This window comes from Talpa occidentalis, unplaced genomic scaffold, assembly GCF_014898055.3.
Source record: "Talpa occidentalis isolate TD23 unplaced genomic scaffold, MPIMG_talOcc4v2.1 talOcc4.13, whole genome shotgun sequence".
NCBI lineage: Eukaryota > Metazoa > Chordata > Mammalia > Eulipotyphla > Talpidae > Talpa > Talpa occidentalis.
In genome coordinates this window covers 71227970-71290738 of record NW_023601322.1, presented here as the reverse complement: position 1 = coordinate 71290738, position 62769 = coordinate 71227970, and the positions used below count along the sequence as shown (strand labels likewise).

At 51.8% G+C, this 62769-nt stretch overlaps 1 protein-coding gene across 1 annotated transcript; it reads right to left on the bottom strand.

Moving 5' to 3' along the window:
- Positions 1-17330: 17330 nt before the first annotated feature.
- On the bottom strand, positions 17331-51275 carry TRPC7 (transient receptor potential cation channel subfamily C member 7). The gene is made up of 7 exons (XM_037509259.2): positions 51044-51275; positions 46034-46298; positions 32213-32408; positions 26485-26706; positions 25705-25785; positions 19639-19714; positions 17331-17500 (listed from the first exon to the last, which is right to left on the bottom strand). Exons 1-7 carry the CDS (start codon positions 51273-51275, stop codon positions 17331-17333), a joined length of 1242 nt encoding a protein of 413 aa, XP_037365156.2.
- Positions 51276-62769: the final 11494 nt, after the last annotated feature.

Sequence of the window (62769 nt, the reverse complement as noted above, 5' to 3'; positions counted from 1 at the left end):
GGCGGGCGGGCTGGCGGGGAGCTCCCGACTCCATGGGGCCATTTGGCAGCTGTTTAATGGAAACCTGGGAGAGCAAGCGGAGCCTTAGAGGCCTGGGATTTCATAAACTGTGCCGCGCCGGCCTGGGCTGCTCTGCTCAGTGAAGCTATTTCTGTTCCCTCTGTGCACTAGGGGAATGATTATCAAACCGCTCACCTCCTGAAGGGGCTGGGGTGAGGAGCAGGGGTGAGATGCTGCTGTCTGAGGGGTGGCGCTTGCAGCTCCCTTCGGTTTTCCCTGTGGCTGAGGGGAAGGTGGGGGTGAGACACATGCAGTGGCCTCAGCACTGATGGTGCCCTCGCTTACAGGCCTTTTATTTTTAAACATCAACCTGGAAATGTTCCTTTTTTTTAAGATGACTTTGGTGACTTTGGTTGGGGATGTGCAATTGCATTTTAGAAGGACCATTTTAGAAGGGAAGAGCTGCTCAGCCAAGCGCAAGCCTGCAAGGAAGAGAGTTTGCAAAGGGAAACTGGCAGTAGCAGGCTTGGAGACTGGCAGGCCACGGCGTCACAGGGTGTTGAGGCCCAGGGTGTGAAGCGGGAGCCTGGAGAGAGGGTGAGGTGTGAGGAGAGAGGCTTCTGCAAGGAGAGCCCAGGAAAGGGCTCCCATGCCAGAAGGGCACCTCCACCTCTGACCTTTGCTCCCTCGGGTCAGGGGTCAGGATGGAGAGAGTGGAAGTCCACTCACGAGGCCCCCTGGGGTGGGGCTGGCTGTCCTGGAAGAGGGTACAAACCTGGACCTGCAGACTGTGGGTGCCAGCTCTGACTGGCGATGGGTTGACTTTGGCTGCGTCGTTTTTGGACGACATCTCACTGATGAGTCCTCAACAGCCTGCTCTTTGGTTTCAGTGACATATGGCCCACCTGCCTCTCTGTGACCCCTAGTCCAATGGATCCCTGAGACGCCAGGCTTCCAGCCTGCTGGGAATGTGGCCAACCAACAGCCACCTCTGGGACCCGGTCACCAGCTTCTCTTGCTCAGCACTTGGTTTACATGATGGGGAAGCTGTGCTCTTTCTGCCGCCTGGCCCAGCCAGGAATGTTGGGGCAGAGCCGCAAGAGGGCTCATTGCATGCTAAAGAGGACCCCCCCCCTTTGTAGCCAAGAACAGGAAGTTAACTGAAGCTAGATGGACCCAGCATGTGCCAGAAAGAGGTGTTGAAACGGTGTTCCAGGGCTGCAAGTTTGGGGGTCTTGGGGTATCCCTAAGTCCGCATGCTGACAACAGGACTGCTGTTTGGGACCTGTTGCCAGTCTCAAAGGCACATAGCAGTCTGACGGGGCCTCCTGTGCCTGCCTCTGTGTTTTGAGGGCAAGTGCTGCTGGTCGGTGGGGCTATGTTTGTGAGAAGGCCGGAGGCCAGACTGGTGCCTTAGGCCCAGGCATGGAGACAGGCAGCAAGGCGAGGAGGAGGAGTTTTGTTCAGTCAATTAAGAGGTGCTCCAGTGCTCCCCATTTATGGCGCTAATATGAACAACTTTGTGGAGAAGTCTGGCTAGGACCAAAGAACTCAGTCAGGAAGAACTTGGGTGTTTCTAAGATGGCATTTCCTAAGATCTGGCGTGCATCCTTCAGTGGGTGCCGTGTTATTTAGGTGGTGCGTGTGTACGACTTAAGCATCCTGGACTCACACGACATCACACTCATGGTCTCTTAATCTCTTTTTATGGCAGGAAGAAAAATCTCTTTTGGCCCACTGCCAGTTCAGGCCCTTTGAGAAGCACACGCAAGGGATTTCTGGGGGGAAATGTGTGTGGTGGAGCCAAGGTGTGGGGGCAGGAAGTGACGGGAGAGCCTCTGCTCGTGGTTCAGGGCCCACACTTTGGAGGAGAGGGGCAGTCAGACATGGCAGGACGAGTCTTTCACTAAAAATGTGGCCGCCAGGCCCATGGGTGCCTGTCAGGGGCCGCCATCAGCCAGTGTGCGTGTAGCAGGCCTCTGTCAGCCACGGAGCCTCAGAGTAGAGTCTTCTCCTCTGCGGAAGCCGGAGCTGCTGACTCGTGCAGAGGGCTGTGGAGTCCTGGAGGAAGAGCCGGCGCCAGGGCTTGAGCCCAGCACGACATCCCTCCCCCTGGCCCTCCCCTGGCCCTGGGCCCTGGCTAACCTCCTCTGGCCTGTCGCCTGGTGAGCGAGACCCCGGCGGTCTCCAGCAGTTTGCCGCTGGTTTTGACTTCATGCCTCAGACTGAGAAACTGCCCAGGGAGAGGTTCACGCCTGGGCCGAGGTCGGAGTCCAGGGTCTCCGCCGACACCCCTCGTGGCCAGAGCTTTGTTTCTGTGAGTGTCTGTGTCCTGGACTGGCGTCGCGGCTGCGCCCTCTCTGCTGGCCCTTGGCCTTTCCCCGCGGCGGCTACTGCCCTGGAGTGGCGCCCACGGCCACCCTGCCTGGCGGCCTCCTGCCCTTCCTGTCTCTGCAACTGGCCTCAGGCGTTAATCCAGGTTTTGTGGCGCCCAGAGTGTGTCCATCTCAGGGGACTCTCTGAGAATCAGGCCACAAAATCTGTCTCTGAAGCAAATTATTTGTTTATAATAGGAAACAGAATCAAAATAAGTCAGAAAAATTAAAAGCTCACCAACACCCAGATGACAGAACTATCCAGAGTGGCTTCTGGGGCCACATGTTTCCAGCCTGGATTCCTTCCACACTTACCAGTACTGGCTGTTTGGTGACACTTCTGTGCTAGCCCGCCCCCACTCCCTGATGCAGGGTGCCCAGGTGGGGTGCGGGGGAGTGTTCCTGGGGGCCACAGTGGGGCGGTTGGCCACGCCATAACTTGAGAGAAATGAAAGCTGCCTAATTATATGCACTGACGCTCAGTCAACAAAGTTTAAGGAGAAAGTCACCTGGAAACCAATCCCACAGCGAGTGGTGACATCACAGAATTCCACCCCCACCCTTGCTGGGGGTCTGACATGACATTGAGGCAGAAGGTTGGAATATTAAATATCAAAACATAGACTTGTATTACATTCTTCCCTTCAGTCTAGGTTGTTCTGGAACATTCCTGCTTGTCAGCAAGAGCCTTTGGCAGCTCAAACTAGAACCTGACTGGTAGATGTAGCTCAGTTGGGATACTTGAAAAATGAGAGGCCCATCTCAGCTCTGGCTTGTTTAAGATGGCGGGAAAGGTCTTTTCCTTGTTCCCACTCCCAGATCTGTGAATCCATGCCTGATGGCCTGGTTCTGCTTCCAACTGTCGGGGATGCGGGGACCCCCCCAGGGGCAGGGGCCTGCCTCAGAGGATGGATTGGGTAGGGCCATCAGGTCAACCTTTTTGGGGTTCAGGAGCAGGCCAGCTGGCCAGCAAGAGGGCCCAGGGGACCTGTAACCCCACTTGTAGCTGAGGGTAGCTCCAGTTACAAAGACTTGATTTGAATCAGCAAGTAACTCTGGGGTTGGGGACTTGAAAGAAGGGGTGTCAGCAGCTCCTGTCATCAAGACACTCTCTCTGGACCAGACTGGGGAACTTTGGCAGGTGTTTGCTTGAGCTTTGCCTCCAGATTCTGCTCCTGAGCGGGGTCCTGTGTGGGTGTTTAGAGCCTAATTTCCCTCTCAGAGGATTAGTCCTGACCAGCCATCACCCTCATCACAGAGACCATCCAGGTCTGCAAAGCCAGTCCTCTCCAGAAGGTTTTACCTTCTCGATGGGCCCAGCATCTGGTAGGGAGCAGATGGGCAGATCTACTGAAATACACTGCTGAGGGGAGCAGCAGGCAAGACAGGAGAGGTCTGCTGTGCCATGTGGGTAGCTCCCTGTCCAGGGATTGAACTCATGCTGCAGAGGGTGCAGATAGCTTCACAGTGCTGTGCTTAATCCCTTGCACCACCAGGCAGGCCCAGACTCTGTCTTCATGGGCACAAATCCTGAAGTCCCTTCCCAAGTCCATAGAAGGGGGATATGGAAGACTTTCTTTGATCACATTTGTTCTACATGCCACATCCCTACGACTTTACTTAAAATGTCGGGAAAGAGTTCCATCCCAAACTAGAAAAAGGAGGAAAAATCCAAGTTTAGAAAAGTTGGGGTCATAACCCTTTTGGGTTTAAAATTGTGTTTTTCCTTGGCCAGTGTCTGGGGGTCAGTCCATTTCTTTCCTGACCCTTCCTCCGCCAGGGGTGGGGGGGTGGGGAGGGTGGGGAGCGTCATCTACTCATCTTCCTCAAGCATGGAATTGCCGTGAGGCCCTTGGCGGAAGGGACTGGGTGTGGGGTAGGGCAGAGGAAAAAGGCCCTCTTACCAAGGAGCAGCACATTGTTCCAGGAAAAACCGTAGAGAATATCCCTTTGGCTTGTTGCTCCTTGAAAGGGAGTGAGCGACAAATATGCCCAGGGGCTGATTCATGAGGAAATGTGATTATTTTTAAAAAGTTAAATGAGAGAACTGAAGTTGGCCTTTAAGTGGCATTTTCAAACCTAAATTGGAAACTACATTAGCATTGCCATTTTATTCAGAAGCAACAGACATTTGACCTGCTCCTCTGGGGTCGAGATGCCAGATCAGAAGTCAGAATTGTCTCTACCCCAGAGGTTCCTCTGGGAGGCAAATGTGGCCGCAGTACTGATTCTGCTGCGGAAGGGGCTCACCCTCTGTTCCCTGAGGGGCTGCCCGCAGGCTGTTTTCTGGCTGGAAGGAGTGGGCTGGTGACTGGGAATCTTCCGACCCCTTCCTAAGAAAGTTTTTAAAATGACACTCCCCCAGAAATGATGTTGCGCAGATTTCTCAACATCTCAGCTGGAACCACATAGGAAATAGAAGATGCTTGGGGGTGTTAAGGGCAGTTCCAGATACGCAGCAACACATTGTCCTGAGCGCCCAAGAAAGGCAAGAAAGGCCGCCTCCTACATGCCCCCCACCCCCGCGGGGAACTGAGGCTGGGCAGCCTTCCCTGGGCTGGGTCCCTGGGGACTCTGGTCCCCTGTTGCTACCTCCTCTTCCCCAAGTTCTTCAGCATCACCTGGGGAGCTTTTAAAATTCAGGTTCTAAACCCAAAGATTTGGATGCAGCCTTTGGAGCTAGGAGTGTGCATGTGTGTGTGCATGTGTGTGAAGTGTGTGAATGCATGCGTGCATGGGTGTGCATGCACAGGCGCATGCACAGGTGTGTGCACATGCGTGCACATGAGCATGTGTATGTGGAGATGTGGGGGAGTGTGTGTGGGGCTGTGTGGCACCTCCAGGCACTGGCCAGGTGTCCCCTCGGCGCCTGGCACAAGAGCCTTCCTTGCAGGCGGGGCCGTCAGGCCACCTGACACAAACCGCCTCAGAGAAGGGACAAAAATTGAAAAAAGGAGTGAAATTATTGATTTTGGAGTTTCAGAACTCTAGGCCAGGGTGTAAGGTTTGGAACAAGATGTGACGAGTAAGGATGGGGCTGGGGCTGGCACCTTAGGGAGAAAGGGAGAAGGCGCCTTTCTCTGTGGCAGGGCATATGTAGTTATTTTTTTAAGATATATTTATTTATGCATGCAAGCACTGGGGTGCAGGCCAGAGGTGCTGGGGGTGAGAGGATTCACCCGAGACAGAACAGGGAACAGAACAGGCAGACTGACGAAATACACTGCTGAGGGGTGCAGCGGGCGAGACAGGAGAGGTCTGCTGCGCCGTGTGGGTAGCTCCTTGGCCGGCTGAGGATCGCACTCGTGCTGCAGAGGCTGCGGACAGCTTCACAGTGCTGAGACTTAACCTCTTGACGGCACAGGCAGTTTTTGCTGCCGTTGCCCCCTCAGCCTTCAGCTGGGCATATCTGTGCAGTGCACACCCCACTCTGCTTATTTGATGGGAGCCCTGCATCGGGGCAGATGTCCATCCTGCAGTTAGAAGAGGTCTCCCTGGTCTCGGGGTGGGAGATGAGGCGAGAGGAGTTAGTGGGGAGACAAGGAGACCTAAGGTATTGATGGGCCCCTGAGGTGCCCAAAAGGGCTTTCTCTATCTTGGGAGGGAAGCCAGAAACCCAGATTGTTCTGGGGTTTAGGGTGGAACCCTAGGGAGGCAGAAGCCCTGAGAGTGTGCATGGCACCCCCAGCCTCATCTGCCTATGGGGTGGTAGAAAAATCCCTACCAGCTCACCTGAGCGTATGTGCAAGTCCCAGCTAGCTTCTTCCAGACGCACCGCGGTGGGAGACAGAAGGGCTCTGAGCCAGGCTGGGAGGGGCTGGGACGCGGCAAGGAGACGGTATCTTTTGGGGGTGAATGTGGGAGCAACCTGCAGGGCCGTGCTTCAGAGCAGAGAGGACACGGGGGCCTGGTGGACGCGAGCAGAGGGGGCGGTGGACAGATGCATCTCCCTGGGCGGCAGCCGGAGCTGAGCCCTGAGCCTGTGTGCCCGTGCGCGCGGGGACAGGCTGACATTCTCCCGTGCGGGGCATGGCAGGGAGGCTCCCGGTGCAGGCTGAGTAATGGAAAAATAACGGTAGGTCTCTCACCCACTGAGTCTGCAGATTAGGATTGATATAAATATGCAAAGAAAACCACCAGTCAGTGCCCCCGCCCCCAGTAATCATCTCCGTGGGTGGATTGGGGCGATCTTCATTTTCTTCCCTTTCCAGTGCTGAGGTTCTGGAAAATTTCCCCGGTGGCCGTGGTTTACTTTTGTAATGACCGTAATATTTTTTTTTCAAAAAATAGTAAAACACAGCAGCAAAAGTCATTTGCTTTTTTATTTCTCTCCCCTCTCGGGGTCCTCACTCCTTAAGTGCCTCCCGGGGTGGGCCCCCCCCCCCCTCACTGGGCGTGGGGCTGGAGGTTGGCGGCCTGCTCTGGAGAGCCACCAAGGTCACGTTTCCATCCTCTCTGCACCCGTACCCGCTCATCAGCCTGGGGTTCCGGGGGGTGCTCTTCCCCATCCCTGCTGCTCCAGAAGGCGAGTAGGCTGGGCCTGCCTCTGTCCAAGCTCCCCAAATAGTGCCCTTTCTTGGAACCTGCTTCTCTGGCCCCAGAGGGCCCTGGCTCCGAGCCGCTTTCTGATTCAGAGGCAGGAAAAGTCCTTCCCTGGCCCCACCAGGGCCCTTTGGAAAGAAAAGGCGATGACAAACCAGCTGGGCCCCTTTAAGGAGTCCCCGCCTGGGAGGGACAGGATGGAAATAGCACAGGGCAGGCAGGAGGGGGAGGCTGAGCGCTGGAGGCAGCAGCCTGCTCATTACTGAGCGAATTACCTGCTCTGCCGAGCGCACCTCCACAGCGCATTTCCTCCCTAATTCCGATGGGAAGCAGCTCCAGTTTGTCACAAAGAGTAGGGCCGGGACATCATAAAAAGTGGAGCGCAAGTAAGAGCGCCAGCCCTGCGGCTTTCCCGCGCTGCCTGTCTCCCACGAGTTGTGAGGGGAAGCGGGAAGGGCACCCCAGCCCTCAAGTGCCCCTGCTTCCCCGGCTCCGGGGTAGGAGCTGTCCTCCCTGCCACCTCCACCGGAGAACCTGCCGTGTGCGAGCTGCGGGGTCGCGCACCCGATGGTTTAATGCCAGGGCTCCTCGAAAGCTTGCTGTCCCCCATCAGGCAGCTTGCCCCCCGTTTGGACTCTGTTCCCTGACTCGAAATGAGTCCTGAGACCCCAGGATAGGACTGGGGAGGACTCCTGTGCTGGGTCCCGTGTGCAGCAGCACAAGAAATCTCATCTCCTCACGGCGATGAAACAGGAGGCAAAATCCAGTCTCGGCCATCCTGGAGAATGTTCTTCCCCGCGGCCTTCTTGGCGTTTCTGTCATCCTGGGTTTCCTGTAGTGACCTTGCTGTTTAATGATGGAGCCACAGCATCACACAGCAGGGGTTCAGCTCGTCATCCCCTCCTCTTTACTTGGCGCCGCCAGTGCTCTATCACCATCTTCTCTGTGCCCAAGTCTTACACATCCTCCCGATACGGGGTCGGTCCCACCTCCTCAGGGGCGGCCAGCGCTAGCTGGGGCACTGGCCCCTGGGTCCCCAGCACCATTCCCAACACCCACCTGTCGGGCGGCCTGGTGTCCAGGCCATCGGGCAAGAGGACTTCGGTGACAGTAGTGTTCCAATACGGGCAGCCCTCAGTGACTCCCAGGCATCTTCACGCGCGGGTTCCTCAGCACCCACCCTCAGTCTGTAGATGACGTTGTCTCTAAGTGTTCCAGGGGATTCTGGGGCTGGAGCCCCAGGACCGCCGCCTCCCCAGGCCGCCTCCATGGGAGGGTGCTCCTGCTGCCCAGCCTCCGGGTGCCCCTCCCAGCCCTGTTCATGGACGCTGCTCTGCTCTGCTCGTAGGCTCAGGGACCCCAGTGTTTGAACTTCCAGTGTACTGGGGCCTACTCAGTGCTCTGTGGGACCCTGCACTCCTCAGACTCTTTCTATGCAAATGGCTAATGAGCCCTGCCCTGCCCACCTCCCGGGTTATTGTTTTAACTACAGGGATTAAGGGATGTGAAAATGCTCCGGAGAGCTGTGAGGTTGCAAACCTCAGGCTTGCATCCTTGGGGGATGAGTGCCCTGTGACCTCTGCCTCTGCGCACAGCCTTTTGATTAGATCTCATAGGTGAACTGGGCTGTGCTCAGCCTGGCCTCCCCTCTCTCCAGTGAGCCTGCAGGCTCCTAGGCCCCAGAGTCCATTGTCCCCTGCAGACCCTGGGACAGTGATCTGGGGGGATGGCCACAGTCTGCTGTGCCTGCAAAGGGTACGTTCTGAAGGGCTTTTTGGATGGCCAGAACCAGGCTTGCTCTCTAGGTGAGGCAAAGCTGACTGGTACTAGGGAACCCTGACTTAGGCCTCCTTAGCACCCTGGTTTTTGCACTCCTAGGGCGCTGTTGGTTACGGCACAGCAGGACAACATTCTCTTGGGGTGCATGGGTGAGCTTCCTCTGCTGCAGTGCCTCTGACTATGGTGTGACTTGTCCCTGGATCACCCTTTAGTCCTTTCGGTTCATTAATCTTTTGCTTGGCTGTGTTAGAAGTTCAGAAATAACAGGAATAAAACCAGTGAATCACCGAAGCTGTAATTAGTAAAAGTTTATTGTGCATGCACCAAACAGACAGTTTGCAAACCTGGAACACTCAAAGCAAAACATGGGGTGAGGCTCAGGCCTCTACTGCTACAAAGAGTTAATCTGGTGAGGAGACAGTGACTGTTCCTTTTCCGTGGCGCTTGGTTAGAATGCTAGCGTTTTCAGGGGTTACTTCATATCAACCTTGGGAAACAGTGTAAGTTTTGCATGTGATTTCCAGAGGCATAAATAGGAAATGACCCAGGGCAAGTGAGTCCTGCAAAGCAAGCTAAATAAAGCTTGATTTGTAAGACTACTGGTTTGTTTACTTCAGGGATTTTCAAGGCTGAGCTGCCCTGTCTTTTTATTCTAACTGGTCACATGTCACCTCAAAACTTAGTGGCTGAAGCTTACTGACCTGACAAATTCAGGTGTGCGTCCGATGCTCAGTTAAAGTGGAAAACGTGACGCGACGGTGTTAGGAGCAGAGAAAGTTTATTGCAGGTGGACAAGCGAGGAGGCGGGCTCCTCCATTAAGAAAGAAGATGTTATATAGATCTTGGAGAGTCTGGGTTGGAAACAAAGCAGTGAAGTTTTATTGGCTGAAAAGTGGATTGTGGCAAAGAAATTGGACTTGGCTGGAGTCATTGGCCAGCCCAGGGCACTTCACTCCGGAGGTGTGAGGAGACTCTGGCCAGCCTCCTCCCATAGCCCCCTCCCGCAGCCCCCCTCCCGCAGCCCCCCTCCCGCAGCCCCCCCCGCAGCCCCCTCCCGCAGCCCCCTCCCGCAGCCCCCTCCCGCAGCCCCTCCTGCAGACCCCCTCCTGCAGACCCCCTCCTGCAGCCCCCCTCCTGCAGTCCCCTCCTGTAGACCCCCTCCTGCAGCCCCCTCCCGCAGCCCCCTCCTGCAGACCCCCTCCTGCAGACCCCCTCCTGCAGACCCCCTCCTGCAGACCCCTCCTGCAGGCCCCTCCTGTAGACCCCCTCCTGCAGCCCCCTCCTGCAGCCTCTAGCTCTGGCCAACCTTAGAGCTCAGTGGAGGTTGGTTGCTTCCACTTCTGCGTGCCCTGGCAGTGTCGCATGGGGCCCAGACTCCAGCATCTGTAAATACAAGCCTCAGAGAGAAAAGTAGGGAGAGATTTTTTTTCTATTGTGCTCCTAGGGTCTGAAAGCAATTAAACCATTGCGCCTCAGTTCCAAAGCAAGGGTGCTTTATCATCGCCACGACTCCACGGTGGCGCTTCAGCTGCAGGGAGCTGACTCTCCTGTGGCCGCCTCCGCTGGGGCTCGGGGCTAGCTGAAAAAGTACAAGTGGCCCCTCATCCTCCAGGGCTTCTCTCCCGTGCCCTGGGGCCGCGGCAGGCTTCCCAGACCCCCAGGGGGCGCTGCTTACCAAGCCAGCTGCCAGGTGCTTGCTGACACCCCGCTGGCTCAGGGGGGTGACAGGATGAGGCCCCTGGGAGACATGCTTCACTGTGGCCACTGAGTTTCTCTTCACCACGGCCTTGTTTCCCTTCTTGGGAAGCCCCTGGAACATTGGTAGAGCAGGATGGTGCCAAGCCCAGAGACATGGGGTATTTGCCCCAGAGCAGCTCGTGTCATCCCACTGGCACATGTCGTTCCGTGCTGCTGGCCCTGCCCTCTGGGCTCGGTGGCCTGGCGTGGTGAGGGGGAGCTCCCCAGATGCAGGCCCTCTGCTCCCTGCCAGTGCTGGTGTCTGCCCCTGGGGGCCACAACTGGCGGCAGGAAGCTTGAAGGGTGGGCGGGCAGGCCCTGCCACGTTTCTTCTGTGTAGCGTGGCTCACACAGCGGCTGCCTCTGTGCTCGGCCCTGGTCTCTCTCTGGGGGTGGCCCCGGGAGAGGCCTGCGGTGTCTCTGCACACAGCTCCCAGGCCCCACGACGGCGCCACACGCCCTGCCCTCCACCTCCTCCTGCCCTGCACCTCCTCCCGGGCTGCCTGCAGTCTCTGCACCAGGTGGGCCCCTGTGGGGTGTGAACGGGGCTCCACCGCCTCCTCCCTGAGCATGCGTGCTGGGGTTTTGGGACATGCGGCTCACAGGCCTTGGGCCTCTCCAGAGCTGCTGGGGTGCCTGGGGGTCGTCGCACACAGGTGTGGGAGTGACACAGCTTTGCTTCCGCGCACACGTGTTCTCGTCTCAGACTCTCCGCTCCTTTTCCCAGAAAGGGTCCCTTAGGTTTCACCACCGGCGGCATCTTTCATGGCATATGCATGCAGGGGAGGACAGTCAACAAGGCCGTAAAGAATCAGGAATATAGTATTTCTTCCCTTTGGGAAAAAATTGAAAGTCTGTCTAGAGTGACTGGAATGCTGATCTGCTCCATCCTGCCCTGCCGCGAGCTCGGTGCCCTCCGAGCCTCCCTGGGCCGGCGCCCGGGGACGTGCGGGCTCCAAAGACCCGGGACGCAGCAGACATGTCTGCATGCCTTAGAGGGGAAGTGTGACGAGGAGACGAGGCCGCGGCCAGCAGTATTCTGTTCACGCCTCTGGTGCCAGCCGCCCAGGACCCTGCGGCTTCCCTGTGGTGAAAACAAGTCCAGAAAACCAGCCCGCTCTGCTCTCAGACGGACTGTTCACCTTCCACGGGGCCCAAGAGGCTTCGGGAACCTCTGGTTTCCTTCTGCAGATTGGCAAGGCCCCGGGGCTCCATCTGGCTGGAGCGCCCGTCCTGAGCTTGGTCTGAGCCGAGCTGGACTCCCCAGGGCTCTGTTCTGTGGCTCAGGAAATGCCCCGAGTCACCTCCTCTCCCGGGGGTGCCCTGCCCCCATGCGGGCCCTCACGACCCCCGGCATCGTGGTCTGAAGACCCCCTGACTCGGCGGGGTCGCTGCTGGGACTCGGGCTACTCTCCAGGAGGAGCACACTCAGGGGGAGCAGCAGACAGCACCCCAAGGCAGCGCCGAGCTGTGTTTGTGTACTATCCCCATCTCCGCCGCCATCTGCACCCGCCGAGTAGAGCCGCAGCTTTCCTCTTCTCAGCGAACCTCCCCAGCTCGATCCTCGTTGTCCCCAAAGTGTCTGCTGGTTATTTTGGCGCATCTGCGGGGTGACCCTCCCCAACAAGGTGCTAGCCCCTCTCCAGGCTGGCTGTCTCCTCCCCACTCTCTGCCAGTCCGCCCTTCGCCTTCCCACCACTGGCTCCAGGCACAGCTGTTGGCAGATGCCGCGTGGCAGCGCCCTCACAGGAGGCCCAGGGGCCTGAGGATGGAGCCTCCGGGCCGGGAGCCCGGGCAGAGCCGGGGGAAGACCCTCGTCCCAGTGCTGAGGCGCACTTGCCCCCCAGACCCCAGGGCAGCCTCGTGTCCACCCTCCTGTCCTTTCACTTGTAGCTGGTTTGACCAGCCCCCGCCTCTGCCCGGGGTCTCGCCGAGTCTCAAGAAAAGCATTCTTGGCACTTTCTGCCTTTTTCCGAGACACTCAAGTGAGCCCAGGGAAAGGGAGTTGTAGGTCATCTAGGTTCCTCAGGAGGCTGAGCATGTGAGTGACACCCAGACACCCCATTCAGGCCCGCCTCCACGGCCAGGGGTTCACTTGGTGGCAAAGCTGCGACAGTCCGCAACAGCTGCCGCCCGCAGGGAGGGGCCCGCAGGGAGGGGCCGGGAAGAGGGTGGCAGATGTAGCAGCGCCCCTCCCCTGCCCACCTCCTCGCTCCCTCTCTCTCCTCGGGGCCCTCCACTCGGCCCCCTGCCGCTCTTTCCCGCCTGGGCAGGGCGGGTGCTGCTACAGCAATAGCACTGCCCTGGGTGGGCCCGGGCTCAGCCTCAGAGGCACTGGGTCCTCTGGGGGGTGGCGGGGGTCAGGCACGTCCTGATGCGGGTGGGAGCTGTTTCCTGCAAAGCCAGCAGCAGCCGCCTCCCCTTCGCCAAGCCCCTCCCTCCTCCTCCCCATCTCCCTGTCTCCCCGAGTTAGAAGCCCCGGCCTGCAGGATCTGAGCCGCCTGTGCCAGCCATCTCTCCCCCGAAGCACAGGGGTGGGCCTCTGCTCTGGACTTGTGGGGTCACTGGCACAGCCCCTGGGCCTCTGGCCAGGCCCCCGGGGGATGCACTGTTCTTGTCACACCCCCTGTTTGACCTCGACCCCCTGTTTGACCTCCTTGTCTCTGGCGTGGCCTCCGTGAGGGCGGATCTGCCCGGCTCATCCGAGGACACCGCGCCGCCTCTCCTCTCCGTCGGGGAAGGAGCTGCAGCTTTGGAATCCTCCTGACGCCCACGGGGCGGTTTCCTGGCCGGGCTGTGGGCCCCTAACCACGGCCTCCATCTCCGTGGGCGTCCGGTGCTCTTCCCCACAGGAAGCCGGTCTCTCTGGCTGGTTTTCTCCAGCTGGTTTTCTCCTGACCGCGCTGCCCTCCTTGCCCCCCCCTCCAGTCTGAGGGAAGCTCTGCTGGCTGGGGAAGAGCCTTCAGCCGCCATCTTTCACATCTTATACTTCTAGCCTCTAGCCTCCTCTTTTAAAGATCGAGGTCTTGGGAAACCCAAGCCCGGACACCCGTCTTTCCTGCCCACCCCATGTCTTTGTCGTTTTTTTCGAGAAGCCGAGGGTGTAGGACATCTCAGCCGCGAGGGGGAAGCCAGGGGAAATCAGGGCCAGGAGTGGGAGGGATTTCTCCAGAAGGAACCAGCCCAGGTGCCTCCCCCCAAGGACTGGAATGAGCGGGTGGCCCAGAAGCTCGTGTGCCTGAGCCTGCCTGGCTCCCAAGCCCTGGGTGGTTTACACCCGGTCTCCTGGAGGCCCTGCCCTCTAGTGCGCGCCCTTGCAGGGGTGCGGGGAAGAGACGGGATAAACATAGAAGGGGCGTGCCTCCCTGCCCCAGGAGCAACATGGATTCCCACCAGCCTCAAGCTCTGCGCCTTACAGACCGGTAATGAGCACTCTGAGGAGCGACAGGCGAGGAGGCCGCTTATTTTTAACTAGACAGCAGACAGCAGACAGCTGACGGAGCCCTGGAGGCAGCTCATCAGGGCACCCCGGGGTCCCAGGACAGCCTGCAGGAGCTGTCACAGAGTCTGACCCCAGTTCGGGCATCTCCCCAGTTTGGGCTGCCTCACACTTGGCTGGGGGGAGAGACTGTGATGGGCAGAGGGGGCATGCTGGGCTTTCTCAAGTGTGTGAGCGCGCATCCTGCAGGGACCACTTTGGGACTAATTGGGGGTTTGGCCCAGGAAGTGTCATTAGGACTTGTCGAGTCATATCAGGAGCCACAGAAGGTGTCAAGTCGCTGGAGAGCTCGCTGTGTAACCACTGGTTGCCCAGAGACCTGGACAGGCTGCCACTCCCCCGGCGCAGACACAGCCTCTAGAAGGAGGCCAGCTTAACGGCCATGCTGGCACATGACGCACCTTGCCTGTGGTGCTGGGACGCACCTTGCGGCTGTGGCTGGGCTGAGGTGTGGCAGGCTGACGGCCATCGCCAGGCAGATGCACCAGAATGCCAGAGCCCACTGGTGGGCGCTGAAGGGATTTTAGATAACCGGGGCCAACAGTGAATCCCTGAGCGGCCACCATCGGGCCTCCTTCAGGGGGACAGACAGATCCAGAGCCCCTGGGGCTTCCCATGAGCCCTGGAGGCTGACCTGAAGGCGGCCTTTAAAACCACAGCTGGGGGCCTCCCCGGCGGCACAGTGGTTGAGCGCTGGGTTGCGAAGCTGCCCGCAGCCTCTGCAGCGCCAGTTCGATCCTTGGCCACCGGTGAGGGTCCCACATGGTGCGACAGACCTCTCCTGCCGCCCGCTGCTCCCTCAGCAGTGTATTTCGTCAGTCTGCCTGCTCTGCTCCCTGCTCTGGCTCTCGTGAATTTTCTCACCCTCCCGCGCTTCTGACTGTACCCAGTGCTTGTATAAATAAATCTTTAAAAAAAAATAAATAAAATCACAGCTGGAATCCTGACAAGTGTGTTGCAGGGGGTGCCAGGGGCCTTGGGAAGTGTCCAAGCCTAGGGGAGCCGCTAGACTTGGACTTTTCAGGGAGTCTTGAGCTCTTTCTCCTCCCAGGTCTGTCCTTGGGCTGCTCCCAGACTCTGTGGCTCACTCACTTATTTTATTCTCTAAGAGCTGATCCCCTGCCTGGCTAATTGGAGCTGAGAGGGGATAGCAAGGGCTTGTCAGTGCCTGGAAAATCACCACGCTCTTGTGCTGGCTCCGGGCTGAGGAGCTGCCAGCCTCAGTTCCAAGGCCTCTCTGGGAGCTTTCCACGAAAGAGGGGCCCCTCCCCCGCCTCGCCATGAACACCTTCCTGGCTGCCTTTACTTCCCAGATGCCTCTTCCTGCCAAGCTCAGTGGGACCTGTTTTGTTGTATCTCCCGAAGGGGCAAATTTCAGACTTGGGTCTGACAGCAGGAGGGTGGCCTGCAATTTGAAATGCGGTCAGTAGCTGCTTCTGGTGCAGGCAGATAGGGAAACGGAATAATACGTCTTAGAGGGCTTTATTAGTGATCTGACGCGGAGGGCTGAGGGGCCTGACGGGTCTTGCGGGAGTGTTGGCACTTTGTCCCCTGGGTACATGAATTGCTCTTCCCAAGAAGCACATCAGCTTCCCGTTCGCAAGGGCCCACGGATGCCCAGCCCCACTCCCGCCAAGGGCCGGTGACTCCCTGCTGAGTAAATCCATGTGTCACGTGAGGCTGAGGGGCCATGGAGCGTGTTTGAGAGCAGCTGCAAGTATTCGCTCTAGAGCAACATGTCACAGACTCAAGGGTGCAATCTAATGAGAGCTTCGGGGTTTGCTTGAGGGTTTGCTGGTTCTTTGAAAGCCAACCATGCCGTCTCACACAGGCCCCAGGTGAAGCTTCCAGACCAGGTGTGCCTCTGTCAAGCTCCCTGCACGTGCCGCTGCCCAGGGTCCCCTGTCCCTGTCCTGTTTGTGCACTGGTGGGTGGTACTGGGAAGGCCCAGGCGGAGCTGCTCTCAGGACGTCTCAGCCACCATCTTGGCACCAGGGGCTGCACAATTGTGTATTTTATTTCCTGAAATCGGGAAGGTTTGGCAAAATTGGGCCTGTATTCCTCAAGGGGCCCACCACTGGAGTGCGCGTGGGTGGACACTTTGGGTGGGGGCACTGCTGTCCAGTCTTTCAGCCCCCCCATGCTGGGGCCAACTTCGGTCCTGTTTATCATCCCCTTAGATCTGCTCTTTTCTTAGAACAGTTAAGTAAACAGACTTTGTCCCTGAGAACAAGCTGGATGTACGGCATGTAGGTTCCCTCACATACACACACACTCATCGTGCACACGCGCGCTCTCACGCACACACAGCCCTTGTGGGTGTCTGCGGGTGTCTGGGGTTGTGACAGATCCCGCCCTGCCCCACAGGGTTCAGTGAGGGTTCAGTGGCTGCACCGTGCAGACCCCTCAGGGCAGGTCCTGGTACTCAGCGCAGCTGGCTAGCATCTGTGTGGCGGGGCTGGGCTCTTCTGGAATCCAAGGGCAGCGCCCTCCCACCCCAGCCCCCACAATGGGCGTTACTCAGGACTGGGGCGCCCTCTGGTGGTCGTGCTCTGCACCTACACCTGGGCCCTTCTGGAGCGATTTGAGGCTCCCTCTCACTGCGCCTTCTCCGTTGCACAGAAACACGCCCCAGTTCCCCCACCCCCCTCCCATATCCCTTGTCTCCTTCCTGACCTCAGTGCCCTGAGGTTGAGGTCTGGGCCTCGGGGAGGGGTCTAGGGCGGGGCGGGGGTGGGGGAGCCAGGACTGCCCCTGCCAGTGCATCCACAGACGCTCCCCAGGCTATTACGAGGTAATTTTATTTCTTTCCATTTTAGGTAAAAATAGTAAATACAAGATAATCTTAATAAAGGTAAAAATACATCATTTGGATTTTGTTCTCTAAACAGTGCTACCTACAGTACAATTTTTGATTTAAGATTTTTTAAACTTTTTTTTTTTATAAACAAATAGAACTATTTGCTATTAGGCTATCTGTGTTCTCATCTGGCACTTAAGAATAGATCACAGGTCACCTTCCGGTTCTGTTTGGATGTGTGGGTGGCAGGAGGGCGGATGGGGTGAGGCGGTTGGTCCTCCCGGGCCGCGCAGTGGGCAGCCTTCCCGGCGCTGCCACGGACACGTGTGGCTGTGGCCGGACGACAGGTGTCCCGTGTGCCGGGGGCGCTTCCTCCCGCCTCCTCTGCTCACGTCTCTTCCTCCTCAGCCTAGAGTCACAGCAACTCTGGGTCTAGGCAGGCCACCGGCCCGTGGGGGTCCGCAGCTGCCCAGGGCCGCGCCAGAGGGTCCCTGCAGTGTCCCAGAGAAGGGCCCCCATGTGGCCACCGGGGCTGCCGGCCGGGGCACCCACCCTGGCCTGGGGATGCTGGTAGAAGTCACAGATGCTGAGGTGGCCGCTAGATGTCTTTGCCTTTGTTCACCCGCAGGTGGTCTCTGTTCAAGTTCTTTCCAAATTTCTCGCTGAGCTGTTGGATCAGGTCTGCAAGCTCCCCGGTCGCTTGCGATTTCTCTTCAAGAAGCTCGTAGCGCAGGCTGGAGATATCTTGCTTGATCTCCTTCAGTTCACCTGTGAGGACAGATGAGGTGGTGGTTACGAGGAGGTGGAGCAGCTCACCCAGCTGCAGTTGGGTAAGTGCCTCTTCCTGGCCTGGCCCCGGGGCAGAGCTCTGAGTCGACCTAGGCATCCTTACCTGCCCCCACTCCCGGCCACTGAAGGACACGTTCAGCCACTGAAACCCCTTCTCCTCCCACCCCCGGACAGCCCCTGCCTCTCATTCCCGGACAGCCTCTTCCCGGTCCCGGACAACCTCTCTGGTAGTGGTTTGAGGTGGCGAGAGGAAGCAAGGTCAGGGCGGTGTTGTGTCTGGCCCTATTGCATACCACGAGTGTTACATGCTGGTCGTGGAGCTGTGAAAGGCAGACTTCCAGAGGCAGCAGCACCCCCACTGACTGGGACAGTGACTCTTGATGCCCACGCTTTGTCTTTTTTGTGCTGTTGGTTGAGGGGAGAACATCCAAGCTTGTGAAGGGAACAGCTCAGCACATGGCTGTGGCCTCGGACCAGGAGAACGGTCGACCCAGACCACAGGCAACGCACTGCCCCAGGGTCTCCCCCTCCTCCTGGGTAGCAAGGGACCCCCAACTGAGACTTGCATGGTTTATGCCCTCAGAGACCCGCATGGTTAGAAATCCACATGGGCTATGGGAACCTTTCTAACCATGAAGGGGAGCCAAAAGTTTCTTTCCTGATAGTTGGGGTATCAGACTCGATTCAAGAGGGACCCCACAACCTGGGGACACACACATATCCATTGTCACACACAGAAAATGTGTGACAATGTCACACGCAGATCTTAAAAGTACAGTTTGGTCAGTTTTGTCAAATGCATACACTCCTTATTTTCTTTTCATGGGGTGCAACACGTGACCCCAGTTTCACAGTGTAATGCTAGTGGCATGAAATCTAGGTCACCCCACTGTTGTTCATCGGGCACACTCTGGGTTGCCTGTGGTTTTCTGTGGGAGACCCAGAAGGAGGGTGGGTGGGTGCTCAGCCCCTAGACAGCATCAGCCCTGGGCCAGTCGGTCATGGTCAAGCTCCAGGCTGACGCCCCAAGATGAAGCGGCGTCACTGTGACACCTGGCTCTCTGGGCTGCCCCTGTGGCCCAAGGGAGGGGAGACTTGGTACCTTCATTTATGGGAGAGGGTGATTCTAGGTAGCAAGTACTTGTCCTAGATGTTTCAAAAAGATTAATTACCTGGTATAAGGTAATTTACTATTCACTTAAAAGTAATGGCTTAAAATAGACTGAGAACAACCTGCACTGTGGAAATCATGTCGTTGGCCACCTATGGTGTGCAGGGGATGACCTGTGCTCTTATCAAAATGCCCACTCCGGGCCCCTCCCCAGCGACGCTGAGATGCTAAATCTTTAGGCCTGGGTGAGGTGTGGGACCTGCATTTTAAACAAGAGATGTGGAGGGCATGTGCTTGGAGAAACCCCGCTGGGTGCCAGATTCTGAGAGCCTGGAACTGAGACGGATGGGGCCAGCAGGAACGGAGAGGTACCCTCTCTCTCTGTGCTTGGGAGTGAGGAATTCCGGACCCTCCTGCACTCAAGAAACGTGAAGCCAACCCAGGCCGCCCTCACAGTGGTGGACAGACGACTGAGTGCCACCCCCAGGACGTCCGGGTCGTCATGTCTGGAGACTGTGACTACGCTAATGTTACTTGGCCGTAGGGAATCACCTTCACAGAGGGAATTAAGGTTGCTAATCAGTGGCCCTTAAGTAGGAAGATTATTCTGGACTGTCCAATCTACTCAGGATTCCTTCAGAGTTTAAGAGGAATGCAGAAGAGTGGATCAGTGTGATGACAGCAGGGAGATGGCAGGGTGAGAGGGCCTTGCTGACCTGTGGCTGAGATGCAGGGGCTTCATGCAGGCCCCAGGGCAGCCTGGAGGGCAGAGCTAAGGCAGCCCCAGCTGACAGCCGGCAGGGGGCAGACAACCACACGGGGAGGTGTTCTGCCAGCGCACCCAGGGAGCCAGCAAACCGAGACTGCAGGGCTGCCAACAGAACTAGCCCTGCTGGCAACACCTTGATTCAGCCTGGTGGGACCATGTGCAACTTCCGACTACGGATCGGGAGATAATTGCCGTTGTCCAGCATCAGGGCATCAGGAAACCAATCCAATCTCTTACCTTCGTTGACTTCGTCATTCTCTCTGTCCACCTGGGCCTTCAGGACGTATCTCTTTATGAGCCGCTTCATGATTTTCTGAAATGTGAACATAAGGAAGGGCTGAGCACAGAGGCCCCTGGCACGGAGCACGCAGGCCTCCACTCTGCTGCAGAGCACCTGACCGGGCCTCCCTCTAGAGGTTGTGCTGCCTGCTGGGAACCTGGGCCAGTCTGTTTCAGTTGTCTCCTCATGATTCAATGGCCCCTGACCGCAGGAGGGGAGAACTGGACACGCTGAATGCCAAGGAGAGAGAGAATCGTGTCAGACCCGCCAGCGCTGCTCCAGGGTCCTGGGCCAGACTTGACCCTGACCTTCACAGTGACCCTCGTCTGCTCTGAGTGACCCTCGTCTGCTCTGTTCTCATCTTGGGGTTTCAGCTCTTGAGATGCTTTTCTCTATTCCAACAATTGATGTGATCAGGAGGGAAATCTGAGGTCCTAGCAGGCCAGCCCGGGGGGGAGTGGTTTCCCTCTAAGGTGCAGTGTGTGAGAGGAGCTTCTCTTAGTGTAGGCTTAGAGGATGCTGTACCTTGGAAAATTCCTACCAGACACAGATGCAGCTGGGTCTTGGAAGCTTTTGCCAAGATACCACTGAACCACTTAGAAATCCCCCGCACCCGACACTGCCCGCCAGTCCTGCTGGAGGGGGAGGGTTTGGCCTGCAGGTTGCATCTATCACGCAGAGACTGGGCTCTCTGAGCATGAGTAAACACTTGGAGACACCCAGAATAGAGAGTGTAAGAAAGACTGCAGGAGGTGAACTTTGGATTTTGCCAGCTAGTTGTTCCAGGGTTCCTGCGAAATCACAAGATTTAAATATATTTTGCTCGCTGCGACTTCTGGATCTTGCCAGAACCAAACAGCTGGGCCAAGAGGAAGGGATCCCTGCTCTTTGGTCATCCCTGCCTGTGACCCGGCCCACGGCCAGGACCAGGGCGAGGCAGCATTTTCCTGATAGGAGGGACCTGTATTCTGCCCCTAGATTTGCCTTGTGATGTTGAACTTGTTGCTCAGTCTCTGAGTCCATGGACTCAGAAATGCTTCTGGCAAGGGAAAGAGGAGCTGCCTTCCTGCCCTGAGGTTCCAGGACTACAATGGAAGGAGCAAAGTGCTGGAGCTCAGAGCAACCCCTGCAGGCCAATGCTGTCTTCCTCGGCCCTCAGGCTGGAGGTCCTCTTGCCTCTGTCATTCAAGCTGTGACCTGATTTCAGGCTGAATAGCTAATTAGCAAGTTGCCTTCAGGTAGCAGCCTTTTCTCAGAGAGACCTGGTCTTCTCCGAGTAGTGGTTAGACTGCGGTGCTAGATTTCTTGCAGACAATCTCCTAGTCCGTATAGCAGGATGCCTCAGTTAAAAAAATAGAGGTCTTCTTTGATTTCCAGGGGGGTTGCACCCCGGTAAGCCCATCATAAATGGAAAATGCACTTAATGCACCCAGCCCACTGACCGTCATAGCGTCCCCTGGTCTACTTGGAACGAGCTCAGAGGCTCACATCAGCCTGCATGTGGGTAAAATCATCCAAAACAAGCTACTTTACAATCAAGTGTTGATTTCTCTTGTAATCGATCGACTCCTGTGCTGGAGCTGAACACACCTCGTGAAATTATCCTGGCAAAGAACTTAGGGTAGCAATGATCGTGACATTAGATCTGCATCCAGAGAAGAAGGCGCGTGGCTCCCCCGCCCACACTTTGAGGGTCACGCGCCTCTGCTGTTGCCAGGTGGGGAGAGGGCCTCGGGAGAGACAGCCTCTTCCAGCAGCCTGCGCAGCACAAGACATAGCCCAGGAAGGAAACACACGCCGGATGTTGAAGATGCCAAACCAAGTAGGATCTGGGGAGGAAGCAACGTTGCTACTTGGGACACAGTGGACGGGAGGCTTCCCGAGACTTTTGTTGGTTCCACTGGGCTTATCAAACATTAGAAAAGGAGAAATCAGGGCTGGCAAGTTGTGCTGTTTGCTGTGATCTCTACAGGAAAGGCCTTCTAGAAGGCATGAGGAGATTCTCCCCTGGGCTTGGGGTGGGAGATTGCATCTAAAGACTATGTGAAGTAGTGCTTCCATATGATCCAGCAATTCCACTCCTAGGTATTTACCCAAAGGACACAGAAACATCCATTCCAAAGAACACCTGCACCCCTATGTTTATAGCAGCACTGTTTACAATAGCTAAGCTTTGGAAACAGCCCAAATGCCCAAAAATAGATGACTGGATCAAGAAGATGTGGTACATATACACCATGGAATATTACTCAGCATTCAAAAAAGATAAACACATGCAATTTGCAGCAACATGGATGGCGCTGGAAGGGATCATGCTCAGCGAAATAAGCCAAAAAGAAAAAGAAAAATACCGGATGGTCTCACTCCTAGCAGGAATCTAGAAAACTTAAATAAGGGACCAGGAAAATGAATAACTATAAGAAAGTGAAAATCAAAATCAACAAAAAACTATGAACCAGAGACACTTTTAGGGGGGCGGGGGCGGGAGGGGAGGGATTGGGGTCAGAATGGGGGGGCTGCAATTGTATGGGGAATATAACAATAAAAAAAAAAAAAGAATGAATCAGTCTAAAAAAAAAAAATGCTCGAAAAAAAAAAAATAAAGACTATGTGAAGGATGGATGGTGCCAGGATTCTGTGGTTCAATTGAGAGCCCTCTGCTCATGAAGGGCTAAAACTCTTGGAGCCTGAGTCTGTGGGGTCTCCACGAACCCCAGCAAGCTGACGGGTTTAGTACAGACACGGGGCAGCACTGCGGGGAGCCCGCTCTGGCCCTCTCTGCATTCCCAGGGGTCTATTCCACTGATGGGTGTCATGTCCACAGAAGCCACTTGGAAAAATAAAACATCACGAAAGCAGTATTCTGTGAAAAACACCAATTTTGACCCCTGGAAGCCAAAGTAAAGTGAAGCACAGAAAACCTCTGGTCTGAAGGAACTTCCTATCCCTCGTAATAGGGGGACCCCAAAGTTGAAGAATCAACGCACATAACATGAACACCTAACACGTGAAGTCTAGGCAATCGAGAGGGTCTGTTGAAGAGACGCCAGGCGACAGGCTCCGAGACTACCTGGGTGTCGAGTCTGTCACGCTGGCAACGTGACAGGGCTACTCAGGGCGGGTGCCGGGCACCGGGCACAGCCGGGAGAACAGGAAGAGGAAGGGCGCTCGCGTCTCTGACCGTTTGGAAGTTGCTTTGAGAGGAAAGCAAGATGGGAGGCCACCAGCGGGCCCAAGAAGGCCGCAGGGGAGCCACTGTCAGAGCCTTCCTGCTGCTTGCTGCCTGCGGCCTGGTGACGGCACCAGCGCCTTTTCCCTCCGCTGTGTTAAAAAGAAAAAAAACAGCCCCCACGTGGAGTCCCTCATGCCAGGCCCCCACCCTGACTTATCTTTCCTTCTGCTGATAACCTTGCCCACCTCTTTCTGTCTAGAAGTCCCCCCAGGTGGGCAAGCCTGGCGGTATTAGGCGGGATGCTGCCCGGTTCAGGAGTCACTTAATAAAGCCAAGTAGGTCGTTAAGTCTCTGGATTTTTAAAACAGGCCTATAGGGCTCGAATGGCTGCCAGGGACCGTGGGCACACGCAGGGCAGGCTCCGGGGAGGCCCTGCAGCGCCAGGAAGACGCGCCGGGCCTTTCCCAGGCACATAGGTCTCTGTGTGACCCGCAGTGCTGGCCTCAGTTCTCTCACTCGTTAAAGGGGGTGAAGGACGCCACCTGTCACAGCAATTTGGTAAAAACAAACAAACAAACAAACAAACAAACAAACAAAAAAACACCTGGATGAACTCCCGGCTGGCCTTTCCTGTCATTTTAAGGTTTAGCCCTGTGGCACGCAGAGCCCCTCGCTGGGCTGAGCAGGTGCAGCGGAGCCCTGGGCAGACAGCAGCGGCTCTCCGCTCCGGTGTGCTGTCCCTGGGATCCTGTCCCTCTGATGCCGACTGGCCCCATCTGCCTTTTTGCTTTCCTGTGACAACTATTGGGATAAGCAGCCCCAGGCTGCTCTTGGCGCATTCACAGCACACAAGGTGAGCTGCTCCCAAGGTCACCACGCGCCTGCAGCAGCGAACCAAATGCTGTCTAATCAAAGGGGGAAGCTGGGGCGAGTGAAGGCAGGGGCTCAGGGGCTCAGCCAGAGAGGGCAGGAGACAGAAATGTGATCGTGCGGAGAATGCTTTTGAAAAGTGTCTCCTAAAAGATTCATTCTGGGCACAGGGCACTCAGCACACAATCAGCCTTCCTCTTCTCGCCACTGATTCTGCTCAAAGCCTGGGAGAGACGTGGCCTTACCCATGACACAGATACTCTGTCCCTCTCTCAGAGAAGCTGAGAAATCAAAATCCTTCCCTTGACCAAAGGATTTGTTCTGCAAAATGACTCAAAGCAGATCAAATGGGCAGCCCCAATTTTGTGCCTGATTAAATACAAGATTTGCCCAATGCCAATTCTGAACCTGTGTCATCTGATAAAACTCGTATTTTGAGCGGTGAGCTATTTCTTAATTGCACACTTAAATCCGCCTAGATGCACTGCTGGCTTCTGAAGAATGGATGGAGATTCATTAGGGACCTGTGTCTGGAAGATGCTAAGTCTGTCATTGCTCCCTCTGGGAGGGCGGCAGGAGGCACAGATCACCTTGCCCAGAAGGGACCTCAAGACTGCGTCAAATTTACATCTGATGAGAAGTGGTTGGCACGGATAAGACTGGTCATCCAGGAGTGGGCAGGAGGAGAGTGGCCTGAACTGTTTCTTTTTTGTTTTGTTTTGAGATTTATTTATTTATACATGCAAGAGCTGGAGTACAGGCCAGAGGTGCAGGAGGGTGAGAGGATTCACCAGAGACAGAATGGGGAGCAGAACAAGCAGACTAACGAAATACACTGCTGAGGGGAGCAGCGGGCGAGACAGGAGAGGTCTGCCGCACCATGTGGGTTTCTCTCTGTCCGGCTGGGGACTCGAACTCGTGCTGCAGTGACTGGTGAGAACTTGATAGCACTGTCTTTAATCCCTGCACCCCTAGTGAGGCCCTGGCCTGACCTGTTATAATCAATATCCTGTGGTTACCACTGACCACGGCTTCATGGGCTCATTCCAACTGATACGAAAGGTTTGGCATTAATTTTCAACAGCAAGGCAGGGACTACAACCTTAGAAGCTCTCCTAGTTTTTATAATAAACTTTGTGGCTGGCAGTCGAGGGCCAAGGCTCTCGCTGAAGACACCAGTATCCACTGATTTCTTAGGATCCGCAACGGCAGGCACCTGCCTCCCCCCCATACCCGTGGGTCTACCTCGGTCGCTGGCTTTTTGCTTATACCATAGAGCAAATGCGTCTGCGTCCTCCCTCATCCCACCTTACCCCACCCCGGCGCCAGCCCTTACACTCCTGGGTGACACTGGTCTCTCTGCACCCACTTGCGACCCCAGCACTTGCCTGTCATTGTACTTACGGAGGCTTCTTAAGTCATGCATAAAATTTTAAGATCTTCTCCCTCCCCAAAGGTAAACTCTTCCCACTGCCCTCTGAGATAATGTAGAACATAGTCCACCTCCTGATCGCGGTCTGCACCCGCCGTTCTCTTCTGACCTCATCACTCTCCCCTCCCGCTGCTGACAGGGGCTTGGGGAGCTCAGACCTGTCAAGTTTCTCCACTTCAGTTTTTGCTGGTACTTTTTCTCCGCCCGGAAGACCCTACCTGGCTGCCTCCTCCTCCTCCGAGAGGCCTGAGCTAGCTGTCCTCTCCTGGGAGACGCCTCCTCCGAGGGCTAGTTCTCAGCTGAGCCTCCCTGTTTTTCTCCACTTTTGCACTCTTTCTTCTTGGCACCTTGATCAATTGGAAGTTACAGATTCACGTGTGTGTATATTCGCTCACTGTCTCTGTCCCTGTTGCAGGCACTCAATAAATATGTATGGAAGGAAGGAGCGATGGAGGGAGGCCGTGTTCCTGGGGGATGCGGCAGCCTTAATGGGACTTAATCTGTGTCCGAATGGCGCCGATGCTGCCCCTGCTGGGACAGGATGCTTACCTGGTACCTGGTGTGCTTAGTGAAAGTGTTATTTGCTGTCAGGTTTTCAGAATTCCTCATGCCAGCCTGGTAGCGAGTCTTCTGGAAAAAAAAATGCATACATGCATAATACATGGTACATTATACCGTCATGTGAGCTCGGTATACATGTGTAAACATGTCACGCATGCAGCACCCACACATGAGCTGTCCCTAAAGAGAGGGCCCTCGCACGTGCTTGCTGGTGCTCAGGTACCTAAAATGCTGTTCCCAGGGACCTTCCGGAGGACGCGGAGGCTTACGCAGTATTGTGTGTTCAGCCTTGTTTGGGAAGCATTGAGTTGAAGTAACACTGCATTTTCTCCCCCAGGGCGCCTCGGAAGTTTAGTTTTGCTTATTTGTGTGTTTAAATATTTTTGTTAGAAATTTTATAGTCAATATTTAATGTATTTTTCATTAACGTATGGTATTCATTTTTATCCTGCTATGTGCATTTTCTTCTTAATATGATGACATTTTTGTGTGAATGAACATGGAGAAGCTCCAGGAGGGCAGCTAATAGGCAGGGCAGCTTTCTTCCCAGCATCGTTCTGCAGACGCTCGCTGGGAGGAGCTATTCCACGTGAGACTGGTAGGGAGCACTCCTTACTGGGGGCAGCTGAGCCTCAGCTGAAAGGCACAGACGCAGCGACTCCTGGCCTCTGTGGGGTCAGGGGCGCACTTCTGAGTCAAGCACGCGAGGTTCCCTCCTCCCCCTCCTGCTGCCTTCTCCAGTCCCCGGGCCCCGTGCAGGGCACCTACCCTGAACTTGGAATTCAGCATGCCCATTTCAAGGTCATTTTCACAGCTTTTGGCCTTAGATTTGCAGAGTTTTATGAGGCACATCTTGATTCTCATTATGAGATAATAAAATGATTTAGGACTTGGCACTAGATTAAAAGGGGCAGGTAGAGTTCTTCCTTCATCGAAATAAGACAGCCAGAGCTTGGCGCGGGCAAACTTCCACTCCACGTCGGCGTCTTCCTGTGGGACAAGGGAAACAACCACACGCCATCAGAGCCACGATGTCGCAGGCGAGCCGGGTCTGGGGCGGGGGGACTGCAGTCTACACAGCCTGAGCCTCCTCGCTACCGAGGCTGCAGCAGCACCAGACGGGGGGTTTGCTCCCACGAAAGCCACACGCCGTCAGCCCCTGTCCAGCTCTCCATCTTAGCGCCCGTCGCTGAAAACCTCACTATCATCGGCCTCCCTCAGGTATTTTCACTAACATTCTTTACTCGCCACCTACCAAAGGACTTCTCTCTCTGCCACTTCATCATGCTGCCCCTGACATTTCCAGCTCTGCCACCTGACGTGCCGGGCCCCGCGGCGCCAGGGCCTCAGCTTCCAGAGCAGTGCCGCCCCAGAGAAACAGCGCAGCCTCCCGGGCGCGCCACCCGGCCAGCCGAGGTTTTCTCGGAGCCGCTTTGTAAGAGTAGGACGGAATGGCTGTCCATTCTAATGCCGTGTTTCCGTGACTCCACCCGTCCAAAATGTTCCCATTATAGAAATGACCAGGGAGAGAGCTGATGGATCGTTTCCCACGGGGTCTTTGGGATCCAGTTTGCCTTTTGTGCTTGGAGCACAGCTCAGTTGGGACGAGGCCTTTTCGTGTATTTAGCAGGCACGTGGCGCCTATGGGTGGCTACTAGGTTGGCCAACACAGTATTTCTCACTAGAGAGTCTATTTCTTATTGGTCAGTGCTGCCAGGGAGGATGTTAAGAGACTCTGCATAACTCCCTGGCTGCAGTTAGCAGGATGCGGACCGGCCATTCTTTCTTCCCTAGGGGGGTAGGTTGAAACCCCAGATCTGTTACTTCTGACTTGAGGTCAACACCAGAAAGCTGAATTGCCCCCACCCCCGAGAGACTCAGTTGTTTGTGTTTTTTTTTTTTTTTTTTTTTTTTAACTAGGCAGACTCTTCGGCCTCTGTCCTAGGGGGGTGGTTTGAAACCAGGAAAGAGGCATAGAATTTGGAATCAGACAGAACTGGGCGCACATCCCTTACTAGTTGTGCAGGAGTGGGAGAGCTCACTGCCCCCGGCTATGGGCCTGAAGCTGACTCTGAGCATGTGCTCCTGGAGCCGGGTTGGGGCGGGGGCTGAAGGGGGTGGGGGGACAGGCAATTACTGCACGCCGAAGGAGCGCTGAACCCAGCCAGGGCCCACACGGGGCTGCCGGGACTTGTCACGAGCAGATAGTCCTCACCAGCAGCCTGACCATTTTGTTTGCTTTTGCTGAGACCCCATCAGCTCCTGACTTGGCCTGTGGGGACATCTTGTTGGGTTGCAGACTGGAAGCTTTGTGACGACAGGGCTCGCTCCTGATCACCGCTGTACACTAGAGAGGTGTGACGGGGACCCCTGAGAGCAGGGTAGCTCACCTGGAGTCTGCCTGGGCTCAAGTCCTGCCCCTGTTCTTATTAACTGTGTAACCATGGCAGGTGACTTGGCTGCTCTGGGCCTTAGTTTCCTCACCTGTGAAGTGAAGATCATTCCTACCTCACAGGCTAGGAGAATGAAAGGAGTAAATGCATGAAGCGTTGGGCACTTAGCAAACACCCCACACTTATTACCTCCAGTTTGACACACTTATTACCTCCATAGCTTGACAGTGCCTAGTATTCAATGTTTAGTCATTCAGCAGACACTTACAGAGCTCCTACTGTGTGCCTGGCTGTGCTGACAAGCTGTGCAGACAAGCCACACATTCATTCCCACTATTTAGAATACTATTTTTGGGGGGCTGGGAGAGGGGTGTTATGGGCCAAGTGTCTCCTAAAGCCAATGATACGAGTGTGCTAGTCAATCATCAGGGACCAGCTGTGCTAAGAGCTGTGGCACTGGGTGCTAGGCCTTGCCGCGGTCAGGGCTCAGGGTTCACTGCCCCTGTGGCGGGCGTCTGAGCTCAGATCCCAAAAAGTTCACAATCAGGTCACAGGTAGGGCGGTGGTGCAAAAGGGGTAGGCGTTAAATAGTGGGAGACACAGAGAGAAGTGTAAATAATTCTTTTGAGAGAGCTGGCAGGAGAGAAAGAGGTTGAGAACTAGAAAGTGAGATCAAGGGAGGATTTTTTGTAGTTCTTTTTTTTTTTTTTTTTTTTTAAGATCAAGAGACTTATTTAAATGTGACAGGGAGGATTAGCGCAAGGAGGGTGAAGATTTGACAGAGGGGGTGATAGGGTGATAGCAGTGCTGCTCCTGAGGCGGTGGGAGGGGCAGGTGGGAGAGGCACCTCCTGCATTGGGTGGGGATGATGGTGGAGGGTGGGGTGGCGAGCGAAGGGGCTGTGGGGCCTTGGATTTGGACTAGATGAGGGCCCAGCACCCTCCCCTGCAGTTGAAAATTCACTTATAATTTTTGATGCCCCCCCAAACTGCGTTCACCGGAAGCCCACCAGTAACAAAAACAGGAGATAAACACTTATTTTTGTGTTAAGGGTGTGATGTACTGTATTGTTTCAATAAAGTAAGCAGAGAAAAGGCAACGTTATCAAGAATATCATAAGGAAAATATGTGTAGAGGATGGGCTGGACTGTATTTATCTACACCACATACTAAGGTCATCTGTTTACAAGCAAATCCACTTATAAGTGGATTGAAGCTCAAACCCCCATTGTTGCAGGCTCAGCGCTACTCTGTCATGTTTCAGTGTGGCGATGAATGCCGGCACTTTCCAGAAGGAGGTGCCCAGGCTGCAGGGTGGACATGGGGTGGGCTGCGATGTGTGCTCCCCACCTGCTGGACCTGCGCCTTGGTGGGAGGCTGGATGTCACAGGCTTGCCCCCAAACCAGTGGACCTCTCTCATGCTACTCCACAGCTTCCCACGCCAGTTCACTTGTGAGCACTGGGCCACCATCTGGGGGGAGTGGACAGAGACCTACAGGTTGTCCAGGCACCGTCTGGTTTCTTTTAGACGTGGGGAAAGTGAGCCCCAGAAGGGCAGGGAAGACTGGTCCGCAGTAGCCCATTCACACAGACCAAATATGCAAGACACTTTTTAAAAATATGTCCATAAACACAGTCCTGCATTTCTGGAGGTGGAGGGGGTGGCGGGCAGGGGCCATGGCCGGTGAGCTCTTTTTCTAGCACAGTCTATGTTCTTGTGGCGCCAAAGATACCACACTATTTCACCTCATCCTGCCTTGGCACACACGTGGTTCCCACTATTTAAAATACTACCTTTGGGGGGTGGGGGATAGGGGTGTTTGGACCAAGTGTACCCTAAAATTCCTATGTCGAAGCTCTAACCCCTCGGTTCCTTAGAATGTGACAGTGTTGGGAAATAGGGTGTTAAGAGAGCTAAAGACTAAATGAGTTCAGACGGTGGGGCCCTAATCCAGTAGGGGTGGTGGTGGGAGAGGGGCGTTCCCAGGGGCTGGACGCAGGCAGGGAAGGCCAGGTGAGGACACAGCCGAGGAGAAGGTAGTGGGGAGGAGACAAGACAGCAGGCCCTTAGTGGAGTCGATTCTGCTAAACCCACATCACGAAACCCAGGCTTAGTTACAGGTTTGGCTTTCTCAGAAGCAGAGTCTGAGTAGTTAGGGAATCTGCCTGGAGACCCCTGCCACCTCCTGAAGCACAGTAACCGCGCCATAACCAACCCCATTTTTTTTTTTTTTTTCGGGCAGGTGTAACTTCCTTGTTACCGCTCTCTTTGGCCTACAAAAGTCTGATTTGTACAGCTCCTTGGAGATCCTTTTTATCAGCTTAATTGTATGCTGCCCAATTCAAATTGATTTTTATTCAAATCAGCTTAACATTTTTAATAACCTCGGCTTAGCTTTTAATAGTGGCCATCTGCGAGCCAGGGAGAGAGGTCTCAGGAGATACTAGTCCTGGCCACACCTTGATCTTGAACTTCCAGCCTCCAGCAAGGTGAGCAGATACATTTCTATTGTTCAAGTCCCCAGCTCCATGGTATTTGTTATGGCAAATAGCAGACTGGTATTCAGATGCCTTTTTTTTTTTTTTCCCTGTATGAGGAATATACAAATAATTGTTTCTTATGAAAGATTTAAGTGCAGCGCTCTACCAAGGGAATGTAATAATAACCCCCTTTCAGATCTCTCTGCTTTTACACCCTCCCCTGAGGCTACTGGAAGTTGAGGGTGAGGTACCTTTGCTCTAATTTTTTCCCGTTTCATGTAAACATTTGTGTTATGCAAATGAGACTTGCCTATGTGTGCATTTGTACAACTTGCATTTTTTTTCATTTACTGCTAACATGGGAATGTTCATATGCCAGCATAAAAAAAGTCTTTCTCATTTTAATATGGTATGCTAAGTCTATACTCGATCACATTTTATTTAAACATTCCCACATGGATGGAGCATTTCCAAGTTTTTCCTTTCATGCTTATTTATGTAAAATTGTATGTTCTTCATGGATCTAGTCGCAGAAAAGGAATTATTGACTGAAAAGGTCAATGCATCTTATTTTGTTTTGGTTTGAGTTTATTTATCTTTATAATAGGGAAAACGATGAGAAAGCTTAAAAAACATAAAGAGGTATAAAGGGGCATTCACCATGCCCTCTTCCTGGGGTTCCCGCATCTCAACAGGCACCCCTGCTGTGTGTTTCTTCTGTAATTTTTTTTCATTTTCAAATGCTTATACAACCCAAAATGAATGTGTCTTCCCTTTTCTTCCTCTACACAAAAGAGCGAGTACTATCTGCAGGGCCTGTAACTTGACTTCCCCACCTGCGCTGTGCGTGGGCGCTGTCTGCACCTCCATGCCCAGTGAGCCTCTCATCCTGCTGTACAGCTGCTCAGTGTCCCCCCGCTCAGGCGTGTCGTAATCTATTTAACCAGAGTCCTATTAATGCTCGTTTAGTTTGTTTTTAATCTCTCGCTGTTCCAAATGAGACTGCAATCAATAGCTTATGGCTTGTGCATTTTGGATTTTGATAAATTGCCTCCTGAAATATTCTCTCAACTCCCCTATCTGTCCAGCAAAGTGACATTAATCTTTGAATGGCCTTCAAGTGTCCCCTCTGGGCACCCACGGTCCTGCCCCTGCTGGCCTTCTCCGGGTGCGCTGGCCCCTGGGCACCATGATGTGATTCATGGATTGGGTTTTTTCACTGGACTGAATTTTTGAGGGCAGGGACTGTGTCTTGGGCATCCCTGCATCGCCAGTGCCTAGCACAGGCTTGCCACATGGTAGGTACCGAACAAGTGAGAAGCAGAAGGGAATGTAGGTTGGAAGATATGCTCTGGTTTGCCCTGGGCCCTCTGCAGGCTGCGCTGGAGTCATGTGTCCCAGGGGAAAGTTTCCTGACCCCGAGCTCTCTGCCCTCGACGCGTCACTTTGTGTGTGGTGCCTGCTGTGTCATGGGGCAGGCTGAGTGGAGGTGCTTCTGAATCAGTCCCGGAAGATACCTTCACATCTAATGACAGGTGGCTTGGAACATTATCACCCTTGTTGGTGAAAACAGCAAAGTCCATTAAGCCAAGGGGGCAGCATTGTGAGGGGCGGGCCTTACCTCGATTTCCTGGTAGGAGTTGTTGATCATGGCTATGAGCATGTTGAGCAGCACGACCACCATGGTGACATTGTAGACGCCGTAGAGGACGTAGCCGATGTTCTCGATGAACTTGTGGTCGTACTTCAGCACCACCGAGATCACTTCAGACAAGCCAAAGATGGACCAGAATAACGTTTTGAAACTCTCTTCGACCCTACAAGGAAACAGACCAGCCCTTTAAGGGAATTGCATCACACGAGGCCCCAGTGTCTCCGATCCCCCTGCGGCATGGTGGGGTGTTTGGTGGCACCTGTGTTCCAGAATAATGAGATATTCTCATTTCTAGAAAGACTTTGAAACAACATAATATCTGAATGAAAGTAGTACGGAGCAAGCACCTTCTTTCCCATTCTGTCCATCTGCTGGGACTCCTGGTGGCAACATCCTTTTTACCTTGCTGTAATGAAACATGAAAACGGAACACCAGGGCACATGTTTGTTTTCGTATGTGGTTAGCTCAGAAGGCACACTCGTCCTGCAGTGCAGGCTCTCAAGTGTCTCCCCTCAACTGCCCAGCCCCACGTGAAGCAGGGGAGGCTGGGTCCCCGGGCGGTGCTGGCTTGGTGGTGCCTGGCACTTGCACTTAAGCCTCAAGGCCCCTCTGTCTTAGTGCCTCTGTTTTACACATGGAAACTCTGGCACTTGGAGGCTTGTGTGCTTTTGTCCAGGGGCACCAAGCAAGAAAGTGGGGTGCAAACCCAGGTATGACAGAAGTTTTCAAACTCATGTACTTATTTTTTTTATTTTTTAATTTAAATTTTATTTTTATATTCCCCATACAATTACAACCCCCTTATTTTGACCCCCATCCCTCCTTTCCCCGCCCCCCACCCCCCATAGAGTGTCTCTGGTTCATAGTTGTTTGTTGATTTTGATATTTTCTTTCTTATAGTTATTCTTTTTCCTGGTCCCTTATTCAAGTTTTCTAGATTCCTGCTATGAGAGAGACCATCCGGTATTTTTCTTTTTCTTTCTGGCTTATTTTGCTGAGCATGATCCCTTCCAGCTCCATCCATGTTGCTGCAAATTGCATGTGTTTATCTTTTTTGAATGCTGCAAACTCAAATACTTATAATGACTATGTTTTACCCTCCCTCTGGTTCTGGGCTGAGACCAGGTACGTGGTGACGTCACCCAGACAGGAGCTGCATGATCAAGAATGAGCAAGGGGGGCCTCCCCGGTGGCGCAGCGGTTGCGCGCTGGGTTGCGAGGCTGCCCGCGGCCTCTGCGGCGCCGGTTCGATCCCCAGTTGCTCCCCGGCCTCCGGGGGAGGGTCCCACATGGCGCGCAGACCTCTCCTGCCGCCCGCTCCCCTCAGCAGTGTACTTCGGTCCTTCTGCCTGCTCTGCTCCCCGCTCTGGCTCTGGTGAATTCTCTCACCCTCCTGTGCTTCTGACTGTACCCAGTGCTTGTATAAATAAATAAATAAATCTTTAAAAAAAAAAAAAGAATGAGCACGGGTTGTCTGGTGAGTCCAGATTGTTCAAGTCACTGAAACTGCCCAGAACTGCCCTGCAGTGCACTCAGGGTGGACACTGCACATGCTTTCAGGGTAATGCAGGGAAGTTCAGGGGTCCTGCTCTGTGATGCTTTTGAGGCTTCAAAGTTACCAAGAAACACTGGCTTAAGGATGAGCCCCGAGCACATGTTCTAGTCAATACTCTGTAACTATGACGATGTCAGGGTTTCAATGTGGAATCCAACCAGAAATCTGGACTTGCGCCGGTGATTTAGAACACGCAGGTGTGGCCGACGCCACGTGAATGGCTCCGTGCATCTCTGAGTTTGCATCCAGCTTTTGAAACCATTATGAGAAAGCACTTTCTTTTTCCTCTTTAACATTTCAGATTTTTAACACTCACCCACAAACAGCCAGGATTAGCTAGATCTCAGGGAAAAAGTCAGCATTCCTTAAGGATTGGTATTTATTTGACACGATGTACAAGAATACTAGTACTTGTCACTTTAGCTACGAATCCAGCACCGACTGACTCGCATGAATTTGCAGCTCCTCTGCTTGTGGGTGTGTGTTTGTGCGTCTCGCCAGCTGCTTGGCTCATCCCTATGCATCGCCGGGTCTGACAGCTGAAATCGAAGTGGGTTTTTGTTGTCAGTGTTTGTTTTTGGCTTCTTTTAAACCTGTGAGTTTGGACTATTTAATTCATTTTAGTTGTATTGAGAAGGAATTTTGTTGGGGGTTTGGAAGTAATGACCGAGTATCGTCTTTATCTTGGGGCTCCAGCTCCTGATGCTATTCCCAGAAAAGGGAAAATTGTTTTTCTCACGCGAGGTGCAGCTTCCATTGTGTGTGATAAAGACGCATTCGATGGTGGGACGGTTCAGGGTGGGCACTGTCTGCCGGTAGGGAGTACTCCTTCCCCAGTGGAAGGGAACAGTGACAGAATCCAAAACATTGCATGAGCCCCAAATTCAAAACTGGAACGAGACAGCAGGCCATGCTCTCTCTGACAGTTGTTCCCTCCTTGCCAGATCAGGACACATCTTGAGGACACGCTATCTGGGCAAACAACTACTGGTCCAGGATTATGCGCTTAAGCACAAACAACCCAAGAAATGGATAAGGTGAGTAGCCTAGAGACGTTTTACAGATTTTCATCTTCTCTTTCTTACCTTGGAAAACCCCAGGAACCTTTTGCTGACACAAATGAAGCAGGCAATTATAGAACACAGCCAGGAAAATCCTTTGGAATTTTGATTAGGGAAAATGGCCTAGATTCAGCATGTATTTTTTTTTTTTCTCATTTGTTTCTTGCTATGAGTTTACTAAGCTTGGATGTATCCTTGGTGCCTTCATTTAGGTCTTCTATGTCAGTAATCTGAAGAAGGCAGAGCCGATTTATAAAACAGTCTGTGTTCCAGTTAAAGAATACTTACACAGAATAAACCTCTGCCTTTCTAGCCCCCCTCCACCTCTCCACCTAGGCTCAGATGCTGAAATGTTTGATTTGCTGTCTGGCTTCCAGGCAATCTCCGATACCTCACACCTGCTTCATTTCTATTCTGTAGCTTAAGGATTAGTCTCTGGACTTGAATTTGGCCATGAGCTCCAGGAGAATCTAATTATAAGAGCCCAGATTCACTGGAATTGCCAAAGCCAGAGGCAATGGCACCTCACTGGGAAGGAAAGGGCCTCAGCAAACTATGTGTTTTTGGCAATCTCTTTTAAGCTCTTCATATAAGATGCTATATTCTATACTAGTCAGCACCCCCTCCTCTTAATATGGGGCACAGGGAGTCATGGTAACAAAGGTCTCCCTTACAGAAAAGCTAAAATCATGCAGAATGGCTAGATTCACCCCTGGGTGTCCAGAGTCTTTCATTTGTACCCACCCCTCTTGACACAAACATTTAGTGAACTAACTGGACAGATGAATTTAGCTGTCGCTGCTGTTTCTCAGAGGGGACAGGTAGAGTAAGTTTGGCCAGTTAGCTTTGCTGAGTGGAAAGCAACACAATATTTCATCCCAAGCTCAATGCATACAACTAAATAATTACAACTGAATTCTGAATGGAATTGAAGTGTTTGACTATATGATCAAAAACTAGAATCAAATGTTGGCATATACATAGTCTTGGGTCCGGGCGAGGTTTCAGAAACTACTAAGGGAAAGACAGATTTGCCCACATAAAATTCTACTTGCGTACATCAAAAACATAATACGTCAAAATTCAAGGCAAAAAACTGAGGAAAGATTTTGTGTTTGCAACACATATGAAAGACAACAGATGATGTCTTTCTTACATAAAGAGCTTTTACAAATCAATATAAAAATGACAAACATTAGGAAAGAGAAAAAGTGAGGAAAAGGCTGCCATGAAAACTTGCTGCTTTTTATGGTGACAAGAACACCATCAATAACTGGATATGCCACACGAGTGGCATCTTCTGGTTTATGTAGCAGGAAGTAAATAAAACTTGTCCTCATGGCTCTACGTGTGTTCCCTTGAGCTTGGAAACTGACAACAATGTATTTCCAGAGAGAAGGCTGACCTTGGGCAGGAGTCAGTAACATATTACAAATCCCAAGAGCTGGAGCACTGGAGCCCCACTGTTTCCTGAGGGTGCGCCGCCCTCTGCCACGTGTTCACCAGACACAGTGCTTAGCTGCTCTGGCACCCAGCGCGTGGGGCAGAACCCTCCCCCCACCCATCACCTTGGAGGTCCGGGGCTGTCTTTCAAGAAGACAGAGTCTTGCAGCATTTAGTTGATCCTCACCATGCAGCCACATGTCTCCCTAAGAACCCCACTGCCAAGGAGCCCATCTTAAGGCTAAGTTTGAGGCCAATGGCGCCACCTCCTGCTCCCACCCAGCCTGGCTAGCTGTGGCCAGCCAGATTTCTTCAGCTGCACCCTTCGCGGGAAGCTGTGCAGAGATGGCTGGAGAAGTAACAAGCACAGGACCTGCCTCAGCTTGAGCCCCAGCCCACTGGGTACCGAGTGTGCCCTAGGGCACGTCACCAAAGCTGTTTGCATCTTAGTTTACTTATCCATCAAATGGGGATGATGGTACCTTGTTATGAAGTTGCTGTGACTATTACATGAGCAACTCGGGTAGGGTTATATAGCGAGAGCACAATAACTGGTAGTCACTCATTTTAGTCACATCTTCGCTTCCCAGTTATTCACTGAAGTCTGACTGTGTGCCGGGGACTCCATCACATGAGGCAGACACTGGGGCTCAGAACATACTTCTCTCCTTGGGGCTGCCCCCATCTAAGGCAAGCTGTCCAGGGGGAGAGGACTCCGTGTGAGTTCGCTCCACCTGCCTCCCCCAGGAGGCGTGCAGCCCACCCGCTCCTCAGGCGCTCCCTCCCAGGCCTGAATGGAGTTAATAATTCAGCTGCTTATTGGCGTTTTTGAACAGGCCTCATTTTCCTTCCTATCGGCAATGATTGTCTCAAACCCTTGATTTCATGCAAATCTTCTCTCCAATTTCTCCAACCCAGGCTGTCTTAATATTTGACTCTTGGCTTGCAGTGGAAGGGACTGGAGATTTGTCAATAGGCCTTCCTGGCATAAGAAGTGTTCCTAATGAAGTAAGCAGGGAACACGCCCTGAGTGCTGTTGAATAGACTGTGATTCACCTCCTGGCTGGGCGGGGCTGTGTGTGGGAAGGCTGGTGCTGATTTGCCACGCAGGGAGCAGGGACGAGGTAATCAGTTTCTACCAGGTCTGTCTCGCCTGGATAATAGGGCTTTAATAACAGGTTGCCTGAAGAGGCAGTGTGGATGGGACTGGAGAACAAACTGATCAACAGGCCGGGGTTTGGGGTGATTGTTATGAAAATTGCTGCTTCTTCACAATGCCATGCTGCCATCCTCCATGTCGTGGAAACTCCACCCCCTCAACAGCTAAGTTCTGTTCCCTGCCCAAATCTGAACATAGCAGGCTGAAATTAAGCAGGAGGATGAGCTCCTGAAAGGCTGTTGCTCAAGATCAGAAGACAATAGCTGTCTGCTTGGCTCTGCCCGAGCAGAAACAGTAGCCACCTGAGCCAGGGGAAGGCACTGGGAACACAGAAGCACCCCACGGGTGAGCTGTTTCCCTGGTGCCCAGGCCTCAAGATCAAAAGCAGGTGGACCCGGCTTGAGGAAAGTGGGGGGAGAGCTGTGTGCCAGGGAGGGCCTGAACCTCATGCTGCCACGCCCTGCCAGGCTGTGTCCTCTGAATGGCCTCTTCATTGTCTGGGTTCTCAGTGGGGAGTTTGATTTAGACAGTTCAGAGGTAGAGGAGTCAGGCCATAGCACCAGTGCCCAGGAGCTGGGGTGCACGCAGGTTTATTTAGACCAAGGGTCAAGCTTCCCCCTATAGCCTGCTTGCTCCTTCAGGGCAGAGCTGAGCGTGTCTTCACCCTGGAAACTGAACCACAGAACCTGATACACTGAAGGCGCATGATGAGTTCAATGTCTGTTGAATGAATGAATGAATGAATGAATGAATCCATCCCTCCCTCTTCCCCTCCCTCTCTGATGTGCATTTTGACTTTCCAGGGCCCTGACACCCATGTGAACGCTGGGCTCTGGGGAGGCGTCAGTGCCCAGGTTCTGACTAGCAGTCTTGGGCCGAGTAGTAGCCTTTCTGTGCCCCCTTTTTTCTAGCTGTAAAATGAGAAAAACAACCATGTCTACTTAGTAGGATTGTTGTGAAGACTGAATGAGTTAACAGAACGTCTGTGAAGTGCATCAAATGCTGCCTGGCACATAACAAAGGTGCGATAAATGTGGCTGATTTTGCTATTTGTGTGGAATGTTTTTTCTTAACTGCAGTAGGCTCCAGTATCAGGCAGAAAGACTGCACCCTGCAATCAATTCTCAGAATTCGACTTCAACTCTGCAGGGGTAGGACTGGCGGAAGCGGCTATCCTTTCCTGGAATCGCCAGCGACCTGCTCTTCTCCCCATCATTCTGCCCCAGCTTCCTCTCCAGCTCTGTCCAGGGCTTCCCAATGTCCAAACCCCGAGAACAGGCAAGCTGCCGCTGCCTCTCATCCACTCTAACCCCTCCACCCTCAACACCCCTTCTGCACCTCTCAGGCCGGGCCTGCGTCCTCTCTCCTGGGGTTTCTGGCTGCAGCCTCTTCGTGGATCTAGCTTCATTTGCTTTGGAGTTGCCTTTCTTTTACACCTTTTCCCCCTTCGTAACCATGCCCTAATTGCTGTCACTTCGGGATTAGCATCTGTCTTCTGCCCGGGCTGCAAGTCCCACCAGTGGTGGTGCTCTGGCTGTGGGCTCGTCTCAGAATCCCCGCGGGTTCCAGGTTCTCCCTGCCACGCGCTGCTGCCACACACGCATGGCTCCCCGAAGCAGATCTCTGACCGTGCTCCTCCTGTCTGTGAAGAGGGCCTCCCTAGAGATTCTGACACCCCACCAGGACATACAAAGGCCTTCACGATCTGGGTCCTACTGGATTCTCTGATTTGATCTGCTGCCATTTCCCCAAACTATTGCCTACTTAATTTTTTTTGAGCACAAAAGTTTGTTCTTACATGTACAGTAGGCCCCAAGACAATGCTTCGTTTGAACTCTAAGTGGCCGCAGATGTTAGGGCATGGCGTCCAGATGTTTTGGCAGGAATGGAAGTAAGGCTCACCATTCCCTCAGGTGTAAGCAACAGCTTTCTTTCTGCCCAATTTCTTCATTTTACCTCTGGCCAGGGAATCCTTGCTAGGGTTCTGTTCTGCTCCGAGAGTTCCTTCCATCCCCCGGGTTCTGTGCCTGCTTCAGTGCCTTGTCTTTCTCCTCCACCTCCCTAGCCTGCTTCTTGGGCTCTTCACGGGCTGCTTCTTGTTCCCATGGAGGCTGATCGTGGTGCCTGCTGCGCCTTCCCCAGTCCTGCCTCCTGGAGTTGCTTTCACTTCGATTTTTTTTTTTTTGGTTAAGAACTTTCCATGGTTTCATTGTATGATAAGGCATTGAAACATCACTAATCAATATTTGGGTAGGGAGGAAGCTGCTTTGCTCTTGACTTGAAAACGCCACAACAAAAGTGCCCAGCTCCTTTATGCCCACACAGGGTGGTGCCCGCCTACCATCCTCCGAGGCCCTCTGCTTAGGGTCGCCCGCTCCATGCTCCGCCAGGCAGAGTTCAGTGTTTCCTCCTCACCCCGCTGCCCACGTACCCTTTGACCACATGGGGTAACAGCTGTAGTTTCGTTTTTTGAATCCCACACTAGTTTGTGAGTTCCTCGGAGATGGGAGGGCTGTGCTCGTCTGTATCGCCAGGGCCAAACGCAGTTCGACCTGGAGTAGCGGCCCCACGGTGTTGGCCAAACGAATGAGCACGCTTTAAGACAGACGCTCACTTCATCCGGGGGACAGCAGAGGCTGCCTTTCAGAGCTGAGACAGGTAGACTCATCAGGTTCTCAGTGGGAATCAAAATCCAAGTGTAGTACGGTGTTCTTCGGAATTTAGTGCCATAGGAAAGTCACCCAACTTTTCACGAGACTCGGCCTCCACTGTGGAGCACAGTGTGGGAGTTGGCGGGGTGGGGGGTTCCCACTCTGGGGACTTTCAGCTCAGGAGGTGAGGGCGGGGCTTAGAGTCATACAAATCTGGGTCCAGATCCTCTTTTTGGATGTGTGATCTCTGGCGAGTTCAGTATCTCTGCGCCTCAGCTTCCTGGTGGGGTGTTCCTCTCGAATACCTTTCATCTCGAATAATTAAATGAGAGCGCAGATCATGTGTTCATCAGGGGTCCTGGGGTGCATGGGGTACCTGAGGGCAGCATCTTGAGGAGCTTCTCCCTCAGCCCAGTGCCCCTCCAGATTCACGTCAGGGAGGAGCTGGCTTGTCTGTGTCCCCACCAAGCTGAGCACAGCTGAGTCCGTATCTCCCACCCCTGGTGGGCACAGGACTGTGTTTAGAGAGTGGAAATTTTCCATAACTGTCATGGAAAACAGAAGCTTCTAATTTTGCCTAGCACTGCTAAAGTTCCTTCCATTAAAATGATTCCTGGGGAGACAAAATAAGCTTAGGAGAGGTATTATTTTTGATTTGAAAAGTCTCAACTCAGCTAAGCTCTGAAGCTGCCTCCACCGCAGGCTGTGGATAGAAAGGGCAGGTGGGGGTGGTCTTTGGAGAGTCAGGCCCACATACTCTAGTCCCATTAAGTGGGGGGGTGGGGTGGGGCATGTTCACCCACAGGGAAGACCAGCACCCATGTGGAGTGGTGTTCGAGGGCCCTTCACGTCTGCATGAGAGTCACCCCGTTGTCCCCAGCCACACCCGCTCCCCTCTGGGGTTGGCCCCGTCAGAGGACCAGGAGGGGCGTCCAGGGACGCCTCCTTCCCCAGCTGTATTTCATCGGTGAACCAAGGACCTCCCATCTCTTCTAACTCTGTCACCGGATTACTGGGACCCCAGGGTTTCCACACAGCCTCTAAGCAGCAAGTCTTTGCTTGCGGAATATGTGCATTCCAGCCAAGTCAGCTTCAAAACTCAGCTCCAAAAAGCAAACCCTACCGTTGAAATCAAAGCTGTTTCCAATAAGAACAAAATTCCTAACAGTCGGAATGGAGAACTTAAAGGCTCTCTTACACAAAGAGCATTCTCAGGCGATTTCTCTCCACTCCCTCGCCACCATCTTGGGATTCTATGATTTTGTACCCAGACAGCATAAGCATTGTCTGAGCACCCGTCCGCCTCCCCTTTGGTCATCTGCAGTTTCTAATGGAAGCGTCTTGAAGATAATGAGCTCCAGCAGGTGCACTATCTGTCATGCCCAGACAGGCCCCGCTCACCAGCCAGTGACCCGCACACTCTCTCAGCCCCTCCCTTTGGGCCAGGATCTGACACAGAAGCGGCAGGGAAGATCACCAGACCTTCCAGAGAACCTCGCCTCTGTGGTGGCAGGAGGCCGACAGTCGGGAAGTGCTCATGGGCTCTGACTCCAGAGCTCACACCTGGACCTGGTTACCTGTTCTGTCCTGTGCTTAGGAACAGGACAGCCCCATGCCCGCCCCGCCCCGCTGCACGGGCCAGAGATGCACCCCACGAGCCTGGCCTCCATCTCCCATCTCAGTGACGACGGGGCTGGATCAGATCGGCTTTCCTCCCTGTGTGGTCCTGAGACCGCCTGTGCAGAATCCCCTTGTTAATGCAGATCTCTCTGCCTTGTCTGGAACTGGTGTGAATAGGACCCCCTCTGGGGGTCCGGCCTGTGAAGACCCAAGCTCAGCCATCTCCCCAGATGGTTCTGGTAAGGTCTGAGAACCCCTGTTCTCAATGGACTGTTCATACTGTGTGTTTATTTACACCTCGGGGGGGGGGGGGGAATAGTGCAATCTGTTTTCTTCTCACCCCCGCATTGGGAGGAAGGGAGTGGGAGTTTTGGGGGGCAGAGAGGAACCAGACCACACGGGGGATGTGGGCAGGGCTAGACTTAGGGCTGGGGTCTGCAGTTGGTACCGAAACCCAGAAGGCCCTACTCCTCCTGTTTGGGGCAGCGCTTTAACTATGTGTCCTTCAGTGGGGCTGGCTTTGCGGGATGCGCGCAGAAGGTGAGCAGGGCTCTTGGATCCTCGAGAGCTGACTTTCATGGAGCCCGAACATCCTTGCGTGTGGCAGAGGTGGGGCTGGGTGGGGTTTAGGGAGGGGAAGGGAGATGGCTGTGCATTCCAGCCCCAATTTCCCTTCTGTCGGACTGAGTCTCCTGATCCAATCAAGATGATGAGAGGAACCTTCTGCCCCCCACCCCAAAACTCCCACTCCCTTCCTCCCAATGTGGGGGTGAGAAGAAAACAGATTGCACTATTTCCCCCCAAGGTTAAATAAACACATGGTATGGATAGTCCATTGAGAACAGGGGTTCTCACACCTCACCAGGAGAAAATTCCAGAAGCCCCCTTGTGGGTGGGCCAAGGGGAAGACACTCAGGTGGACCAGGCGGCCAGGCCTGGGCTGCTCTGAAGCCCGTCCTCACGTGGTAGTGGTCACTCAGCTTCATCACTGCTCTGCTGTTCTGTAGAATACTCTGGGTCCCCTAAAGCAGGCATCTAATTTAGCCTAAGGTAGCTTTCGCTTATCAAAGGAGACCTGGGGGGTGGGGAGGGAGCAGGACACGCTCTAGAGAGCAGTCAAAAGGTAAAAGATGACATTATAAAAATCCATTCTTTCCTCTCCACTTCACTGCTCTATTGACTATTTTCCTGTTCAGTCAAATCCTATCACAGCTGCAACTCCCATTTTAGGAACTGCCAAGACGGTAAGTGTCCTGTCCTGTCTTGACTGTCCTGTGCTTGCTGCTGCCAGAGCGCTCCTTCCCTTCCCATCCCGGAGGGCCTGGGTCAGTCTGCTCCTAAGTCCTCACCTTTTTCGTTTTCTAGTGTGCTGTGGCGCCGACCTAAGGAATGGGGGCCGGGGTACAGATTCCTGTGAGGAGGAGGCAGAGGGATGGCACACAACTCCCAGGGCAGCAGAGCCGGCCAGAAACCCCCGCCAGGTCTCAGGGCGGCGCGCCCCACTGCTGTGGCCTGCTGGCTGCCCTGTTCTCGTTCACGCAGCACGCGGAGCGGAATGTGTGCGAGGCCATGCTGGACATGCGGGCGGCGCCGGGGCCTGACCGCAGAGGGTTAACAGCCTGTGCTTATCGACTGACATCTCAACGACTGTTCAATAACAACGCGCCTCACGCTGACTGGATACATTTAGCTTTGCTCCTGGCAGATCGAGCGCAAATTTGCTTTTGGGGGATTAGAGCTTATTTCCTTCCTTCAACAGTTAATCACTGAGGGCTGCAGTGATTGCAAGTCCAACCGATTCATTACTGTATTTGGCCTGATACAGCGCACATTGTGCCTAGAAAGGGTCCTAAAGAGCCAGAGTTTCTTGTGGCTCATCCATCCCGTCCTGCTTACTCGCCATGCCTGTGATCATCACTGCCTTCCTTGGAGGGCTTATTGTATGCCACACACTGTATCCAGCCCACTTTCTTCCATTGAATCCTTAAGACATCCCTGGGAAGTTGGCCATCTTAGTACTCTCATTTTGGAGTTGGGAGGTTGAGGCCCAGGCACCTGAGCACTGTCCCAGGCCACACAGCCAGTGAGAGAGCTTGGGTGGAGGCGCTGTCTGACGGGCTCTGGGTGCTGTGGGCTGGCTCACTGCAGGGACCGGGCCAGGGCCGGGGAACACCTGCTCTCTGTGGACACAAACCACTTCTCTGCCTCAGACTCACTGCTGTGACTGTGGGTCTGTGGTTTTGTAGCATCAGCCCCACCTTCTAGATAGTCCCCCTTTGGCAGAGCAGCACAGTCTGTGATTCTGAGCTGAGGGGCACGGGCTTCCTTGCCCTTAGTCTGCATTCTTGGACACAAGTGTCTCCCTGTGATGAGACAAGTTTACTCCCCAGAAGAAGGGTAAAGTGAAACCCTGCTGTATGGGGTGGGGGCGGGGGTCAGGGACCCTGCGTGAAGGAGCCTTAGCCATTTTCACCATCTAGAAAGCAAATCCAGGCCATTCAGGGGTGCTTGGGACAGGAGGTTCTTAGCCCAGCAGGTTCCTACTTCTGCACTTTGGGTGGAGACCTGACTGTCCTTTCCTTAAGATTCAGGGCAGGAGCTTGACAAAAGCAGGGAGACATTCTGGGGCTGGGTGGGAGGCAGGGCCTAGACTGGAAAAACTGCTGAGCTTCAGGCATTTTCCATAACGAGCAGTGTTCCTGCACTATGAGCAAGATGGTAAGCCACTTCCGTCTTACAGGTGAGGGCACAAACTTGGATAAATCAGGTAACTTGGTTTAAAGTCATCAGGCAGTACATGTCTGGGCCTGGATGGACCCAGGGGAGCCAGGTTCTCCCACTAGGTCGTTGCTGGCGCTGCTGCTGCCCCTGCAGGAGACCGAGTTGCTCTGGGTCTTCAAGGATGCGGGTTAGCGACACCACCTCCCTGGGTGCTATTGTCTTGCTCTGCCTGCAGCAACTACTTCTGAACCCTGATGTCACTAGGCCTGAGGGTGCTCCTTGCTGTCCTCTTCGGGGCCTCCCTGTTGCTGCTGTGGTGAGTGAAGTTTCAGGACTTGCTGGGTGTTCAGATGCAGGCATGGCCTGCCCAGCCCAACACGGAGAGCTGCTGACCCGCAGCCTGGCCTGCCCTGCCACGCGCAGAGGGCTGCCCAGGGCAGCCCTGCTAGCACAGGTGAGTCAGTGTCCTGTGGGGTGACTGGACTAGTGACAGGCAACAGATGGGAAAGATCCACCTGATAAATTCTCTATTTCTCATCTCGGTGTGATTTTCTGAGATGTGTTTCTGTACACTCTTCCAGAGAGGGCACGAGCGGGCTGTGTGTTCTGCTAGGTGATGGCCAGGTCGGCAACCTGTGTTGGCTTGCCCTCCTCCCACATGCCACCTGCCTCCTTCCTTGTCTTATTTCACATGCACTGTGCTGTGCAACCACCCCAGGCCGGGTAGGTTCATCATTGACTCGGGTAGATGAAAAGAGAATTTTGGAGCCTTCATTATCTCTAACATGCTGCTAACGCTGAATCAGGGGACCAGGGACACAGGCAGACCAGGCAGGGAGGCAGCAACTGAGCCCCCAGCCTCATAGTGTCACCATGAATGCCAGCACTGAGGACCCTTTTTAGCTCTCGCTCCTCAGCCCAGGTGTTAGCATTTATATATGAGCTGGGTTCTTGGGCCCTGGTGCCTGCAATTACAGGTGGGCATGCCTGTGCTCATGCTCCCGAGTGCCCACCACGACAACGTGGTGGGCAGTGAAACCTGGGAGGAAAACAAGGCTGTGGGTACTGGCTGTGGATGCTGGTGGGGGGAGGTGAAAAAGCCTGAGGACCCCATGTTTCTCACACACTGCGACTGCCTTGCTCCAGTGAAGTGCTGGCTGCAAGAGGCCTTTGTCTTCTGAGTCCCTTAGATTAAGAAAATAATAGCAGTAATGGTAACAGTAATTCCATATTGAGAGTGTCTGTGGCAGCTCTATCAGATCATGGAATCCTCACACCATCCCCAAGGAAGCAGGTACAGCCATCCTCATTTTAAAGGTGAGGAAACTAAGGTTCAGAGAAGTTAAGGAACACACTCATGGCCACACAGCTTGTAAGTGGCAAAGTGAGGATTCAACCTATCTCTTCTGTCCTTCCAAATCCAGAACCGGAACTCTTAATCGCCCTTGAGGAAGGTTGCATTTAACCTTTAGAAGTATCATGGGGACCCGAGTCTTTGAGTGGTGCCACCTTCAAGAGACTCTCAAGGATCCCTGGGAAGCCCAGAGAGACCCTCCGGAGAGGCCTGGGATACTCACGTTGTAAACGCTGGGTTGTACTTTGCACCTCGGTAGTAGGAGTACAGATTGAACATTCCAATCATGAAGGCCACAAATACCATGATGAAAATGACCATAAACTTGAAGATATCTTTCACGGTTCTCCCCAGGGATATCTGCAGAGGCCCAAAGCTCTCATTGGCTGGCAAGATGTACGCGATTCGAGAGAAGCTCAACACGACGGCTATCGCATAGAGTCCTTCCGATATGATCTGAGGGTCTGAAGGCCACCATTTGTCCCTGGCTGAAAGAAAACAATCCGGGTTACTCACTGGGTGGGTGTGGGAGACAGGATGTCTCTTGGAAGAGAAGCCAGTTAGGCATCTTTAGAGGGGTCTAACTTGATCGCTTGCCGTTGCTGCCTTTGTCATTAATCCTGATCCGAGGAAGGTGCATCCTCTTGGGATATGTCTGTCCATCTGTCTGGAGCACACATCCCTCACTTCCAGGTCAATTGCATTCCTAATCATCTTTCAAGGTTCTGCTTCTATGCCAACTCTTTCAGGAAGCCCTCTATGACCCCCGCAGGCTGGGGCAGATTTCCTGTTCCTCCCTCTGCTCCCACAGTGTCCTGTGCACCCCCCCCGCCCCCACCCCGGGCCTGGCATGTGCCATGCTGCTTGCTGTTGTGTCTTCCTTGCTACTTTTTTTTTTTTTAAAGATTGATTAATTTATGCATACAAGAACTGGGGTATAGGCCAGAAGTGTGGGGGGTGAGAGGATTCACCAGAGGCAGAGCGGGGAACAGAACAGGCAGATTGACTGAAATACACTGCTGAGGGGAGCAGCGGGCGAGACACGAGCGGTCTGCTGTGCCATGTGGTTATCTCCCTGGCCAGCCGGGAATCAAACCTGTGCTGCAGTGGCTGTGGATAGCTTCATAGGTTGTGTATCAATCCCTTGCGCCACCAGGGAGGCCCCTCTTACCAGCTATAGAGCCATGAGCAGGGGTGGCTCATTCACCAGGAGGTAGGGAAAGGAGCTTGGATTTGGGAGTCAGACAGACCAGAGATGGCCTTTCTACTCACTGGCTGGATGACTCTGAGCAAGTCAACTTGCTTTTTTGAGCCTAATTCCTTCATCTGTGAATCAGTAGTTATATCAACCTCACAGAGCTAAGGTGAGGATGATATGAAATCATATGTAAAGTACTTCACAAAGGGCCAGGCATGCAGTGGGTGCTGATACATGTCTGTCAAATGACTGAATGAACACCTTATGACAGGTTAATCTAGCCCCACATTAGAATAAATGAGCTCACACGGGACCCAGGAACCTGAAGGATCTTGTCTGAGACGAATGCTCCTGGGTTTTATTCCTCAGGCAGTGTGTGTCTAGGACAGTTGCTCCCTGATTCAGTCAATGTCCCCTAAATGATGACCACTTACTTAAATTTGCCACTATGGCCCTGTTCCAGGTGGTGAGAGTTCTTGGACCTGTCCTGGGGACATTCTGCGTGTGGTCACTGCCCTGGGGGTGTCCTGCAGCTCAGCAAACTGCAAAGTGTTCCTGTGGCATTTCTAAGAGTCCAAAGAGCAGCATCTGTCACCAATCAGCTGCCTGCTGTGGATCAGGATATAGGGTGAGTCTCAAGTGGGGCAATGCCTTCCTTCTGGAAAAGTGTATGTGTGTGTGTGTGTGTGTGGGTGTGGGGGGAGGTGTCTTCAATTTATATGAGTGGTAAGAGTATTACTGAGCTGCTAATATCCTGCGATGCTCCAGACCCACACATGAAAATTGCCCTGCTGAAAATCCAATAGCGTCCCTGTTGAGAAGTGCTAAGTGAGACTTAAATTGAGAAACATTGAGAAACCTAAATTAGCCCTTATACCTACATTAGCTGTAATTTTCACAACAGTCCTGTAGAGTAGATATTATTATTGTCATTTTAAAGATTGGATTTGGGGTATGGGGTCCTTTTCAGAGAGTCAGATAAATGTAGATAGCAAGGATATTACATAGCAATTCTTGGCACCCCAAGGGAGATAGAAGAGGAAGAATTTCAGTCTTTATTTTCAAAGCTAGACTCTGTTAAACAATTATAATAATAAAGAGCACGGAGAAACATTTAGTAAGAAAAGCCAGGCCTCCTATTTGCCACAAAGTTTCACATAGTACTTTCTAAATTACATTTGGAAATATAATAAAATTATAGACTCTATGTTCTCACCAAGGTTATAGCTCAGAAGTCTATAAAAAACAAATCAGAAAACAAATCATGTTTTCCCAATACAGCTGTTGTCTTCTGTGAATAAATAACACATTTGGATAATATGAAGTAGGACTTGGCTTCTCCAAACTAAGACCAAAAGGGGATTATTTTTCTTTCCCCTATAATTTAAACCTTAAATCTCAGCTGTAATAATTGAAGCCCCTCCTACCATCTGTTAAGATAAATGTAGCTGTCATCAGATGCTGGTGACCAGGTTAGAAATTTCAGTGAATAATATTCTACTTGGACAACTTTGTAAAAGTGTGATGGATGGAAAATAAAAAGGCACTGTGATGATTTAGATGAAGGGATTTTCTTCTTCTTGGAGCGCCTTCCATGTGAAAAAAGTCCTTATCACAACCTGAAAAATTAACATCTCCCTATTTGGGTGCAAGAGATTGGAAGTTACACACCTCTGACTGACCACGAGAGGGTGCTCTTCTCCTGCAGCTGGCACACCCTCGAAACTTGGAGAGATCAAAAGATTTCCAAGGGCACAAGGGGAAACACAAAAGCAAGGGCAACAATGTGTAATGTGTTAAGTTGGGTGGGTGAGACCTTTATAGAATCCATAAGAGAAATAGAAGTCTCAGATGGACAATATTCAGCCTGAGTCATGACAGTAAGGAACGTGTCCAATGCAGTATCACATTTCACTCATTTTTCTTTGATTGACAGCACAGGGGAAAATGTACATATCCATTTTCCTTTTGAAAATCTGAATTTGCTCAATCAACAAATGAAGAGTGGATAATTTGTAATATTACAGGACTCTTCATTTCTCAGTAGGGGTTTCCTACCACCTTTACAGGTACCATACTGTGTGCAACTCAAACAACTTTGAATATGGGCAGCAGCTCAACTTTTGCATAGAGTAGCCAAGCCCTCTGCAGATAGTGACTGTAGCAGGAAGATACATTCCTGTGCTCACAGGAGCTATGTAGCATCACCTAACAGGAACACTTTATGATGTTCCTTTGTGATCTAGCCACTCCCATTAGTGGGTGCCTGTAAATGCTCAGCTAATATACACTGGTAACATCAACAACCAACAACAAATATCAACTCTCTCTCCCCCACCTCATCTTTCTCTTAGTACAGAAAGAAGTGCTTGAACAAGAAAATGTCCCAAGAGATAGTAGTGATAACTGCTACCAGTTAGTGAGCGTTAGTTTCAGAGCACAGTGCAAAACTCTTCATATGCACGCTTATTTAATCAAAAAAACTTTCTGATATAAATATTTTCCAACTTTTACATATCAGAAAATAAGGCTCAGAAAAGTTAATAAGCAAGGTCTCAGAGTAGGAAGTAGTTTATTAATCTAGGTTTTGTGACCTGGGAACATAACCACTGTGCCCTTCTGCTTGGTTTTCAATTCATGTTGGGAGATGCTATGTTTCTGAGAATATTGTGAGCCTCCATGACAACCTGTTTGTTTGTAAACAGGGACAGGGCCTCCCTGGTGGCACATGCGGTTGAACCCGTGCTGTGAAGGTGTCTGCAGCCTCTGCAGCATGGGTTCCATCCCCGCCGGCCAGCGAGAGTCCCACATGGTGCAGCAGACCTCTTCTGTCTCGCGGGCTGCTCCCCTCAGCAGTGTATTTCAGTCAGTCTGCCTATTCTGTTCCCTGCTCTCTCTCTGGTGAATCCTCTCACCCTCCCGCACATCTGGCCTGTACCCAGGTTCTTGTATAAATAAATAAATCTTAAAAAAAATAAAATAAAAAACAGAGACAGAACAAAAAAAAAAATCCAGGTTTTTTTTTTTTTTGCAAGGATACAGATGGCTGCTATTAACTTTTAATTACTAGTCATAACCTTTCAATCTTCTACTTCATATTGGACAACCTATAGTTTGAAAGCGATGGCAACTCTTATGAACCTACCTTACCACAAGAAAACAATTTTGACCTGGAAAAGCAGAACTTTTTGCAGAAAACACAGGCATACAATGAAAAAGATACCTATGTATAGATACCTATGTATCTATATCCCTTAGTGCTTCTGGATCTACGAAACTGTCATCTTAAAAAAAAAATCACATTCCAAGAACTTTTCCTCCATCAATCCTTACCAACACAAGAAACATGCATTCGTCAGAGCTGTTCTATTCGGCTGGTTGAACTGTAGGAGCTAAGATTTATTTTTGAGCGGGGAGGGAGCACAGGGGCTGTCTGTGCTGGCAGGCAAGATGGTTACAGGGCCTCAACCCCAAAGAGTGGGTCCTTCGCCCTCTAAGAAAAATATTCACCAAGGAGCGCTACTTGTAATTGAACCAGGCATGGCTTTAGTAGAGAGACACATACACGCCGGGACTAGTTTGGGAAAGGAAGACATAAGCTGCGCCTGGAAGAGAGTGTGCGAGGAGCAGATAGTGAAAGGAAGGTTCCATAAGGCAGAAGGCAGTGGGCGGTCTCAGAGGTTGTCCAGGGTTGGCCTACTGGGCATGCGCAGACGGCTACACGCCAACTGCGCATGCGGGCTCCCGGCTTTCTTCGTGCTGGAGCCGTGAGGCCCCACGCGTCCACCGACCATGGTGCCTCAGGGTCAGGGTGGCGCGCTGCATTGTTTAGGCGCGGCTGGCCCTCCCACGACTCAGTCCCCCTGTTCAAAGAGGACTGGGACACGCATCCCACCCACTTGCAACTTCTTTTCCCTAGGCTGTCTCGCGATGGCCACGTCCCCCACCCGCCACGGCACCAGCTGCGGGCGCAGCCTCATCACGCACTCCCGCTGCGACCCGGAAGCCCCGGACCGGCTCAGCCCCGGCACTCACCGTAGGTAAAATACGCCACTTCCGGCGGAAGCGAGACGTTGTGCAGCGTGTCGTCCTGCACGTGCTGGTCCACGTACAGCTGGGCCTCGCTGGCCTTCAGGAAGGCCATGAACCTGGCGGTGAAGGAGGCCACGAAGATGGACAGCATCCCGAAGTCCAGCAGGTTCCACAGGTGCAGCACGTACTCTCGCGGCCCCTCCTCCCAGATCTCCTTGCACTCCGACCAGATCATGCCTGCGGGGTACAGCCGGGCCAGTTTCAGTTTCTGCAGGGTTTTGACCGCAGCAGGGCGTGGAGGGCCCCAGCAGGGCGTGGAGGGCCCCGGGGGAAATGGAAATGGGAGCCCTTGGGATCCAGCAGCACACGGAAGAGGTGGATCTACAAGAGACTCTGGGAGGCCGCAGACCCCCTCAAAGGTATGTCTCGAGTCAGTTTACAGAAAAGCCACCTTGCATGAGGAGCGGCCTTATCCCTTGAGAGTTCTCGGAGACGACTTGGGAGAAATACAGACTGACATTTAGACATTTTAAAAACTGAAGGGAGGGGAGGATGGTGTCACGTGGAATCATCCATTTCTAAATGCAATATAAGAAGACTGAGGTTCAGGTGTCCTGAAGGTCCCACATATGGCTTAACATCCAGTTCCTTAAACTCCCAGAGTGCCTTGCTTTCCTCTCGATTTCCAGGACCTTATCAGTGTAAGTCTGGGGTTACCAGATTCTCCCCAGCCTCCTGCCCCGTCCACCCGCTGCACTTTTATATATTTTCCTTGGATTTTTAAGGACTAGTCCTCACTCTCATATTAAACAGTGCGGAGGTATGTAAAAAAGCGTTACAGTATCCCTGGTTCACGTGCTTGAAGTGTGGCCAGTTGCATTGAGAGGTGTTGTATGAAATACCTACTGGATTTCAAAGGCTGAGTATAAAAAAGAGAAAATAAGACATCTCAGTTTTGGGGTGTATCAGTCACATGTTGAAATGATAATATTTTGTGTCTGTTGGGTTAGAGAAAATATGTGACAGACTGATTTCACCTGTTTTGTAACGTGGCCACTAAAAATTTAGAATATGTGACTTTTTGGTTGTAACTTGCACTGTTTCTGTTGTATACTGCTGTTTTCACTGTTTAGTAGAAGTGAATTGGTTTAGTTATCAAAAATTTACAATTCGATAACATTTTGAGCACCTACTATGAGCTAGGCAGACTTACAGCTACTCAAACCAGGAGAAGATGTAATGCGAACCAGCTGTTCTGCATTATGCCACCACGTGCTTCACGTGGATACTCTGGGGCTCATGGGAATGTGGTAAAAGAATCACTGATTGGCTGACCAGTCAAACAGTTCCAGTGGCTCGCCTTCCAGGTGCCTCCTGCCTCTCCTGCTCCCTCTCTGTTTTCCTCCTCTTTCCTTGAAGGCTGCTGCTTTCCAAGGTTTCAGCCATTCCCATTCTTCCCTCTTCCCCGAGTAAGTGCATCCATGCCTGAAGCTTTGGCCTTTGTTTCCTTGCAAACATCCCCCAGGTGAACATCTTCCTATTTTTCTAAGAGCCTCAAAGCTGAAGTCCCACCACACAGAGGGACAGCTCTGAATGGATGTCCTGCCAGTGCCAGAAAGACCCCATATGTAAGCGCCCACTGCCCCGCACAGTGGCACATTGCCCAGTACCCCAGCTTGCACCCCTCATTCCTCCTCGGCTATCTCCGTGCAGCATCACAGTTCTGCAGCTCCTCCTCTGGTGGACTCCCACGTCCATCCTGCCCTTTCAGTTTTCACTTTCTCTCATCTCCTGAACTGCAGGTCAGTTCCCATAACAGCCCTCTACAGTGTATTTGTCATGCCCCCAACATAAAGTCCAGACTCCAAATGAGGCTGTCACACTTTCCCATGATCTCTCTGTCTCCACACGTCCTGTATTCCCGCAGAGCAGGTCTGCCCAGCTTCTCCCCCGTGGTCCATCCCAGCCGTGTGCTTATGTTGCTCCCTATACCTCTGGACCTCAACCCCCAGTGCACGAGCAGACACCTGCGGCCTTTGAGGCCTAATACAGTTGCCTTTGAGGCCTTAGCTGCCAAATGCGTGGAGTCGAGTTTGATGCTGGGAGCAGACAGTTATGGAGACTTTGCCCTGGCTGGGCGTGACCGGCTGTGCACACTGGAGGACGGACCTAACCATCATCTTCACTCCTCTGGGCCCTGCCCAGGGGCTGAGGAGCTGTTTAGAGATGTGGCTTTCTTTGATGGAACAGATTCTAGATCTGCATGTCTCCACCCAGTTGGAGTCTCCATAATAGGAACTATCCCAAACATTGCAGGTCTATTTACAATAAACCCCTAAACCCCCTTTTCCTTCCGCCTCCCAGTGACACAGCCATACTTCTCAAGATTATTCTTTCAAAATGTGTGTGGCTGTTCAGTGCAGTAACGATTTTCTGAACACTAAAATGTACTTTCATCTATGCCTGTGCAAATAGACATTTTGAGAATTTTATTAGAAAAACCTATAGGCTGGCTTATTGCTTTCCTAAACCCCCAAATTAAAATTCTCATCTCTTAGTGGAACTGCTTTAAGCTGGACCCTGGGAGATGCATCAGCTCTCACTTAGGACTATCACTGGCCATCATTCAGGAAGCCCTGGGTTCAGGTACTAACTTGGCCACTTACTGCATGTGTTACCATACATAAGTCCCTTAATTTTCTTGGGAGTTTTGGGATAATTTCAAGTACTAAAAGCCCTTATGAATCAGAAATGAAAATTATTTACAGAAATTGGACTCTTCTGGCAATATAGTAGCTCCTTATTGTTCATTGCAAATCTCTTCCTACATGGTCAGGTGCCCATATCAGTCCTCCTAGATTTAAATCTTTTTTTTTTTTTAAAGATTGATTTATTTTATACAAGAACCAGAGTACAGGCCAGATTCCTGGGAGGGTGAGAGGATTCACCAGAGACAGAGCGGGGAACAGAACAGGCAGACTGACGAAATACACTGCTGAGGGGAGCAGCGGGCGAGACGGGAGAGGTCTGCTGCGCCATGTGGGACCCTCACCGGTGGCCAGGATCGAACCGGCACCGCAGAGGCTGCAGACAGCTTCACAGTGTGGTGCTCAACTCCCTGCGCCACCAGGGGAGGCCTGCAGATTTAAATCTTAACTCACCCAGACTAATTTAAATTATTCCATGGCCATAAGTAAAAGCAGCTTGGACCCAAGGGTTTGAGCAGCAGGAATGCTTAATGAAAAAAGAAATGTGTGAAATTAACTACTTTAGTGAGTGAAATCAGGCCCCCTGCTTCCAAGGTGCTGAGGGTGGTTCAGCATTTTATATCCTGGCTGAGCCTTGGTCTCTTCCTCCAGCATGTCAATCAGAGGAATATTTACAGCCCAAGGGCTCAGGGGGTAAGGCTGCTGGGCACTCGAGCCTCCTTCAAGCAAAGTCCCCTTTACTCAGGGATGCCTGGAGCTCAGAGAACAAGGTCACTGGTAATTAACCAGGGTGACTGGCAGAGGAACAGGCTAGGAAATTCTGGGAAACCTTGGGGGAGAGGAATAACTTCATTTAGGCAGGTTCTGAGCAGTGGCCTGCAGGCTGCTGAGGTGGAGCTTGGCACTTCAAAAATAGGTCAGTCCCCTCCCTGCCTCAGATGCCATTCAGAAGGGAATGCCCTTCATGGTCTTATAAGACTTAAATATGCACATTCCTTAAGTGGTCCTGCCCCTCAGAACCTCCTCTGCACTGTCCTGGGGCCCCCTGCAGAGTAGACTTCTTCCCAGACTACCTCCTGGCAGGACTATCTGTTCTTTCAGGTCATCTTCTCATTGGACCAGGATGTAGCTGTTCTGTGAACTCACAGGAGGCAGAATGTGCCTACTTGCTCTCAGCTCTCGAACACTTAACATCCAACCAGTATCTCAGTGGCAGGTCTTTTGCAACAAATTTGGGCCTCAGATACAGGCAGGAATTATTTGTGTTCTGGAGAGGAAGATGATATTAATGGATTCAAAAATTTCCTAACAAAGCTCCTTCTCTTCTCTAATTTTAGTAGCTAACAATTACTGAACACCTGCTAGGTGCCAGGCCGTGTGCTACCCTGCATCTTCAGGCTAGCTTGACAAATAGCTCTTGTAATTATCTCCACTGAGCAGATGAAGAAACTCATGTCCGAAGAGGGCAAGTCATTGAAGGTCATACAAGTGGTCCTGCATCCTCGTCTTCCACGTGCTGTTACCCATCATACCCTCCACCGGGTGCATGCTTCCTGTCACTGCCCAAGGGGCTGTTGGGGGGAGACAGGGGTAAGAGCAGTAAGCTTTATAATACTGAGTCCTGCACAGTGTCAGGCACAACACATGTCTGTTGAATGAGGAAGTGAATTCATGGAGGAGGCTATACTTGGCATGAGTGGAGGAGGAGGGACTGGCACCATGGTGTGCTGGGTAGGATAGTGGCCATGGCAGTGAGGGAGAACAGGCTCCTGAGAGGCTCAGTGTCAAGGCTCAAGCATCAGGGAAGGGGCTGGAGGTTGGCAGCAGGAGAGCTAGTGAAGGCCTGGCATACCAGGAAGAGCCTTCAGGACATGAGAACAGACAGCGCAGCTGACAGCGCTAAGCAGAGCAGCAGAGTTGTCTCATATGCTGGGAGAAACTTGGGCAAGTTGTTTGAGGGTAGTGTACTTGGCAGTCCCATCTAAATAAATGAAGAAACCGTGAAAAGAAAGAATAAGTAAGGAACCCGTCCATGTGATGCTAGAATTTCGTTCTTGGCCAAATCTGGATTTCAGACTATGATTCTGGATTTCAGACTAAGTACAGCCCTCAAAGAATTTATAATCCTGTGTGGCATGGGATAAGAGATCAGCTTGATCCTCACATTTCACACATGCGAAAAGTGCCAGAAAGGCAGAGCCCACCAAGGAGGAAGGGAAAGCAGGTAAGATTGGGTTTCCCAACACCTGGTGCCAAGCTCTTTCCCCTTCTCGGCCCATCAGTGCATCTTCCTGCTCTGCTGGGCAGCTGGAGCTCACACACACAATTGATCTTCCTGTGCTGGAGCATATGTTTAAGAAAACATTGCCAGGTTCTCTGGGAGAGTGGTTTGGAAAGTCTTTAGGACAGGATTCTTTTCCTTGATGGAGAAATGATAGTTCTGGGGGCGGCTTCCTGCCCTCCATGCTGGTGGCTTTCTGAAAACTGCTCATGTTGCACGATCCTCTGATGATGGTCTTGAGAGCACTGTCTCCCATCGAAAAGCTGTATTGTAAACTCTTTCAGCTACCCCAGAGTTGTGCTTATGACACAGGCAATAGCAGTAGGTTCCAGTGGTGTGAACTGACGTTGGAGGTTCTCCAGGCTGTCCATGTTAGTTGGTGGTCCCCGCAGCACCGCACCTGACAGCTCTGCAGAGCACACGCGTCTACCAGCAAATTTATCCCTCCTCCCCCAGTCACAGTCTTCTTTTGACTGCCTTGTGGTGTTCTGCCTTTTCCTTTATCTCTGACTTTGTTTCCTTGTATCTCCCCCCTTTGCCAGTGCCTTAAATCTCCTGGATTGATAATCTAGAATTTTCTTGTTTCTGTTGGCAATCAAGTAAAGCATCTGGAATGAAAGAAGAATATATTTCTAATTGGATCTGACCCTTCCACAGCCCTGCACAGCACTGTATGCTCGGGAGCAGCCTGTATGCTCAGTAGGAGGAGGGGCTGGAAGGCGCAGGTAGCACCACACTGTGTGGCCACTGAAAGAGGTCCCTGGGGACAGCAGATGCCCCGATGGAGAGCGTGCTAGCAGCGATGAGAAGAGTCAACTACAAGAGTGTTGATTTCAGAAATATCAGTAACAGTTCAGACATGCAGGGAACAAAGGAAAGCGTGTCGTATTGCCACCGGTGTTAACTGTTGGGCCAAAGAGGAGTGAATAGGAGGATAGTGCGGATGGAGGGACTTGCGATGTTAAAGAGATGGGTTGAAGTAGGCCTCACTGGAGAAGGCGATCTTGAGCGAAGCCCTGAGGAGGTAAGGGGTGAGGCAGGCAGCTACTTGCTGGAAGAACTCTCTGAACAAAGGGGGCAGCCCAGGCAGTGGTTCTGAGCCAGATGCAGTGTGAAGCAAGGCTAGAGGGGTGAGGTAGAAAGTGGTAGGAGATGAGTTTCGTACAGATGGGTGGAGAGATTGGGAACTTCGTAGGCCATTATGATGGCATCATGGTCACTCTAAGGGAGATGGGAAACCACTCAAGAGTTTCGGGGCAAAGAGTAAGTCAGTGACAAATAGATCACTGTAGCTGCTGTGCTGAGAGTATGCGGAGGTGTGGGCATGAAGAGCGGAAGCCGCATAGCTGGACAAGGCCATTCTCTGTGGCCAGCCTCTGTCCATGCAGGGTGGGATGTTAAAGTCCCAAGTCCAGCTTTGGGGCTGCTTCAGGTAGAGAAGGAGAAGTGGTTTGGTGTTTTATATCCAAAGCACTGCATAGAAAAGAACTGTACCATTGTACTTCTAGCTGATCCAAGGCTTCAAGCTGCTCTGTTGCCTGGGAGGGAGGGCAGACGCCATCACTGGGGGCCTAATGCCACTTGAGCCCTCTCCATGTCTGAGCAGAGAGTGGGTCACATGAGGACCTCAGGCGCCAGCACAAAGCACCTTCTCCCGCTTGAACACAGTCCTCAAACTCTTTCCCTCTAAGCTTATTTTTTGGTAATAATTAAAGAGGTCCAGAAAATATCTAGCAATAAGGTGTTAATCTTATTTTATAGCTGCTTCCCCAGATCAGACACAGTGCCTGATAAAGTATAGTGCTTAATAACTTAAGACAAATTTTTGAGAAAATCTAAACAATATCAGAAAAGTTCCACATTGCTCCCTCCCCTGCATCTACCAGGCTACCTGCTCCACGACCTCAGCTCCCACCCTCCCTCCCGTTACAGTGTTCATGCTCCTGCACAGGCCCAGCCCTCCGCTTTCCTGCTGGATCCTGCTTTCCTGTTCAGGAACCTGGCTTCCAGAGCCAATGGTTGCATCTCAGGCCCCATGTCACCTGATCCGCCAGCAGCATTTGACAGAGATGACCGCTTCCCAGTATTTGACAGTTATTTTGATTGACTTCTGGACACCACTCTCTTGGCTCTCTTCTTGCCTTAGTCTCCTTTGCTCCATGCTTCTCATCTCCCTTCCTTTAGATGTTGTACCCCAGGGTTACTGTCCTCAGGTCCCCTCTCCACACCCACAGGTGATTGCATGTAATTTCCTTTAAGTACACTGACATGCCCAGTTAACATCTCCAGCCCAGCCTCTTCTCTGAACTTGGAACAGGCATCTCCAGTGGCCACTTGACATTTCCACTTCCATGTCTAATAGATAACTCAAATTGAGCTCTTGATTTCCATTTCTGCCTCCTCTCCAAACAGTTCCATCCCTGGTCTTTCTGTCTTAGTGACTGACTCTGTAGTACACCATTACTTGAATTAAAACTCTTGAAATTTTCTTTAACTGCTCTCTTTCATACCCTCCGGACAATCCAGTAGAAAATCTTTGTCTGTTTTACCTTCAAAATATAATCAGCTAACCACTTCCTTTCTGAGTTTTTGCTGTGGCCTCCTAATTGGTGCCCCTGTTTGTGCTTTTGTCTCGGAACCATCTCTTGTCTGTACAGCAGCCAGAGGTCTATAGAGAAACTTCAGGCAGAAGGTCTTAGTTCTGTGCTCAGAGCTCTCCAGTGGTTGCCTGTTACAGGCAGAATAAAACCTAAACTTTGTACCAAAGTTTGCATGATCTGACTCTGTCTATCCCGCGACCTCATCTCTGTTCCTCCCTCCCTCACTGTGCTCCAGCCACACTGAGTTCTTTGGTGTTGATTGAACTATCCAGCTTGCTCCTAGTCTAGTCCTGTGGCAATACTGATCCTTTCACCCAGGCATCTTCAATGCTCGCTTCCTCTCTTCCTTCAGGTGTCTATTGACATTTCACATTATCAGAGTAGGGGATGCTCAGTTTCCCTGATAAAGTGAAATTTGAAAAGAGACCTGAAGGAAGAGAGAAAGCAAGCTAGATAGATGTTTATTCATCTTGTCAAATACATTTGAATTTTTTAAAAAAATATTTATTTATTTGTACAAGCACTGGGTACAGTCAGAAGCGCGGGAGGGTGAGAGAATTCACCAGAGCCAGAGGGGAGAGCAGAGCAGGCAGACTGATGAAGTACACTGCTGAGGGGAGCAGCGGGCGGCAGGAGAGGTCTGCGCGCCATGTGGGACCCTCATGTGGCGGCCAGGGAACAAACCGGTGCTGCAGAGGCTGCGGGCAGCTTCATGATCCAGAGCTCAACCGCTGCGCCACCGGGGAGGCCCCAATACATTTGAATTTTGATGGGATATTGGAAGATAAGAAGAACTTATTATTAAATTTCCTTTATGTTGTTGTTCTAGTTTAGAAAGAGTCCTGATTTCTACTTCCAACCGCAAGGAAGTAACAAGCAGAAAGAAAAAAAGAAACTCTTTCAGACATTGGAAATGGCACAGGAGAACAAGGGAGGTAAGCCACATGATCACCCTGCCTTTCTTTCTGGAGGCACATTCTAGTGTGCATTGCGTGGACAGTTGAAGAGAGAGATTAGTGTTCAGGAGAGCTGAGGTGATTACAAGTTGTGTGATAGAGTTTTAGACTAAAGGGCTAAAGGGTACTATGAAAAACAAAAATCAAAAACAAAACACACATAAGATAAAGTCCAGAAATTTACATTAGAATGTAATTTAATGGGCCCTTTAGAGTGTTTGCTGATGCTAAGTCACAAGTGTAGAGTAAAACCCCACAAGCAGCCAGAGAGATGCAAGCTAAACAGTTTTGAGAGCTCCCTAGAATGGAGAGATGTTTGAACATTGTACAGAGTTGAGACCCCTGGTGCGGTGTCTGTATAGTACAAAGATAAACAATTCTTGTGGTTAAGCTTCTCCAGATCTACTCTAAGAAAGCTTGTAAAGTGTCAGCCTCCTCTGAAGTAATTTAACAGTCTGTTAGCATAAAGCTGAAAACTCTTTAAAGGAAGACAGTGGAGTCCATTATGCTCCATAGTCTAACATGTCAAATGCCTCATTCAGTCAAAAGTTGCTAACGTGTATGATGCAGCAAAATGTGATCCATACCAGGAAAATGATTAGTCACTGAAACTTAACCCAGCAGTTACGATAAATATGCGCAATATGTTCAAGGATTTAAAGGAAAATGCAAACATCGTGAAGAAGGAAATAAAAGAGGGCCACCTGGAATTTCAAAGACTGAAAAGTACCTGAAATGAAGAACTCACTGGTTTGGGATTAACATTACAAATTTCAGGAAGAGGTTCCATGAAATTAAAACAGAGAGGAAAAAAAAATGGCGAAGAAATGAGAACTTTTAGTGATCACACAACATGTTTAGATGAAATTTTATGGAATTTGATTCAAAATACTGTAGGGTTGGGAGAGGGGGAGCAGAGGGGTATAGATGAGATGAAGATTAGCCCATGACTTGCTGATTGTTGAAGATGACAGATTGTTCCACAGGGCTCATTATACTCTTCTCTTGATTTTTGCATATTCTTAAAATTATTCATAACAAAAAGTTTGAAAAAAATTAAGTAAGAGCATAATTAGAATTTTTCTTCTGTCTGAAAAGTAATAGGAAAATGGGAAATAAGTCCTCCCTCCTAAAGTATTCTTGATAAAACAGTTTCAAGAAATCAGCTCTGCTTTGATGGATAGAAGCTGGGACAAGCTATACAGTTGGGGCCTCTGGAGCTGGGGATGCATCCCTCTTACTGGGTTATAGTGGTCTGTTGCTCAGGAAGAGGAATATTCAGGAGAAAGTCATGGTTGACTAGGAGTCATTAACACATGGTCCATACTGAAGGAGAAGTATGTTGTGCTCACCACCCTCTGCTGCCTGGGGTCCAAGTGGTGAAATGCAGCAGGGTGAGTGATCATAGATACTTTGTTTTATCCATAAAATCAACTCTATGGCTTTTAAAGAAATTTTAAATGATGCCTTAGTTTGGGCTGCTGTAACAAAATACCAGACTAAGTGGCTTATAAATGCCAGAAATTTCTGTCTCATAGTTCTGGAGGCTAGAAGTCTGAGCTCAGGGTGCCAGCTTGTCTGGATTCTGGGTTGCAGACTACTTCACATGGCAGAGAGTGAGCAGGTTCTCTGGGTCTCTTTTACAAGGGTGCTGCCCTCATGACCTAATCACCCCCAGAAGGCCCCATCTCCTAACAGCTTTCCATTGGGATTGGAGCTCTAGCATATGAATTTGGGGGACACAAACATTCAGTCCATTGCAGAGTGCCTAGTGTTAATGTGTTTAAACCCTGAGGGTAGGATGCTAGGGAGAATTGAGATAGCCTGAGTGGTGAGGTCAGGCCATGGACCTCATTCTGCAAAGGGCTTTAATGCCCCTTCCCAGCTTTGGTACTAGTGTTTGCACTAAATGAGTCTTGGCCACAGACTTGCTGGTTGATTAATGGCTTGATTAACAGCAAGTTGCTTAACTTCCTGGTTGGCTCTCCTGCCTCTGCCCTTTGGATCAAACCATTTTCCCCCTCGTCCATCTATTAGAGATGCAATTTGGAGACCATATTCTCAGGTGTTCTCTGCTTGGGCATTTGTAGGATGGTGTTTAGTGGCTCAACCGGATGGTTATCTGATAGCCCAGGCCTTGTGTTGGACTTTACAATTTTTTTTTTTTTGTGGTTTTGTTGATTCATGGCGTATTTTGACGCCAAATTCATTTTGACTCAATGTTTGTAAATATACCATAATGAAAACTATACTCATATTGAATTTTTGTCAAGAAAGCAAATCTGATATGCATACTATTAAGGCACTTTAATCATTTGATCTAATGTTGATGTGACATGGTTGAATTTTTTCAGTCTTTTGTAGCTTCATTTTTGTTGTACTCAGTACATTTCCACCAAAATCAGATTTTTTGATATGAACCTTTAAATGTATTGATGAGTTTTGGTTATGTATAACATCACTGATTTTGGCTTTTGCAATTTTTTTTTTCCCCTGCCAAGTCCAGTTTTTAAACCAGTTTTGCAGTCTTCCATGTTAGAAAATCTATAGCACATCTGCCATGTTCAGTTTTAGCCTTTTCCAGTTTTATTTTGCCTTGCTCATTCCTGCAGATGGTTCTCATGGGCAGGGCGGAAGAGAGATGGCCTTTCATAACTAGTCAATGAGGCCATTTTTGTGCAGACCTTAGCAGCACCAGATATCACTAGAAAGAAGACTTCACAGCTTCATTATGCTCATTAACACAAATAATGAGAAATTGTTATTCCTCTAGCTTCTTAGATTTGTTTTTATGACCACAATTCTACTGTATGCCATATTCAGTAGTAACAAAAAATAGCTCTAAGCTATCCAATTTTATACTCTAGAAGCAGAACTTGGTTTCCTAAGACTTTTGGTTGACTGTATTTAAATGATCAGAAGTATAGGTTTTCTCATGCACAGTTACTTTGCAAGCACTTTCAATGTGTATATAATAGAAGGACTGTAATGAATTTCCCCCAAACATACAGAAGTTGACTTGACTACTTTCTTGTTGGTTATTCACTCACCACTTTGTCTGCCGAGAGTATACTCGAGAGGAGAGGAAGAGGTGCAGGACTAGAGATTAATGTCCTGTTATGATCAGGAGAAGGGAGAACAAGAGCTAGAGTGCTTGCTTACCCAAGACCCACTTCATGATGAG

What these genes read in the sequence shown, in the direction of transcription:
- TRPC7 (XM_037509259.2), bottom strand. Translation starts at nt 51,275, where the DNA reads ATGATCTGGTCGGAGTGCAAGGAGATCTGGGAGGAGGGGCCGCGAGAG. An exon ending in TACAACCCAGCGTTTACAAC is followed by an intron (nt 32,409 to 46,033) that starts GTGAGTATCCCA and finishes GTTTCCTTGTAG; the next exon opens with GGTCGAAGAGAGTTTCAAAA. An exon ending in GAATGACGAAGTCAACGAAG is followed by an intron (nt 17,501 to 19,638) that starts GTAAGAGATTGG and finishes CTGTCCTCACAG; the next exon opens with GTGAACTGAAGGAGATCAAG.